This window comes from Amaranthus tricolor, chromosome 4 (assembly GCF_026212465.1).
Source record: "Amaranthus tricolor cultivar Red isolate AtriRed21 chromosome 4, ASM2621246v1, whole genome shotgun sequence".
Taxonomy (NCBI): Eukaryota; Viridiplantae; Streptophyta; class Magnoliopsida; order Caryophyllales; family Amaranthaceae; genus Amaranthus; species Amaranthus tricolor.
Genome location: NC_080050.1, coordinates 23532123 through 23604211, shown reverse-complemented (window position 1 = coordinate 23604211; position 72089 = coordinate 23532123). Strand labels below are relative to the sequence as shown.

At 34.0% G+C, this 72089-nt stretch overlaps 6 protein-coding genes across 35 annotated transcripts in view; 3 read left to right on the top strand and 3 right to left on the bottom strand.

Annotated features, from left to right (window-relative positions):
- LOC130811499 (uncharacterized) overlaps positions 1–2186 on the bottom strand; it is a 20123-nt gene extending 17937 nt beyond the window's left edge. For 8 of the 11 annotated variants that reach the window (XR_009041186.1, XR_009041183.1, XR_009041182.1 and 5 more), the window contains exons 1-2: positions 1875–2186; positions 1193–1235 (exon numbers count right to left, since the gene is read on the bottom strand). Coding sequence is in view for 1 of the 11 variants with exons in the window: in XM_057677819.1 (XP_057533802.1) it covers positions 1193–1235; positions 1875–1937 (106 nt within the window). In the remaining 10 variants the exon portion in view is untranslated. Of the gene's footprint in view, positions 1–1192; positions 1260–1874 lie in introns of all 11 variants that reach the window. The other 3 variants (XR_009041187.1, XR_009041181.1, XR_009041180.1) reach the window with 1 other exon arrangement.
- Positions 2187–16100: 13914 nt separating this feature from the next.
- On the bottom strand, positions 16101–65603 carry LOC130811564 (uncharacterized). 20 transcript variants are annotated; one of them, XM_057677900.1, is made up of 11 exons: positions 65470–65599; positions 64932–64982; positions 64784–64849; positions 49800–49965; positions 48400–48465; positions 47736–47775; positions 47489–47560; positions 46901–47113; positions 38355–38679; positions 19484–19549; positions 16101–18854 (listed from the first exon to the last, which is right to left on the bottom strand). In XM_057677900.1, exon 11 carries the CDS (start codon positions 17099–17101, stop codon positions 16106–16108), a length of 996 nt encoding a protein of 331 aa, XP_057533883.1. In that variant the 5' UTR covers positions 17102–18854; positions 19484–19549; positions 38355–38679; positions 46901–47113; positions 47489–47560; positions 47736–47775; positions 48400–48465; positions 49800–49965; positions 64784–64849; positions 64932–64982; positions 65470–65599; the 3' UTR covers positions 16101–16105. The 20 variants fall into 20 exon arrangements, 12 of the variants coding, with proteins under 12 accessions (XP_057533883.1, XP_057533881.1, XP_057533884.1 ...); XM_057677898.1 differs by adding an exon at positions 47866–47925 and having other exon boundaries at positions 38355–47113; positions 65470–65584; XM_057677901.1 differs by lacking the exon at positions 46901–47113 and having other exon boundaries at positions 47377–47560; positions 65470–65601.
- LOC130810864 (uncharacterized) lies at positions 17138–17629 on the bottom strand. Its single transcript, XM_057676988.1, has one exon. It carries the CDS (start codon positions 17627–17629, stop codon positions 17138–17140), a length of 492 nt encoding a protein of 163 aa, XP_057532971.1.
- Positions 21541–22035, top strand: LOC130810863 (glutathione S-transferase T3-like). Its single transcript, XM_057676987.1, has one exon. It carries the CDS (start codon positions 21541–21543, stop codon positions 22033–22035), a length of 495 nt encoding a protein of 164 aa, XP_057532970.1.
- LOC130810862 (uncharacterized) lies at positions 22668–24050 on the top strand. Its single transcript, XM_057676986.1, has 3 exons — positions 22668–23142; positions 23236–23551; positions 23633–24050. The coding sequence occupies exons 1-3, from the start codon at positions 22668–22670 to the stop codon at positions 24048–24050; spliced, it is 1209 nt and encodes a 402-aa protein (XP_057532969.1).
- On the top strand, positions 28682–49547 carry LOC130811566 (MADS-box transcription factor 23-like). Its single transcript, XM_057677907.1, has 7 exons — positions 28682–29156; positions 39767–39845; positions 48430–48491; positions 48802–48901; positions 48976–49017; positions 49110–49193; positions 49290–49547. Exons 1-7 carry the CDS (start codon positions 28975–28977, stop codon positions 49452–49454), a joined length of 714 nt encoding a protein of 237 aa, XP_057533890.1. The 5' UTR covers positions 28682–28974; the 3' UTR covers positions 49455–49547.
- Positions 65604–72089: the final 6486 nt, after the last annotated feature.

Here is a 72089-nt window from a genome sequence, read left to right as displayed (position 1 = left end):
TCTCCATCATGATAAACCTTCTTTGCCATTGTCAATTTTGCAACAAATCCAGTCTTATTCAAATTTGAACCTCTACTGTATGTAGAAGAATGAGAATTTATTTTTGCAAAAAAAAAGAAAAAAAACAAAATTAAAGGATGAAATAAATTTTCTCTCTCGTAAAGTTGGGGTTAAAATGGGGATATAGAGTAAGAAGGAAAAAGATGATGGCAACAATAAGAAGGAATAGAACAGGTTACAAACGGCTATATCACCTTCTATAGCCGGCAGTATTTTTGTTGGGGGTGCTGTGAGCAACATAGGTGAAATGTTCGGATTATTTATGAATAATGAAAAGTAGGGGTTATTCACAGCAAAACGTCAAGTTGGAATTATTCTCAATAATTTTTCCTATTTACAAACTAAAGAAAAAAGAAGAGACGAAAAAAGAGATGAAACCAAGAAAGCTAAAAAAATTCCATTTAAAAACAATTTCTTAGAGCAAAAAAAAAAATCATTTAATTTAATTTTGTTTTCAAATATATTTTGATACATAATGTATCTCGTATCCAATCGTTCTCGAGTCCATCTAGGTTGCGTTCCTTGTTCCCGTTACAGTTTTCCGTTCCAAACCAAATGTCTTTCCAGGTTACAATGGCTGTAACCTACACTCTTCACTCATCACTCCACTAACCTATACTACCTAACTCATAATCTGTAGGTCTAAGGTAGTGCACGTGTGTTGTAAGTCCATACACAAGACCAACTCATATACGAAAAGGTACACTAATTACTCTTAAAAAACAGCTTCTACATTGAAGAAACATACCTAAGATGGCACGCACAATTGCTTGAACTTCTTAACACGATAAAATGAAATTACCTATAATAACTCGCAATATTTCGGTTTTTCTCAACATAATGCTTATAGAACAATCAACTCTCCACCCCATAAAAATCAGGTAGTATATCAAGAAAAACATTCAAAACAAAATGAAAACAAAACAAAATGAAACGAATGTTTTTGAAAAAAAAAATAAGTATAATCTAGAAACAATCTAAGACTGCTTGAATTAGAAGCTTATTATAGAACAAAGCAAAAGTAGCACGTTGCATTTTTCAAAAGAAATTAGCCATCAAGTAGAAGCAAAACATACCCAACATTTGCTTACAAAATTTTAAATTGAAAACTACAAGTAAATGCAGCATTTACCTTGGAGGTCACTTGCAAGTTGCAAAAGCTGGAAGTTGACACCCTAAATAATCATCATACGAACTCACTGTATTAATTACATTATTTAAATTAAAAAATCAGATCAAGAAAATTACAATTGTTAAGTGCGTATTCGCAAACAAATTCATACTATGAAAAAATAAAGATCCTTGTATGTTTAACGCCGGGTTACTATGTCATTAAAAATTGCAATCAACATGAATTCGACCAAAATCCATATCAAATGTTAACCGAAACTGAAAAGATTTGGGCGACATGAAAGCCTACTTCAGAAATTTACAATAGATTTTATAATAAATGAAGTAAAATCTAAAATCTTATGGGTTGATACTTTGATGAATCATTTGGAAACATGAATATAATCAACTAAAACTACATGATCTCAAGAAGGTAAAACGGTTTGAAAAAACTTAAAACATAGTCTCAAGAAATAATAAAATTGCCGATGATTGGAAATTTTGATGTTAAGATCGAAATATCAGCAAAAGTGGAATTTCAAAGCCAAATAAAGCAAAAATCAGTGAATTAAACACTAAAAATGCCGTAATAAGGTGATTACATCGGAGAAAGCGAAAAAAGAACATTGCCGTAAGAAAATGATTATAGTTAGGTCAAAAAGGGAATATAAATCAAATGATACATTGCATGAACTGAAACTTACCACACAGTCTGATAGATGTAAATTACGAGGTTGCGTAACAGAAGTAAAGACGAAAGTCGTCATGACAAGAAAACGAAGGTAGAGAGAGAGAGAGAGAGAGAGAGAGAGAGAGAGAAAGGAGTAAAAGAATTGAGAAGGTCGAAGAAAGAGAAATGGCGGATCTGCTTCTTACGAGGAGACAAGTGAAAATTCAACATGCTACAACAACATGTAGGATGTGATCTGAGAGAATGAGAGCCGAAAAAATATCCAAGTGGGTCATACCGACAGAAGTTGTTTAGCTTGTGTTTTATCACGAATTTTGAGGTTTTTTTCAGCAGATAGAGGGTAGGACGGTTAAAATCAAGTGTTAGTGTTAGTATATTTGCTCGTCGAAATAAATTAGTCAATAAGTTGATTTTAAACAAATTACTTATAAAAGCAAATTTAAATTTAGTTGATCAAACTGTTACTCTAACGAGCTATTAATTATTTGTCAAAATTTTATGTGGTTTTACTTGTGGTTTTATTTTTTAGAGGTTTAACGCTAAGGTTAGACAAGAATTGGTCAAATTGAATATAAGTTGCTACTAGAGAAAATAAAAAAGGGTACAAGCTCAACAAAAATGATATTCTGGTTCATATTTTTTTTAACCTCATTGTAAATTTTTTTTCATCTCATTTATATATTTTTTACATTGATCTTTTGTTCTTATTGACCTTATATCAATCTTCAAGGAAATGAGAAATATTTTTTCTGTCCATTTGAGTTTCCACCATAATAATTAAGTATATGAGAGTTTTTTATGTCTTATTATACAAATTCAAAAGGACAAAGAGAGTAATAATGTTCAACTGCCATCTGCAATTACTGCCAACCAAATTGAACACCAAACTACCAAAACTTGGTTAACCAAGAGTTTAAGCCTAACCTTAAGAGGTGGGGGCGGTTTATACTGTCCAACACTTCCTCCGTAAATTTTAAAAGAAGCTCACTAGTTTGAACTCAAGCCAACACCTCAATTATGTGCGATGTTGTGTTGTTTATGGTTTGAGATGGATTTTGCTATTATTGTAGTGTCATTGGATAGAGGGCGAGAGTCGATTTCTAATGATAGTTTATGCTTGAAAATTAAATTATCTCCATGAGATTAGGTAGATGTTTTGATTGGAAATGATGAATGTGTGCTCCATGTTTGAAATAATGCTTAGCTCCATGAGAATAGGTAGTTGAGTATGTTTTAGGAAGCTTTTGTTGCTCGAGGGAGAACATTAGTATCCAAGATGCGTTCTTCCCTATAACTTATATCCATGACCTTAGGTTGAAGATTAGTAAACACTACTTTGGTAAGAAAGCCTAGCCGTTACCTCTTCATCATCATATTACCTTTTGATGTGTTTTTATTGCCTTTGATCTTATGTTCTTGGTTAATTAGCATCTTTACTTGTTTTATACTTTATTTTAGCTTTAGTCTTTATTTGCTTATTTTAGTTAATTACACCAACAAACATCTATATATACGTTGTTGAACCAACTAATTGATTGAGAATCCCTTGATACACACCCCACTCCCTATGGATTCGACTCGTACTTGCCGACGTACTGCGCTACGCCATGCACTTGTGGTATTACTATTGAAGGACGTAAAGTCCCGGTCAGGTATCAAAGTGATTTCCTAATTATTGAGCCTAGATTATGATTAGTTGGCGTGACTCAACTGGATTATGTCCGGTTGATTTAGTAGTCCCCTAGGTGTGATCCAACGGGATCACTGTAAGGGGTATGAGCATACTTTTTTCATTGGGCGTCAGTTGGCCGATATTGCCCCTTGATCGAGGTGTTACCATGCGGGCCTTGCAAACCCCAGTATGGTGGCCTCTTCACTGGATTGGTACCCTTGTGTGTTAGTTTTCCCGAGGTGTTTAGACTGACGTGTATGTGTTTGTTGTTGTTTGTTCATGACTTCCTATGATGTTCCTGCTATGACACATTTGACTATGGTCATTATGTTGAGCAGCATGAGGATCATAGCTTGGCATAACAGGTATAGGAACTTCTTTTGCTTGGCATTGGGGAAAGAGTGGAGTGCGATTATAGCAATTACTATACGATTAGCCTGACATTGTAGCTCTTATATTAATTGTTAAGTTTTGGGTTGTATAATCACTTTTTTTTTTGGAGCCATGTTATTCCTTGTAAAGTTATAGTCCGTTGCGTAGTTTCTGGATGTATGATCGTAAGAATAGTTCTTTTGTATCCGTTAAACCGATGCGTTAACACTGGAACCACGATCCGTGTTGGACTTAGTGAATTGATGAGCCGACGATGATTCATCCCGTCGTGACATTTTTTGGAGGGCTTTGATTCCTTCGATTAGTTTAGTTGTATTACTCCATTTATCAATCTACATTATATCCTCAATTTCAGTAGAGATGTTGCCGAAATTTCCACCTACTCACCTATTTAAAATTAATCTTTAACGTTTATTTAAAATTCTTTTTCTTTTCTTTTTATGTAACACCCGAATTCCCTCGCGTCTTTCACGATTTTGGTTTTGTTTAAGGGGTTGGAAATTCAGGAGTGTTACAAGTGGTTACCAGAGCCAGTGGTTTCTACTTTAACGCTTGTATTCTAAAGTCCTTAAGGAATTGTTTAAAGTTAACGTTACGCGTGAGAGCTTGGGTAGATTTGGGATAGATATACTACTTATGTTTTGCGTTGTGATTATCATTGTATGTGCATAAGTAGAATACAATTAGTAACTTGATATTAGACGCATAAGTGTAAGTTGTTCACACTTATGACTTTCTTACAAACATTAGCTTGCTTAATAGATGATAGTTACGATCATTTCATATCGAGCATTATATAGTGTTAGTGATTCTTTTGGTACAACCTACTAAATTTGTATAATAATACTTAAATGTGATGTCAATTTGAACCTTATTGGTATGAGAAGGTTAATGTGTTACGTGTTGGGTGCTCGAGAATCTATATATGACAACATTCATTTCCTATATGTGAATTATGTCTTTCAACTGTTCATTTATGAAATTATTTGAGCCAAACTTATATAGTTCGTGTTTGCAATTGAAAAAGAAGATAAAGCGTAGTATTGTATAAGTTAATTATCATGGGGGTAAGAATACACATGTAGTTAAGTTGAGATCGTGAGTTAAGATCTTTGACACCATACTTTCTTGTCATTTTGGCATAGATGGAGAAATAAACTTATATTCGTGTTGGGTATGATATTAATAGGAAATGCTTCCTCTATCTAGCAAGCGTTTGAGACAGCGCTCTTTTAACAAGGTACTACGTGAGCTGGTTATGGAACTGGTTGAGGAAAGGAGGTCAAAGTCCAAGCCTACCGCAGAGACAGCTTCTTCTATGAGCAAGAGAATCTCTCAGAACAAACCTCCTACGTATTCAGAGACTGGGGAACCTGCAGCTTTGGAAAGTTGGTTGCGAGAGTTTGACAAATTGTTCAATGTGGTGCAATTGCCCTGAGAACTTGAGGTTAGACCAAGCTGCATTCTACCTTCAAGAAGAGGCAGACTATTGGTGGTCAAACGCAAGGGATAGTGTGATGAGTGATCCCGATAACCCGCTGAGTTGGAAAGAATTCAAGACACTGATTCGAGAAAAGTTTTACCCACCATATATCAGGAACCAAAAGTCTAATGAATTTGCTAGGCTTGAGATGGGCGATATGTCCGTGGATGAATACTACAAGAAATTCATAGAATATGTCAAATACCGCCCTGATGACGTCCCACCAAAGAAAAGAAGATGCAAAGATTCGAGTTGGGATTGGTGAATGAGGTGCAAGTTCACATTGATAGTGACAGATACACCACTTTGGACGCTATGTACCAAAGAGCTGCACAAGTTGGGAGCTTGGTTAAGATGGACAAAGGAAAAAGGCTTGAGATGAGTAGTGTGGTAGCCACCAGTGTGGAAAAAAGAAAGGAGAGCTTTATCCAGCAAAACAGCTTCCATAACAACAAGAGACATTGAAGCTTCAATGACCAACACCTTGAAAATGGGAGAAATGGCAAGCCTCAGCTGGGAGGTGCCAATGATCGGAAGATGATCAAGGATAGTCATGGCAAGGAGAGGGTCTTCTTCTGCGCCAAGTGTCCCAACAATCACCCAGGGAAAGACTGCAATTGAAATCTGGTGGAATGCAAATACTGTGGCAAGTTGGGACACCGAGAGTATGAGTGCTTTGCGAAGCTTGGACATCCAGCTCAACAACATAGTGCCAACAAAGCTCCAGACCGGGAAATTTCGAAAATAAAAAGCACGGGAATGATCACAGTGGTAGGAATCAGAACCATAAGAGGAATTGGAATGGAAACCGCACTCCTCAAAGTAGCTTCAAGTCTAGAGGATTTAATGGGAACAGCACCGGGAATGGCAATAGAGGAGCCAGTACGACTGTAGCTCATCCGACTACTGGGAGGTTGACAGCTATCAATAGCAAGGAGGCAGAGTTGGCGAGGGATGTGGTGATAGGTACGTTCCATGTGAATTCTGTACCTGTTAAAGAATTTTTTGATACTAGAGCATCTGATTCTTTTCTATGCACAACAAAGATTGAGAAGTTGGGATTAAAGAGCCCTGAACCCACCTCTAATGTCATAGCAATTCTATCGGGGGAGTTGTTCCGGTGTACTAGGCTATATAGAGGAGTTCCTTTGACTACAGGGGATGTCGTTTTTCGTAGTAACTTCTATAAGCTTGATATGGATGACTTAGACATTATTCTGGGGATGGATTGGTTAGGTCATTTCAAGGCAGAGATTGAGTGCGACAAACAGGAAGTAAGGCTTGTGGGGCCTAAGGGAAAGAGGGTAAATTATAGCAAGGGCACTTCAGGGTTATAGACTAAAGTGATATCTTCCTTGAGGATGAGAAGATTGTTGAAACAGGGATTACCATGTTACTTATGTCATGTTCGAAGGATAGAGGAAAAGGTAGTGACCCCTGAGTCTATTCCTGTTGTAAACAAATTTATAAATGTCTTTCCAGATGAAATACCGAGAATGCCACCTACTCAAGACTTTGAATTTACCATAGACTTAGTGCCAAGGGCGGGACCCATATCCAGAACGCCTTATAGGATTGCACCAGCAAAGATGGAAGAATTGAGAAAGCAAGTAGAAGAGTTGTTAGAGAAAGGGTACATACGACCGAGTGCTTCGCCATGGAGGGCACCTGTGTTGTTTGTTCGCAAGAAGGATGGGAGTATGAGACTATGCATAGATTACCGTGAGTTGTACAAGGTCACTGTGAAGAACAAATACCCTCTACCGAGAATTGATGACCTATTTGACCAACTTAAGGGAGTTGGAATGTTTTCCAAGATTGACCTAAGGTCTAGCTATCATCAGTTGAGAAATCCGAAGAGAGATGTATTGAAGACGACCTTTAGGACTCGCTACAGGCATTTTAAGTGTACAGTGATGCTATTTGGGTTGACTAAGATTCGAAGTTTTCTGGGTTTGGTTGGTTATTATAGAAGATTTGTGAAAGATTTCTCGAAGAATTCCTCCTAAGAGAGATTGACTACTGCACCGGTTTTAACCCTTCCAGACAGCACGTCTGAATATCTTGTGTACAGTGACGCCTCAAAAAATGGATTAGGGTGTGTGTTGATGCAAGATCGAAAGGTTATTGCATACGCATCAAGGCAACTTAAACCACATGAAGTCAATTATCCGACTCATGACCTAGAATTAGCAGCCATTTTCTTTGCTCTGAAGATTTGGAGACATTACTTATATGGAGTGAAGTGCAAGATTTATACTGATCATCAAAGCTTGCGATACTTGTATACACAACAAAATTTGAACATGAGGCAACAAAGGTGGCTAGATTTGATTAATGACTATGACGTGGAGTTTAATTACCATGAGGGTAAGGCCAATGTGGTAGCCGATGCTTTGAGTAGGAAAACCAATCATTCTGTAGCTTCCTTGACTGTTCCTAGAGAGTTTCAGAGAGACATGGAAAGATTGAATCTCGAGATTGTATAGCATGGGGATAGAGCTGTTCATGGGCGGGCTTGGGCGGGTAGCGGACCGGGTATTTGCTATAAAATCTACCCGCGGGCACAAATATACAAAACCGCGCCCGCATTTGAGGGCATAATTTTTTGTCGCTACCTGCCCATTTTTAAAGCGGGCGGGACCCGCGGGTAGGCGGGTATTTATTACATAAATATCAAAAATATAATACAAAATATAAAGTTGGGTTTTGATAATAATTAAAATACAATACATTGTCCAAAATACTCCAAATACATAAAAAGTCTCAAAATACTCGAATTACATGTATATAAAAATACATAAAATGTTTCAAAAAACTTGATCAATGGTAACTTAATATAATTGATTATTAAAAATTTAATATATATTAAACTAAACGGGCGGCGGGTATACCCGCGGGTATTTTTTTAGTGTCGCTACCCGCCCATTTATCTTGGCGGTCGGGTACTACCCGTCCAAACTTAAATTTTTTTTAAAAACCGCTGTCCATGCCCGCCCGTTTTTTGAGCCGGGCGGACTGGGCCTGGCGGGTAGCCCGCCCATGAACAGCTCTACATGGGGAGCTAGAGTCTCGGTTAGCAGCCTTATCCATCTGACCTTCAATTTTTGAGGAAATTTTAACAAATCAAGTGAGTGACTCTTTATTGAAGAAAACGAGAGAGCAAGTCAAAGAAGGGAAAGCTGAAGGAATCATGATAGTCAAGGATGGTAGCATTCGATACAAGGGTCGATGGTGTGTACCTTCTACTAGCACAGAGCTTAAGGATAAGATCTTGACAGAGGCTCATAGTTCAAAGTACTTTGTTAATCCGAGAGAAGATAAAATGTATCAAGACTTGAAGCAGACGTTTTGGTGGTCTGGGATGAAAAGAGATATTGTTAAGTTTGTTTCCAAGTGTTTGGCCCGTCAGAAAGTAAAGAGCGAGCATAAGATGCCTGCAGGTTTACTCCAACCTTTGAATTTTCCTGTATGGAAATGGGATAACATATCCATGGACTTTGTTTTGGGTTTACCGATGACTAGGTCGGGAAATGATACGTTATGGGTGATCGTAGATAGACTCACCAAGAGTGCTAGTTTCATTCCGATGAATAATCAGTGGGATATGGATCAGTTGGCTCGAGCTTACCTTAAGAATATTGTGCGATATCATGGTATCCCCAGATCTATAGTATCTAATCGTGATACTAGATACGTGTCGAAAGTTTGGAAAGCATTTCAGAGAGCTTTGGGTACAAAACTTCTTAGGAGCACATCTTTTCACCCGGCTACTGATGGGCAAACTGAACTCACGAATAGGACACTTGAAGATATGTTGCGAGCTGTAGCTTTAGATAGGCAAGGATCTTGGGATGAGTTCCTAGACATGGTGGAATTCTCATACAATAATAGTTACCAAGCAAGCATTCAAATGGCACCTTTCCAGGCTTTGTATGGTTGTCGATGTCGTAGTCCGGTATGTTGGGATGATTTCAGCGAATCTGTCACTCTAGGTTTTGCTATGTTAGAAGAGATGACTGATCAAGTTAAAATGATTCGTGAAAAGCTTAAGGCGGCCCAGGATCGACAAAAGTCCTACGCAGATCTTAAGAGGAGACCTGATAAGTTCACTGTACGGGATTATGTGTTATTGAGAGTTTCACCGATGAAGGGAGTCATGAGGTTTGTTAAGAAGGAAAATTTGAGTCCAAAGTTGATAGGACCTTATGAGGTCACAGAGAAGGTAGGAAAGGTCGCTTACAGACTAGCATTACCTAATGACTTGGGTAAGGTCCATGATGTGTTTCATATTTTGCAGTTGAAGCGACATGTGCTAGATCCCGAGCCCTTAGACCTTGATGAGAATTTATCTTATGAAGAGAAGCCTATCGAGATTTTAGATTCTCAGGTGCGTACTACGAGGAGAAAATATGTAAAGATGGTGAAAGTTCTATACTCTAACCAACGCACACAAGAGGCAACATGGGAAACTAAGGATTCCATGCGTGAGAAATACCCACACCTTTTTCATGAGGTTAGTTATGGGGGATAGATATGGGGTCGTAACTAAGTCTTTAGGGGGGGTAGAAACGATAGAATTTCGCGCGTTTTCACGCATTTTCTCCTCTATGATATCAACCTATTACAAATTTACATGCTTTTGATTGATTGTGTTGAGTCAATTGTGTGACATTTACATGTTTCTGATTAGGTGTTGAGTTAATTTGGGTGATTATAAATACTCAAAATGAAAAATAAATGACTACTTTGATAGATTGAGTATCCTTTTATTAATAGGTTGATAAAGTCACAATCCTGTGTAACGGCCCGGTTTAAGTGACTCGGAAAATCATATGAAAACATGATCCCGGTTCACAAACGAACACAAATAAAATTATTTTATTTTACTCGGATCGTCAACGTTCCAATGGTAAAGGAATATGGTCAACGCAAGAAACAACGCAAAACAAAGAAAACAAGTCAGCGGAAGTCTTTACATACAACTCGAGAGCCTACCGGCCTCTAGACTAGCTAAAAAGTTGTACGAAATAAAAAGAAAAACGTCATAAACTTTCGTTACATAAACCGAGTTATTTCGACTCATAAACTTATTACAAAATATATCTTAGTCTTGATGGTTACGGGTTCTAAGCTGAGTCCTCACTCCAGCCCCCACCTGCAATCAACCTACTGCACGTCGTATGACAACACGTAGCAGGTTCCAAAGAACAACCAATACACGTCAGAGACTTCATACATATGTCAAACAGGTTGAATACAAGCATTGTGTTTTTCCTAGCATGCAAAGGCTCTAATATATATATATTCATTATTCAATATCTCCAATCTTGTAACGTTGCCCGTCCTGTTCGGGTCGTTCAAGTATAAACCATTTATTTCTTTAGATAATTCCAACTTGTAACGTTGCCCATCCTGTTCGGGTCGTTCAAGTATAAATTCAAATATTTTTGGTGGAATACACTTGGGAGAGCTAATCCCAAGGCAACCACCGACCTAAGACGTTGCCCGTCCTGTTCGGGTTGCCAAAGGCTAAAGTATGCATACCCCCATGGTGACCGTAATGATCCAAAACTGCCATGGGAACAATAATTTATAATATTCCAAACCATTTGTTAACCCTCTTTGGGTAACATAACCAAACGTCAATCCCTTTGGGTGACAAACACATAAATGCTCAATTTTCACTAAATTATTCCATATTATTTGAGGTGTCTAATCCTTATGTGATTTACAATGCCTCGATTAGAAATAAAACAACATTACTTGCACAACCATATAACAGTATGGTCTAAGCGTGTACCTTAAACGCTGCAAACACACGTTGCTCAAGCACAATAGGAATTTCGCCCTCTTATAAATCGAGGTTCTATATAACACACGCAAAACGATCACATATTAGATCGTGTTTACACATTTAATCTACTCCATATCACTAAGATATCACTAAGACTTGATAATTTTAAATGTTTTCATCCAATTTCCAATGATTCCAAAAATTAATTTCTGACCAGAAACTTTATTGGCCATTTCTGACAGTTTAGAAAATTCAAATGAAAAATCTGACTTCGCCGTTGCGTTCGGAACGCGTCAATTACCTTGGGTACCAAATTTCATAATTTCTAACATCCATTTACTATTTTTAATTATTTTAAGCGTTTAACGAGTTTTTAACGTAACGGTGCTTAAAACAACGGAAAACGACTAACGTTTCCGAGTCGGTACCTCTAACGAGGCGGAACAGCTGCTGCCGCCTACATTTATATATTATTATTATTATTTTTTTTATTCATTATTATTATTAGTTTATATATACATTATCAACCATTTTTAAATCTCATGACCAAAATAACTCTTGCAAGGTCACATTTACAAAATCCTTCAAGAGACTTGAAATTTCATAAATTATGATAACTAAATTAAATACTTAATTCTCTTAACAAATTAAATTTTGTAGAGAATTACAAAACTAAATCACCCTTTTAAATCAAGACACACATTTATATAAATATAACACAATCCTTCAAGTAAATCAAATTTTGCTAAAGGATTATTAAACCCTTAGATGACTACATAACTTAATCCATACCAACTTAATTTCTACTAACAAATTGAAATTTAGTTAGAGAAATTTAAACCATAAAAGAAATTTATTTGAATATCAACAAAACTCAATTCTTATAAAAAAAATTTAAACTTTGTTAAAGAATATAAATCAAGAACATAACTTAATCCTTTTAACAAAATTAAGGTTTATTAAAGGATTGTTAAAGAAAATTACATAAAAATATACTCAATCCTCCTCAAAGTCATAGGATATCATCATACATAAAATGTAATTCATCTTAGAAAACCTTGTATATAAAATCTATAACTAGCAATGCAATTAAACTTACCTCTTTGATCAAAAGATTGAATGGAAGAACAAGAGAACGATTTTTTTTTTTCTTGAAATGCTGAATCACAAGCCCAAAGGAGAGAATTTTTCTGATTTTTTTTTTGTTCAATTGGAAGCTTAGAAGGGTGAAGAACTCAAATGGTTTTCAAAAGGATTAATAGGCAATTAAGGGATGAGCTTAATGTGCCTTAATACACACTTATGAGAGGAGTTACAAGACTCCTCCCATTCCTTCACACAACCGGTCACCCTTCCCCTTCCCTAATTATTTATTTATTTTTTAATTAATTAATTAATTAATTATATAATTGTCTATTTTTTTTTGTTAAAAGCAGAAAAGAAATATTACGCAATAACAACGTATGCGATAAAACGCGTTACCGTTAAATAAACTTACTTCGTTTCTTATAATTAACCATGTAAAATAATATAATTCAATATTACTTATTTATTTTATTTTGTTATACTTTATTTTATTATATTTTATTTATTTTTAAACCCGATAATTTACGGGGTGTTACAGACTACCCCCCTTAAAAGAAGTTACGTCCTCGTAACTTGCATGGCAACGGAAAACGCTGAACACACATGTTATCATAACACAACACTTGCAAAAAGGCAAAACTACCAACCAAAAGATTTATCATTATTCGCGCGAAATTCCTATTGCCCTCTACCCCCCTTAAGAAGTTACGTCCCCGTAATGCTACTAACCTGAAAGAGGTGAGGGTACTTTTCTCGCATAGAGTCTTCCATTTCCCATGTAGCCGCTTTATGCTCGTGATTTGACCACAGGACCTTTACTATAGTTATATTCTTTCGTCGCGTACTACGGACCTTCGTGTCCAAGATTCTAACCGGTTTCTCAGAGTATGACAAGGATGTATCCAAATCTAAAGGTTCGGGATCTAAGACATGAGAGGCTGCGGCATGATATCGCTTAAGCTGCAACACATGGAATACGTCATGTACCTTTTTTCAAGGAGTTTGGAAGGGCTAACCGATAAGCCGCCTTACCCACACGTTCCAAAATTTAATATGGTCCTATGAATCGAGGGCTCAACTTTCCACGAATACCAAAACGTATTACTCCGCGCATGGGTGACACGCAAAGTAATACGCGTTCGCCCACGGTGAACTCTTCTGGTCGTCGCTTCAAATCAGCATAAGACTTTTGACGATCCTGTGCCGCTTTCAAACGATCCCTTATCAACTTCACTTTTGCAGTCATCTGAAATAACAACTCAGGTCCCAAGGTCACCGCTTCGGTGAAATCATCCCAATAAACCGGACTACGACAACGACGCCCATACAAAGCCTCAAATGGAGCCATCTGTATAGATGCCTGATAACTGTTGTTGCAAGAAAATTCGACCAGGTCCAAAAGTTCATCCCACGACCCTTGCCATTCCATGGCAATAGCGCGCAACATATCTTCTAGAATCTGATTTATCCGTTCCGTCTGCCCATCCTTTTGCGGGTGGGAAGACGTACTATAAAGTAACGTAGTGCCCATTGCCTGATGCAAGGTTTGCCAAAATTGTGACAAATACCGTGTATCTCTATCGGACACAATAGTACGGGGCACACCATGAAATCGCACGACATACTTAATGTAAGCTCGAGCTAACTGTTCCATCTCCCAACGACAACTGATAGGGATGAAACAGGCTTATGACCCATAATGCATCATTTCCCGCCTTCGTCCGGGGTAAACCCACAATAAAATCCATAGAGATATCATCCCACTTCCATACCGGTATCTCCAAAGGTTGTAGTAAACCTCCTGGTCTTTTATGCTCACTTTTAACCTTTTGACAAGTCAAACAGGGCGAGGCATAATCTGCAATATCCTTCTTCATCCCAGACCACCAAAACATTAGCTTAAGGTCTTGATACATTTTGTCACCGCCCAGATGGACTGAAAATTTTGTACAATGGGCCTCATCCAAGATACGTTTCTTCAAAGATTCTTCCCCTATCGGCAAACACCAGCGACCATTGAACCTCAAGCTCCCATCTTCATGAACAAAGAATCCCTCCACTTTTCCTTCCCGAGCTTGTTCCTTCAACTTCAATAGTTTCGGGTCTTTATCTTGGGAATTTAAAATTTCTTCAAAGAACGAAAGTCGAATAGACAAAGCATTCAGACATCCCTGTAATTCACCCTTACACACCACTTCCAAGTTCAACCTCGCAAAATCCCGATGCAACTCTTCAACTCCGTCCAAGGCAGACAACGAGTGATTGGACTTCCTACTCAACGCATCGGCTACTAAATTTGCTCGTCCCTCATGATATATGAACTCCAAATCATAATCTGTCATCAACTCTAGCCACCGACGTTGTCGAATGTTTAAATCGGGCTGAATGTAGAGATACTTCAGACTCTGATGATCAGTGTAGATCCTGCATTTGACGCCATACAAGTAATGCCGCCATATTTTGAGAGTAAACACTATAGCAGCTAACTCCAGATCATGGGTAGTATAATTAACTTCATGTACTTTCAATTGTCATGATGCGTAAGCAATCACCTTACGGTCCTGCATCAGTACACAACCCAATCCTTTCTTCGATGCGTCACTGTAAACAATATAATCCAACTTTGGGTCATGTAGAGTAAGAACAGGGGCCGTAGTTAACCTTTCCTTCAAAGTCACGAAGGCCTGTTCACACTCGTCAGTCCACTCGAACTTCTTCTCTTTCTTCATCAATGAAGTCATGGGCCGAGCAATACGCGAGTAATCCTTAACAAAACGACGGTAATACCCGGCCAAGCCTAAGAAACTTCGCACCTCGGTGACGTTCTTGGGTGACGAACAACTTCGAACTGCCTCCACCTTCACCGGATCCACCGAAATACCTTCCTTAGAAACAAAATGACCCAAAAATGATACCTTTTCCAACCAGAATTCACACTTTGACAATTTTGCGTACAACTTGTTTTCTCGCAGGGTTTGCAAATCATAGATGTTTCTGATGTTCATCTCGGTCCTTCGAATAGACCAATATGTCATCAATAAAGATAACGACGAATTTATCCAGGTACGCACTAAACACTTGGTTCATTAAGCACATGAATGCAGCTGGAGCATTTGTCAACCCAAACGGCATCACGGTGAACTCATAATATCCATAACGTGTTCTGAAAGCGGTTTTATGTATATCCCCTTCAGCTATTCTTAGCTGATGATAACCCGATCTTAAGTCAATTTTAGAAAAGATCCCGGCTCCTCTCAATTGATCAAATAAGTCATCTATCCGGGGTAACGGTTATTTATTCTTAACGGTTACCTTATTTAACTCTCTGTAGTCGATGCATAATCTCAAACTACCATCTTTCTTTCTCACAAACAAAACTGGAGCGCCCCAAGGTGAAACACTAGGTCGAACATAACCCTTATCCAACAATTCTTCAAGCTGAGACTTTAATTCCTCCATCTCCTTCGGAGCCATACGATAAGGGGCCTTAGAAATCGCCCCAGTCCCAGGTATCAAGTCTATCGTGAAGTCAATTTCCCGTTGAGGTGGCATACCGGGAATCTCGTCAGGAAAAACATCCAAAAATTCATTCACTACAGCAATATCCTTGGGGTCCTCCTCCTTCTTTCCCCCTTGGCTGATATGACGTAAGTACAAAGGGTGTCCCTGCCTCATGAGTCTTTGCAATTCTAAAGTCGATACCAAATTCGTTCGGGGTCCTTTTTGAAATTTCCGATATCTAACCTTTTCCCCTCTTGGTCCTTCTAGCGTCACTCTCTGCTCCCTACATTCTATAGTGGCTTTATATTTTCCTTACCAGTCCATCCCCAAAATTACCTCTAAGCCTTCCATATCTAACACATACAAGTCACTAGGAAAAATTACATTCCTTATTCTTAAGGGCACTTCCTTATACAATCTATCACAATTGTACAATCTTCCCGATGGAACAACCACTATATAAGAAACTTTTTCAAATGTTCCTAAATTCAACTCCTCTACTTTACTCTTTGCAAGAAATGAACATGTTGCACCCGAGTCAAAAAGTACATTAACAACTACAGAATGAATGGTGAACGTACTTGTAACTACATCCGTTGCTTGGTCAGCTTCCCTTGCACTGACCGCAGTTACCCGTCCACCAAACGGCTGTGCATTTATTCCTTCCACTTGATTACCCCTACGTTGCATACCTGACCCTTCGATTCGGTTTCCATCCACCCGGCCTTGTCCCCTACTAATAGGTCGCTGAAACCTCTGAGCAGTGTTTCCATGATTACCATTTTCGTACTGCAGGTTGACTTGCCTTTCGGAGTTATTCAAATTCTGCTGCCGGTGCTGCCCACCCGGCTGTTGACTCCCACTCCCTTTCTTGATGTAGCATTTATACTCCCTATGTCCCCTCTTGTGGCAAAAATTACATTCAACCAAATTCCCATTACAATTCTTTCCAGGATAGTTTCCCCTGCATCTTCTACAGAAATATTTCCTTTCATTGCCATCTCGGCCCAGTAATGGCTTAGGAGACTTCACGTCTCCCCTAAACCCAGAATTTGTACTAGATCTACTTCCCTGAAAATTTCCGAAAGTTCTAGCTTTCTTTTGATAAAAGTCCGACGAAATCCCTGATGTCTGGCCTGCAATCTCCTTCCTCTTCTCAGGGTCCTTACCCTTCTCTTTTTTGTTCTCCTTCCTCAGAATGTTCTTTATTTGAGACGCACGCTTGTACATCTGTTCCAGGGTGTTATAGCGGTCGCTCTCAATATGTTTTTGAATGTCATATGACAATCCCAGTTCAAATCGCTGCATCTTTTTCTCCTTAGTGGGAACATCGTCAGGACAATACTAAATATATTCCATAAACTTTCGGTAATATTCATCAACAGTCATGTCTCCCATCTCCAAACGAGCGAACTCGTTTGACTTATCTTTTCTCACGTGCAAAGGGTATAATTGCTCTCGCATAGCCCTTTTAAACAAATCCCAATTAAAGACTCCATTAGTTTGTTCTAATAACCCATATCTACTATTTGCCCACCAATGGTCGGCTTCACCAACCAAATAAAACGCAGCCTGGTTGACCTTCAGTTCCTCTGGGCATTCAACCACATCAAAAAGTTTGTCAAATTCCCTTAACCAGAGCTCGAGTTCCGATGGTTCCCCCTTACCATTGAAAGTCGAGGGTTTGCTCTGACTGATTCTCTTACTCATATCAGAGGCTAATTCCGACACAGATCTCTCTCGTGGAGTGCCCACATCCGTAAGAGCTCTTACTAAACTCCTTAGTGTACGATTGGCACTGTTTCTAGAAAGTCTCTTTCTTGACAAAGGAGGCATCTTATTTTAACGCCAAGCGTCCCAAGTGTCAGCACTCTCATCATAGCTTGCTAAGTCAAAGTCCTCATCATTTGCATCTTCCCCAGAATCAGAGCTAGAGTTCGAGTGCGCATCTTCTGATTCACTATCACTATTCCTAGGGTGGTCTATTGGTACTTCCTCTACGTCTTCTTCGGGATCCTCTTCATTTGAGCAACCCCTATCAAACCCAGTCCCATATCCATACAGATCATAGTGCGACCCCCAAATGCCACTCTCATCTTCGCTGGAAATCTCTACATAATTAGGTGGTTCTCGCTTAGGCTCCCACATTTCGACATCACTCTCCGATTGAACCTAGGTTTCCACTAGTGGAGGGTCGGGTAGGTTCCGCTCCATCAAGGGTTCCATGACCACATCAGCGTCGTCCGATATGTGGAGCTCGCCCTCCTCCTCGGGTTCTACATTTTTCCTAGATTCGGACAAACGACGTAACTCATTTAGGTCTAAATCTAAATCATAACATACCCTATCAGCCTTTGCCTTAACCATACGCATCCTCTCCCTATAATCTCGGATACTTTCACCATCCCTTATTTTCCAAATATCAGCATTGGAGACTTCCCTCCAGGCAGTCTCTAGGTCAAACATCGGTATCTTACTAGACTTCCCGGGGGTGAGTGAGTCCAAGGGTGTTTTTCCCTTATCCATAAATCCTGATTCTACACGGAAGTACAAACAAAACATTACTATCACAAACAACCTACAACGCAAACACATTCCAACAATTTTACGTCCCAACGAATACTTCCCAACTCTCTACTAAGGTTGTTAATTCATTTATCATATGAGGAACGTTGGCTCTGATACCAATTGTAACGGCCCGGTTTAAGTGACCCGAAAAATCATATGAAAACATGATCCCGGTTCACAAACGGACACAAATAAAATTATTTTTTTTTACTCGGATCGACAACGTTCCAACGGTAAAGGAATATGGTCAACGCAAGAAACAACGCCAAACAAAGAAAACAAGTCAGCGGAAGTCTTTACATACAACTCGAGAGCCTACCGGCCTCTAGACTAGCTAAAAAGTTGTACGAAATAAAAAGAAAAACGTCATAAACTTTCGTTACATAAACCGAGTTATTTCGACTCATAAACTTATTACAAAATATATCTTAGTCTTGATGGTTACGGGTTCTAAGCTGAGTCCTCACTCCAGCCCCCACCTGCAATCAACCTACTGCACGTCGTATGACAACACGTAGCAAGTTCCAAAGAACAACCAATACACGTCAGAGACTTCATACATATGTCAAACAGGTTGAATACAAGCATTGTGTTTTTCCTAGCATGCAAAGGCTCTAATATATATATTCATTATTCAATATCTCCAATCTTGTAACGTTGCCCGTCCTGTTCAGGTCGTTCAAGTATAAACCATTTATTTCTTTAGATAATTCCAACTTGTAACGTTGCCCATCCTGTTCGGGTCGTTCAAGTATAAATTCAAATATTTTTGGTGGAATACACTTGGGAGAGCTAATCCCAAGGCAACCACCGACCTAAGACGTTGCCCGTCCTGTTCGGGTTGCCAAAGGCTAAAGTATGCATACCCCCATGGTGACCGTAATGATCCAAAACTGCCATGGGAACAATAATTTATAATATTCCAAACCATTTGTTAACCCTCTTTGGGTAACATAACCAAACGTCAATCCCTTTGGGTGACAAACACATAAATGCTCAATTTTCACTAAATTATTCCATATTATTTGAGGTGTCTAATCCTTATGTGATTTACAATGCCTCGATTAGAAATAAAACAACATTACTTGCACAACCATATAACAGTATGGTCTAAGCGTGTACCTTAAACGCTGCAAACACACGTTGCTCAAGCACAATAGGAATTTCGCCCTCTTATAAATCGAGGTTCTATATAACACACACAAAACGATCACATATTAGATCGTGTTTACACATTTAATCTACTCCATATCACTAAGATATCACTAAGACTTGATAATTTTAAATGTTTTCATCCAATTTCCAATGATTCCAAAAATTAATTTCTGACCAGAAACTTTATTGGCCATTTCTGACAGTTTAGAAAATTCAAATGAAAAATCTGACTTCGCCGTTGCGTTCGGAACGCGTCAATTACCTTGGGTACCAAATTTCATAATTTCTAACATCCATTTACTATTTTTAATTATTTTAAGCGTTTAACGAGTTTTTAACGTAACGGTGCTTAAAACAACGGAAAACGACTAACGTTTCCGAGTCGGTACCTCTAACGAGGCGGAACAGCTGCTGCCGCCTACATTTATATATTATTATTATTATTTTTTTTATTCATTATTATTATTAGTTTATATATACATTATCAACCATTTTTAAATCTCATGACCAAAATAACTCTTGCAAGGTCACATTTACAAAATCCTTCAAGAGACTTGAAATTTCATAAATTATGATAACTAAATTAAATACTTAATTCTCTTAACAAATTAAATTTTGTAGAGAATTACAAAACTAAATCACCCTTTTAAATCAAGACACACATTTATATAAATATAACACAATCCTTCAAGTAAATCAAATTTTGCTAAAGGATTATTAAACCCTTAGATGACGTCATTATTTAATATATTTTTATAACTTTTGGTGATTTTATAATTATACTAAATTACTTTTGAATTAGTTTTAATAAATTTCTTCCATACACGAATTTAAATATTAACACAATTATATTAGAAAAAAATAAATATCGAATTGCGATTATTAAAATAAGAGGTTCGAATTATAATTATTATTTATTAAATTTGTGAGCACACAATGGTCCATCGTAAGAAGACGAATCTAGATAAATAAATAAATAAATGAATAAACAAAATAAAAAGAGGTGTTAGGGTGTTAAGTAGTAAGACCATGAACATCCAAGAGGATTCACCTTCCTCTTACTACTCTTTTTCCTCCTCTTAACTATCCTCTTGGATGTGTAGAGGAAACAACAATCCTCTTGGCCAAGAGGATTGGTCATGATGCTCTCCGTGAAGATGATGTAGATGGATGCAAGAGGATTTAATAGGACAAAAAAAATAAAGGCATTCCTACGTTGAGAGGGAGAAAAAAGAGGAAAAAAAAAAAGAAAAAAAAGTATTTGGGCCAAAAGGATTGGTACACTTGGCACAATTTGATTAGTTGAATTTAAGTTTGATTTTTTTACAACGGTATTATTTAAAACGGTCATAAAAAAATGGTAAAGCAAAATTTCAAAATAATTTGACCAACGGCTCTATTTTTTTTCTTTATAAAATGAACCTAAATTTGACTATATTTCACACACTTTAATTTTTCGGTCTTTTCTCTCTCTTCTATACTACCCATCTAAACTCATTTTCTTATTGATAATTTCATTCACATCATTATATCCTTAATTATGGATCCAAATAATCCAAATTATGGAAGAAATTTCAATTTTCAATACTACCCAAATTCTCAAAATAACTCAAATACACCCCCTTTTGATACAAATATCATCAATAATCCTCAATTTCAAGTTGCTTTACAATGGTTTGGTTCTTAACCTAGACCAATGAATCCAACTTTTCAACAATCTTTTGAAAATAATCCATTATTTCCTGTTTCCGAACATATTACTCAACAAATGGAGTATTCACCGGGTGGTGAAGGTTTGTTACAATGCTACTCCGACTTCGAAATTAAGGGCAACAAGACATCTTGATGATATAAAGGAGGTTGATGTTGAAGCGGTTCCACGAGAACTCTTTGTCGCAGCTAAAGAGAAAACTAGACAAAAGGTAGCTTACAGCGTTGCTGAGGATAATGCAATTGTTTCAGGCTACATTAATGCTGGAAAAGATGTAGTATGAAACACAAACACAAGAAAAGCCGGCTTATGGATGGAAATCTTTAAACATTATGAGATTGTGCGAGCTGAGAATCCTGGGGAAATTCGTGAACGGGCCTCAAAGTCCATGCAACAACGTTGGGATCATATCAACGGTAAAGTTTCAAAATGGGTGGAGGTTTACAGTTATAAATTACGCCACAAAAAAAGTGGAGAATCAGATGCAGATGTAGAGAAATGTGCCTTTGAAGTTTACCAAAATTCGAATAATGGTAAACCATTTCAATTGATGCATTGTTTCAATATTATGAGAAAATTTGATAAATGGAGCCCTGAAATAATGCAAGTACCTTCCGAAAGCGGAGGTAGCAATAAAAGATCAGGCCCAGATACACCAATTCAGAAAGCGGCTACTCCAACTAGACCTGACGGCATAAAGAAGACAAAGCACAAAGGAACGGAAGCGGCTACCTCTTCAATGTCATCAGTGAACCTCGGTTCTTTCAATTCATCATTTGAAGAACGTGCTTCCCAGAGAAATGAATAAGGGGAACGTATGCTAAACCTGATAAAGGAACGAGGTGAAGAAAGAAAAAGCAAAAGGAGGAGGCGACAAAGTTTAGGATATTAAGTATGTTGATGGCTAAAGTTGTCCTTGATGAAGTTGAAGCGGAAATATACCGGAAGCTCAAGGACGAATTCAATAATAAGTTTAATCTTTGATTAATGATTTGAATATTAATATGTATGTTGATGGCTAAACCCATCTTTCTAGTTGTTGTTTTTATTTATTTAAGAGTTGTTTTTCAGTTTTATTAACGTCATTGTAATTTGTCTATACTAAGAAAGTTATTTATATTTTCAGTAACATCTGCTTTTAATATTATTGTCCCTTTATTAAAGTATTTCACCCAAGACTTGTTATAACTATGAAAATATCAGTTCATGCATTGTAATATCACCTATAAATATGAAAATATTTCACCATGGACTTGTCATTCATATCAAGACTTATCACTTCATAACAGTTCATACATTGAAACATCTCCCATCAATATTGAAGTATTTTACCAAGGACTTGTCACTTCATATCAGTTTCATGCATTGAAACATCTCCTATAAATATGTATACTTCCATTCACATATCATCTTCATCACAATCTTACAAATCATCACAAAATGAATTTTGAGATGAACCTTGATTCTAGTTCTTCTAGTTCAAGTAAGGATGAAATCTATGACTATATGTTAATGGATTTTGTCGAAAAGAGTCATGAAATACAAGCGGTAGAAGATGCAGTAAGATACATTGTTAACTCCACCGTCGAAGGAGATGGAAATGAGGGTTCACGTCCAAGAAAGAAGATAACTTATATTTCTAGAGATCGAGAATCAGCAAACGACCGTTTGATAGCTGACTACTTCAGTAACCAATCACTATACGACGAATGTCAATTTCGTTGTAGGTTACGCATGCGAAAACATGTATTCATTATCATTGTGGATACCCTCAGTTTACATTATCGTTTTTTCCAACAAAATCCGGATGCATGTATGCGGCAAGGCGCTACTGCTCTTCAGAAATGCACTGCAGGCATAAGGATGTTAGCATATGGATGTGCAACTGATCAAATTGATGAGTATCTAAAACTTGGTGCTACAACGTCGAAGGAGTGTCTTACACACTTTATCGATGATATAATTGCGCAATTTTCGGTAGAATATTTTTGAAAGCCAAATACTGAAGATCTCCAAAGTCTTCTTAGAGAAGGGGAAGATAGAGGATTTCCAGGTATGATATGGAGCATCGATTGCATGCATTGGGAATGGAAAAATTGTCCCGCTGGATGGAAAGGGATGTATCAAGGAAGATCTAGAACAACAACTGTAATTTTAGAAGCCGTTGCTTCTAGAGATTTATGGATTTGGCATGCTTTTTTTGGAACACCAGGATCTTGCAACGACATAAATGTACTCCAACGTTTGCCGGTTTTTAACGACCTTCTCAACGGTCGAGCTCCACAAGTCCAGTTCGACGTGAATGGAAATACCTACAACAAAGGGTACTATCTCACAGATGGAATTTATCCAAAATGGGAAACCTTTATTGACGCCATAAGCGCTCCCCAAACCCATTAGCAAAGGTTGTTTATTCAACGTCAAGAAAGTGCACGAAATGATGTTGAGCATGCCTTTGGTGTACTACAAGCTCGATTTGCAATAATTCAAAAACCTGCTTTAGCATGGAGTGTTCCAATGCTATGGAAAATTATGATGACATGTATCATTATCTACAATATGATTGTGGAAGACGAGCGCGATACTTATGTTAATTATAAAGATCCACAAGAGTTCGTCCAAGAACAACCTGAAAATGTAGCAGGATCATCAAGCTTAAATAGTACAACATTTTCTGTCACACCCGGACGATATGATGATCGTAATTTTACGACACTCTTAGCTATAAGAGAAGAGATTCATGATAGACATATACATATGTCTTTGAAGAGTGATTTGGTAGAGCATATGTGGGAAAAGTTTGGAAGCTCCTATGCAAACTAATTTTCGAATAGAAAAACGTTGTAGTATTTTTTTTTAAATTCTATGTTTTTTTAGAACATTTAATTAATGTATGTACTTTGTTTCTTTAAGTTATAAAATATGAAATGATGAATATTTTTTTGTGGGTTGCAAGACTAATAATCCGCTAATTAATTAGTTATACAAAAATTGAGTAAATAATATTTATCATTCAATAATTACACAAATTTCAATTATTAAATTTGGATAGGAAAAAGAATGTGTGGTGGGGTATATGTGAGTAGGAGAGAGAAAGTGAAAAGAGAATGTAAATAGTGAAAAATGATGTGGAGAAAAGAGAAAATGATGTGTCAAATAGAGAAAAAAAGATACAATTGCGAAGAGGATATATTTGTCCTTTTCATTGTGCATGCTCTAACACTTATTACCTCACTAGCCGTCACTCCCTCTTCCCTCCTTTTCCTCCTTCTTTCTTTCCCCTTACCCTCACTGCTGAGTAGCCACAACCCCAGGGAGCAGCAGCCTATAGCCTCCCACAACCACCACAAGCAGCACCGGCCTTCCTCCTCACTCCCACGTGTAGCCCGCAGCAGCAAGCGGCTGCGGTTGCATATCACAGCAGCAGTAGGCTGCGGGTTTGCTTCCCCACCGGCTCCACGCAGCCCTCCTCCACCACTAACACCTTGGGTCACGCCACCACCACAAGAACCACCAACCTCTTGACCCATTTCCTAGTTTCACCCATTATAAGCCATCTATCACATTCCAAATTGATTAATTTATTGTTTCTAATTAGAATCTACCATGTTTATGAGTTGTGTTAATTGTGTATTAGTTTCATTGAATTTTAGTATGGGTAATAGTTAAAAGTATTATCTTTGAACATGAAATGATTAGGCTTTTATTTAGAGATGTTATTACTAGTAGTGTGTGTGTGTGTGTTTGTATGCTACTTTGGTGGTGTGGTAATTAATTCAATAATCTTATAAGTTATTTTAAGACTTGGTTGATTATTGTTGTGGTAATTATTAATGATTTTGATTATAGTTCACTATAGAAATGGTTTTGGTTGTTAATTGGGAGTAGTATGTAGTAACTAATTGTTAGTGATTTAATTGTTGAGAGTTACTAATACCTCGTTAGGTTGTTATTGAAGTCATAAATACATAATTTTAATAACTCATGAGCATAGTGTCTAACTTATTGTTGATAGTTGCTAAAGTTACTTGTTGTGATGTTTGATTGTAGTTTTTCTAGCTTCGGAGAATATAACAAATAATATCGCGATGTGGTAACTTTGAGATTTGTCATTGTCGTCATATTAGCACTATATTAACATCATAAGATTCAAGTGTGATTTGTTATTTTTTTTAAGATAATGTGAACCAATATAACTCAAATTGGTCGATATAAAGGAACGATTCACATAATCCTTTTATTCTTAAATTGATGGAAAAGACTTATGTTGTTGTTGAGTCAATGATTATGATTGGTGTGAATGAGATGAGTGTGTGTGCTAGAGCAATTGGAAACTTATCTCAAGCGGATGATAGTAGTTACTTTGGCATTTATTTGGTATGACAAAGTAGTTAAGGGAATGTATTAGTTCTAGTCCTAACTTGTATAGGTTCCCAGTTTATAAGAGGAAAGTAGACCCTTAGTTGGGTGACTTTTGTAACTTTTGGTCGTGCAGTGACGCTTACAGGTACGTACACGCAGTAATTAATTATCATATTCATCGTTTCAAGGTATTATCAATATTTCATGATTATATGCATCGTATTAGAATTATAGAGCGCCAGAAAGTAAACTCTGCTATTGAATAATCATAATAGCGGTTTAGGTAAGTAGAATGAAAGCATTAGAAGACTATGAGAACAAACTCCTAAATATTAGTAGAGAACGCACCATGGTTGTGTGTGGTATCGAAGTGATTTCCTAGTTATTAAGCCTTGATTATGATTAGTTGTTGTGACTCGACAGGCTTATTTGTGGTTGATTTAGTAGTCCTCTAGGTGAGATCCGATGGGATCACCGTAAGGGGGTATGAGCATACTTTTGTCATTGGGCGTCAGGTGGTCAATACCGCCCCTTGACCTATGTGTTACCATGTGGGCCTTGCAAACCCCAGTATGGTGGCCTCTTCACTGGATTGGTACCCCAGTGTGTTCGTTTTCCCGAAGGTAGGACCCAAGAGGGTCCGTTGGAGGGGGTATGAGCTCATACTTTTCCATGGGCGCCGGGTGGCCGATAACGCCCTTGGTTGTGTCATTATGCCATGAATAGAGAAAAGATCCTCTACCATTGAATATACTTCAAGGGATTAGTAGTTTGAAAGAGAAATCATGAGTAAATAGAGGTGTTTAGACAGATGAGTAGATTCGTTATTCTATGCTATATCGTTGTCTATTGTTTTGTTCAATGACTCTAATTGTTATAAGTCCATTGATTACTGACGTGTATGTGTTTGTTGTTGTTTGTTCATGACTTCCTATGATATTCCTGCTATGACACATTTCAGCAGAGGATCATAGCTTGGCATAACAGGTGTAGGAACTTCTTTTGCTTGGCATTGGGGAAAGAGTGGAGCGCAATTATAGCAATTACTATACGATTAGCCTGACGTTGTAGCTCTTATATTAATTGTTGAGTTTTGGGTTGTATAATCACTTTTTTTTTTGGAGCCATGTGATTTCTTGTAAAGTTATAGTCCGCTGCGTAGTTTCTAGATGTATGATTGTAAAAATAGTTCTTTTATATCCATTAAAATTATAGCAGGCGATTTGTGAAATGCGTGCTCATATTCCAAAGAAAGTTTTGTATATTTTTTTTTAAATGAATTAGTTTGGGCTTTGGGAGCCGTCTCTCAAAGAGACATTCTATCAAAAGACCCACTGATATGTTTATACCTAAAGCTGAAATTCATTTCTAATAGAGATTGGACCTTAAATATTAATATTATTTAAATAGTGTAGTATTAGAGTATAAGCAATTACTAATTTACCTTTGAGATGATCTCTTTAAAAGATCATTCATTAGAGTGTAAAATAAGTGTTTATGATATTTTCAGTAAGTACTTATGATATGTATATTAAGTGCTCATAATATATAGTAGATAATTAAGCTGTGTAGAGTAGGTGTTTGGTCTCATTATAACATAAAACTGCTAACTAAAGGGTTGTTTGGTATCTTTTTTCGTTTTTGGTTCTAAAATTTCTAATAAAAAAAATTATTTCTATTTTCAGTTCCTATTTTTATTATCTTTAAAATTAATTGTCATTTGACATGTCAGATAGGTCAAGCATATAGATTTTCAATTGAGTCATTTTCTTTCAGATTATTTTTGGGTCTAGTCAACTGTAGATTGAGCATTTTCTATTTGGGATATTTTGGATTTTGATCGATTTGGGATTTATTTGGCTTCAAACTATCTAGTCTAATCCAATCTAGTTTAGTCAAATCAAATCAGGTATAATCTATTCCATTAAGAATAAATAATAGGTTTAAATCAAGTCTCATATAATCATAAATTCAAAATCAAGTTTTTAGATTGGGTTCAAATTAGGTTTATAATACGACATAGACTCAAGGGTCATGGGTAATAATTAAGAATACACATAGGTTAGGATTCAACTCTATTAGCTAAGTCTAGGTACAAGCCGGTTTAAAATTGATCATGAATTGGTTCATGATTGGGTAATTAAGTCATTCGAGTTTATGAGTTTAATCTCAATTGAATAGGGTTCCAAGGGCGGGTTGATTTAGTCTTAATACATTAGACTTAAATCCAATAATTTTTTTATTAAATATAATAGACCATGATCCATCGAATCTAGATCCTTCGAGTCAGGTTGAGTCACAAGTATATATAAGGTTCATATCTAATTGTATATTTTATTGAATTAAGACTTAATCCTAACTCATTGGGAATCATAAAATAAGTTTTTTATATTAAAGTCAGATTGAAGGCCAATTTGATAGTAGATCAATTAGTGCATAACCAATCTTAGTTATCATGTGATTGAAGAAAAAAAATTTATAAGAAAAGATGTTATTGAAACTATTTACCAAACTAGTTTTAGTTTATTTTCTATTTTTCAAAAACGAAAAAAGATATCACACCACACACAAATTAGTGATTTTCTAGAGACACAATTCAAAAATTACACATTAGGACAAAAATAAAAGACGTAAGATAAAATAGTAGCCAACTTGAACAGTTAGGGAGTGCATAGAGATATTTAATAATTTAAAAAACTGACTTTAAATTCAAATTCGACATGACTCGACTTTAAAATGACTTTAAAATTAAGGAAAATCAAAACAAATAAAAAACCTAATCTTAAATCAACCTGAAATATTTAACTCAAAATCAGACTCGTGAATACATCAAATGCATAAAAACAAAAAAAATGTTAAAAGTGTACGTAAAACCCCTGAGAAATAGAACCAAAAAAAGAATAAAAAAAGTAAAAGACAGGCAAAGGGCAGTTGTACATCATTTGAATGAACACAAAAGAGTTGTAAAATTATTAGTGCAACTAAAAATAGCAACCTAGGAGACGCCACACGTCGATGATCTATTAGTGAGACCAACTTTTAAGTTAGAATAGCCAATCACATTATTTACAAATTGATTCTCATATGTGATTCCAAAATCAACCCTTCTTTTTTATTTCCATTTACGTATAAAGTCTAAACACTTTCCTTTTATAGTCATTCGCCACCATTTCAAATCAAAATCAACCTCAATTTCCAGATTGATATAATCCTAAACACTCTTATTTCCATTTATTGTCTCCCCTTTTTCTATTACAAGTAAGCACCACAACAACTTGATTTTTCTTATTTCTTTTTCATAAATTCCAATCATTTTTTTCTTTCCTTTTTCAGGTAAACATTTTTTAATTTTTAAGTTAGACTTGATTTGCAATTAGTCAACAAAATGGGAAGAGGAAAGATTGTGATTAGAAGGATTGATAATACAACAAGCAGACAAGTAACTTTCTCGAAACGAAGAAATGGACTTTTGAAGAAGGCAAAGGAATTGGCAATTCTTTGTGATGCTCAAGTTGGAGTTATAATCTTCTCCAGTACTGGGAAACTCTATGATTTTGCTAATAACAGGTTTGTGGTAGTTAAATACTCCCTATTTCAATTATTTTTTCTAATCTTATCTTATCTTATTGATTAGACTTAATTAATTAATTAAGGATATCGTTAATCAATCTTAAAAACAAATGTATCTTTAATTAGGATAATATATGTGTTGGTGTTTGATATTATATGAAATTGATTTAGCCATTGATGATGTTATAATTTGTACATGCAAGATCTTATTTATAAAACAAAGATTTATATAATTATTATTACTTGCTTCATTTTCTTACTTTCTTAGAAAAAAAATTAGATCTTGTTCTGTTCTTCTTACTTAATACTAATAATATCTAGTCATAAAAGTTTAAATAAAGTCACCACAACAAATTTTCAAATATTGACCAATTTGATTGGGAAACAAAGGAAGACTAATTTTGCATTTCAATCAAGACAGTAGACACTAATGTTTTCATTCCACACAAAAGTTGGCATATGTACTGTTGTTTGTCCTATTAAATTAATCTCAGATCTATTTTTAGTCATAATCTATATTTATTTAAAACTTTTATCTATCCCATTTACATATTTCTTATGCTTTCCATAAAATATTATATCACTTTTATCTATTTTTTTAAATTTCTCCATTAATTATCATAAGGACAAAATTAGTGAAACAGACGAGTTACGAGTACTATCAACTGACACCAGGCAGCAGACAGATTATGGTGGATATCAGAAGATAAGATGAAAATAGTACTATATATTATTTACTTAAAGAAAAAGAGATTAGTATTACCACAACTACGTTTAAGAGTTGCATAATCTTAAGTTAGTACGTACATTGTCACATGGTCACTCAATAAGGATAGCATAGGATATGGTGCTGTTCTAAAAAGGATGTTATTTGTGGCACTTTCTCAAATAACTTAAATTCCTTTCTTGAAAATTTGTGCAACTATTCCCATTGTCCTTCTAAAATTGACAAGAGAATCAACAATTCTAGCATATATGTTATATATATGCTCTATTAACAACATTAAAACTCATACATACTTTTCACTAATTTGGGTTTGAAAAGTGTACTACAAAAATGAGTAGGGGACAGCACACCCCCATATTCATGACATGAGAGTTCAATTTATGTTGGAAATTTTGACGATGTTTTTATAGTGAGTGTCACAAAGATCTCTCACCTATGTTTCTTTGTTGGCCTGGACCAACAATGGGGCGCTCACAACATTTTCACATATTGTCAAAATAATTACTAATATTAAGAGAATAAGACAAATAAATTGAAGAAAGGAATATGTGGAGGAAATAAAGAAGGAAAATGAGTTAGTAAATGCAATTAGGTTAGACTTTAGAGGACGTAGATTTATTGTCAAATTTAGTAGTGTAACAAAGTAAAAGGAATATCCCAAAATGATAAATATTGTAATTTTTATTAGAGTACCTAACATGTGTAAGATCTTCAATATCAGCTTAAAATTAGACATGATATTATAAGCTAACATAAAAAAAGGGTTATATATTTGAATCTCATCCATCACTTCTAATTCAAATGGCTCTTGTAAAGTTACGTAATAGAATATATAACATATCTTAGGGCTTCAACCATTAACTTATAGTTAAAGCTTCATGATATCTTAGGGCTTCAACCATCAACTTATAGTTAAACTTCATGATATCTTAGGGCTTCAACCATCAATCGCCTAGAAACACTGCACAATATAACCTGAATGTGGTTACGAGTTAAGTAAGTGATTCATACTTTTACTCATAGCCCCTAGTGAAGTGCTAAGTATGACATAGTAGCTAAAGCCCTAATTGAAAAAAGCACCATATCTCTGAAATATCAAATGAGCGAATATTATTAGGTTTCCTAAAACACGAGACTAAAATTAGATTTAAGCTTGGCATTAATGATCTCTCATATTGCTTGACCCTGGGGAAGGTAGTGTATTGAATAAGTAGATTCCACCTTTGCCTAGTGATCCCAAGTCCAAATTTATTTCCGAGCTTAAATATGAATAACAAGCCTGTTAGGGACTAAAGATTGAAACTTTATCCCTACACCAACCAAGAACAATGGTAGAAGTGTTCTAGATCGTGAAGCAACTTCTACTATGAACTAGAATGAAAATGCAATAAGAAATAAAACAATATACAAGACGCACAAAGTTTACAAGGTTCACTCAATGTAGGCTACATTCTCGGTGATGGTTAGCTTGATTATATTAGAGAAAAATCAATGGAGTTCTTCAAGAAGTCTTATAATTGAGGAATTACACTAGAGAAGTAGAGAAGAAAAGAGAGGTTGTGTGTTTGATCTTAATGGGTTAAAATCAACTTAAAAGTGAGTAAAAATAGCATTCTATTTATACTAGGGACAATGACCTAATGATTGAAGCAAAAAGGCCCACGACAAATAAGGAAGGGAACAACAACATCACGTAGCAGAATTAAAGGGTGACTCACTGACAGGTCGCTCGTACGAGCACTCTGGAAAGCTGATGTTTTGTGTGATTGTGTCTCATTCAAGGCATGGTGTAGTTCATGTGTGCCTTGTTTGAGCACATGTTGTAGCAGCAAGGACTTACCCTTCACATTGCATTGCATTACCTCGTCAGACACATCTCCAAAGGTACTATACACCATCAAGCATCATCATACACTCACCGTGGTTCACTCAAGTCATCAACAAACTCCATTAAAGCTGAGCTTTGATGATCTCTCATGTTACTTGACCTTGAGGTGAAAGTAGATTGAATAAGTAGGGTTCACCTTTGCCCAGATCCAAATTCATTTTCCGAGCTTAAATCTGAATATATCTTGGATCTGCGGGTCTTAAATTTAAGATTCAGGCCTATATTTACAGATCTCATGAATTTAGATATAAGTCAATTAATTAACCTAAGAGAAAAATACATATTAAAAAAAGTTCAATAAGGTAATTTGGTGTTTTGAGTACAATGTTTTTGCTAAAAGGATTCACTGGGAAGGTTTTTTTTTTTTTTTTTTTTTTTTTTTTTTTTTTTTTTTTTTTTTTTTTTTCTTGTAACTAGGATTTAGACTTGTGCTACTTTAGGTGTTGATTGCTAAAATTAATATTATTTTTTTAAAAATACTAGTCTTTGGGTTCGAGTTCTGATCTTAGCTTAAGATCTAAATCTAAAACTAATTTTTGCAAAAATTCTTTTCCACTCGTATCTATCTAGTCTAAAAATGTGATTCATACCCTATCATACAAATAATGATCCATGAATTTGGTTTTGGTTTAAGATTATTAGTAATCCCTATTTGACACTCATATATATCGTGGAGCACAACTCCATAAAAGAGTCTAAAATGTTTGAGCATCTCCTAAAATGATACAATTCAATATAAAAAAAACAAAATTTTAAAAGTCATAGATATTAGGCAGATGACCAGAAACATACAAGTTTAAAAAGGTGAAAACGTTCAAATGAACAGCTCACAAAAGTATAAAACTAAAACATTAACATTATGATTGGATGGAAGGAGTTGGAGGAAAAAGAAGGAGAATGATTTGGAGGGATAAGAAATTCCTTGTTTGGATAACAAAATGAGAGGAAAGGGATTTGAAGAGGAGGGATTTGGAGGATTAGATGGATGATTTTTGTCATGGTATCAATAATTCCAAAGTTCGAAAAATTTAAAGGGAAAACTCTCATTTTCTTTCCTTTTCCTTCCCTTTCCCTCCTAAACAAACAAGAATTACTTTCCTTCAATATCTCTTTCTTTCCTTTCCCCCTCCCTTTTCCTTCATTTCCTTTCTCTCTCTAAAATTATTATCCAAATATAGTGTAAGAAAATTTCTTGGAAAGGAAATAGGCTAGCAAAAAATCGACCTACATGACTAGTGATAATGACATGAAGAACTAAAAAATGCTTGACCATATGACAATAAATAGAAATGATCAAAAGGAGTGCATAATATAGAGGATCATCAAAATTGATTTTTTGAGTTGTATGTTAGTAATATATATAATCAAATATAATATAATCCAATGTTCGTCTTTAGTTTCAAAAGATCGTGTACTTAAGTATAACAAGTAGTTTCACATTGTTCATCCTAATGGAATCATTTGCATTTTGAAAAGTATTTGTTGCTTACATACCCTCATTTTGGACAACAATTATGGTTGATTTTGTTTTACCAATGCAAATTATTATTTGTTAAACATTCCTTAATTTAAAATACACGCAACTCACAGATGAAAAGGAGGGAGTAACATAATCCATGAGTTAATTCACTTTCTAAATGTGTGATTTGCTCAAAATTGCTCAAAAATAGCCCAAAATTGACTATGATTTATTTTTCATTGGTAATTCATGATAAGATTAGTGAATCATGTATTATAATCTCTTGATGATCTATCTTGCTACTTGGTTCTTGTAGAAACCTCGAATTTTGGGATTAATGCATGATACTGATGATCTTTCATGCAACTCCAACACTTGTAAACTCTCTGAAAAAAATCTTGCATTATAAAACCTCCCACATAGAAGACGACTTTGCAAGTATCACCATGAGATTAATTCCAAAATTGTTTGATTCCAAAAGATTGAGGTTGACTATATGAACCACTAAATCATTTTCAACAGTAATCTACATGGATTTTTTTTCCCATTCCTTTCACCTTTCTGTCTTCGTTACTAGTTCGCTAATATTTTGTCTTTGCAAATGCTTGAACCATGTTGAACATTTTTTCATTTGTTCCTCAATATTTGTGACTCGAAAACCTTTTCTTATATCTTCGCCTGAATCCTATCTCTTAAGGCATCCCCACTCATCTATTGATGCATTCATACTTTCACTACTCTCATCTTCTTACAATGATCCTTTCCAAAAGACAAACATTCCAATTTATATAGTAGCATTGGTTTAATGGTTGTTCGATAAAAATGTCCTTTAGTTTTAAGGACCCAAAGTACTTAAAAAATTTATTTGGAACTTTTTTTTTTCTCTTTTAATTTTATAATGTCTCTACTTATTTCATTTGTGGTAAATTAACATCTCATGTACTCCGTCTTACTTCGCCTTTATATAAACCTTTGTGACTCAAACACTTGTCTCCATCGTTCTAAATTAGTATTTATCTCCTAAGCAGTCTCGTCTACCAAAATAATGTCATCGGCAAACAACATGCACCAAGACACGTCTCCTTGAGACGGTCGAAACATCTCATCTAAAAGTGCTGCATTAAGAAAAGGCTTATTGTCGAACCTTGGTTTGGCCAATTGTGATTGGAAAATCATGTTTTGCAACGCATGTCTTAACATGTGTCTTCACTTCTCAGTACATGCCTTGCACTATATTAATATATTTTCTGAGAATACCCTTCTATTTCACTGCCCTCCAAAATGAATATCTTGATATTTTGTAGTATGCCTTTTTCAAATCAATGAATACCATATACAAGTCTTTTTTCTAACTTTTTAACACGCCATCATTTGTCTCATAATATGAATTGTTACCATTGTGGATTTTTCTGGCAATAGGTTCTCTGATATATCAGTACATCTCCTTATACTTTATTCTATCATGCTTTTCCATAATTTTATAGTATTAGTCATAAGTTTTATTCCTCGATAGCTAGAACCATCTTGGACATCTCCTTTGTTCATAAAATGGTTACAAAGCTTCTGATATGTAAAACTATCACGCTTTCTCATAACTTTATAGTATGATTCATGAGTTCTATTCCTCGATGGTTGAAACAATATTGGATATCTTATTTATTCTTGTTAATGAGTACTAGAGTTCGTCTTATTTATTACTTGGACATCTTTCTCCCAAACCTTGTTAAATAGATAATAAATCAGTTAGCCAAGTAACTCCAATCAACTCTTAGCATCTCTATACCACAATATATACCATTTGGCCTCATTGTTTTCTTTAGCTTTATTTTCTTTAAAACCCCCTCAACCTCTTATAGTCTGATTTTTTTATTCTTAGCATGAATTTCCTTGTTTCTTCCTCCGGGGTGATGGTTACATCTCTAACAAGATTTCCTTGTTCTTCATTACTCTCTTCATCAATTCTTGATGTCTGATCCTTTATTAATTTATTATCCTTGTCCTTTATACATTTTACTATAATGATGCCTTTTGTCTTTGCTTGATTTTAGGATCTATAGATATAGATGTCTTTTTTTCCTTCTTCATAATCGAATTTGTCAAATAGAAGTGCTTAATTTTGTCTCGTGAACCTTTGCCTTGGTTATAACTTCCTTTTGTTTAGCTAATTTTTCATTAATCTTGCATTTTCCTAATGCACGATAGCATTTTTTTTCCATTACTTATTTCTTGAACTCCAGATTCGACCACGTTGTGCCCCTCTTTACGACGATATTGCCCCTAGATTCCTCCGAAATCTCCTTATCTATTTAGATAATATACAGCCCGTCTTGTATGAGACCGTCTCACGGTGAGAGGGCCTTAAAAAAAGTAGCTCATAAGCTAAAAGTTTCTATCATTGGGTTATTTAACCCAAGTATGAGACATGTCTCACAGTGAGACCATCTCATACAAGAATTTGTGAATAATATAATTTTCCATTTTTGTCCAGCTCCGCATCCAAAGTCATCTCCTATTCAGCTTCTTTAACAACTTTCTCGACAAAAACTTTTAACAATATGCTCTTTAGTCTCTACCATCTAATCTTTTGTTCCTTTTTAGTTTTCTTTCCTTTTCCCTTTCCTGTAAGCGAAGTCAAAACAACCCAGCAGGAATAATCTTAGAATTTAAGAAACTACACTTTACATGCTCTACTTGTCAAAAAATATTCAACTTGGGTAGTGAACATGTCAACAGAAATTTTCTAAACGAAACTCAAATCCAAAAACCACACAATTATCAACCAAACTCCAAATGTGATACTACACCACCTGATGAGCTTGGTAATGTTAAAAGGTGTAGTTTTTAGCTTAGTAGCATTGCACTATGCCATTCCTCTAATGAAAATATTGGGTTTGCATCATCTTTATCTCCGCCAAATATTTCACAAAAATCAATACCACATACATGCTTCAGAAATAGCCACAAACAAAATCTGACTCTATCGATTTACCGATGGTGCAACAACAATAGACCATTGAGATCATCAACACCTTTAGATTCCACCCTTTTGGCACTGATGTAACTAGTTTAACATAGCTTCGAAGTATATCAATCATCATTCCATAGTCTCGTCTCCTACAATCATGAATAATTTTGACAATCAAACACATTTGCAACCTCTTACGGTTCATCAACTAGTTTAACAAGCAACATAAACCAGGATTTTTTCTCCAGGAATTGATCACTTAATTCTAGCTAGTTATATGCACATGCAAGCTCAGCTCATCTTCTTCACGGCATTTGAAACTTCTTCCGTCCAAGTGATATTTGCCCTTCGTGAATCCTCACCATCATAACCCACCTTACTTATCAATGAATATTATGGTCAATGTCGCACATGCTCAAGCCAAAATAATTAGCTTATCTCTGTTTACCTATCCTTAATTCCTGTAACTCAAACCTTCACATCTTCATTTCTAATTTATGAGGTATTCTCGTACCCATCTTAACTTTACATTATTATGTGACCCTTTGTGACTCCAACACTAATGAATCCATAAAATTGGTCAAACAGTTGCTTTTTTGATTCATCTTTTCAGGTAAGTTACAACTACTCCTAGTTGCTTCATTCAGTCCAAACTGAAGTCTACGAACTACATCCTCTGAGTAGTACTTAAAACACTTATTAAGAGGATCATCTAATGTCTCTATGCCCTTATCTAACTATATTTCCATAGTAAATCAACAGTCAAGTACACTTATCTTTTGGAATTCCTTGGTAGAAGCCTAGATTTATATACATCCACTCTAAAAATATATTCTTAAAAGTCACTAAGTAACCAAGGTTCAGTAGTTGTCTTAGAGGCTGGAACCTAATGTTCTAATCACTAACAAGTTTTCTTAAATGTGGTCAAATCATTCTCCTCTTGGCTCAATCTGTAGTGAGAATTAGTCTGTGAAGCAATAAATCAGATTCTTGTAAATGTGTTCTTTATAAATATAACTCTGTTCTTCCATATCAAAAAGACAGCTCTTCAAAATGTGTTCATTGTAAATGTAAGACTCACTTAAAAATAACCCAAGAAAATTCCTTTGAAGCTAAAATCTTTATCCATTCCATGCACCAATGAACAAACATATTGTGCCATTGTTAATGCAACTATGTTACCAACTAGTATCATACAAGGTAACGGTGAGACATCAATGTGCTACATCGATTTTTCATGATGCTCGAGCCTCGCCAAGCCCGTCCTTTGTATGCATAAGTTCAGCTATCCTATATATAAGATTTTTCTTTACACTTGGCATGCATGTATCTAACATCGCAGAGTTTCAGTGATCTCAGATCTATCACTTAAAGGTTACGAAACCCTCAAATATGTTTTTCTAAGGGGTCATTTAGATTGAGAGTACACATTTTAGGGGATAAAAAGAGTCAAGCTAATGTAACAAGGTAATTAGAAATGCAAATGAAGTTATCAAAATAATTGAGATAGAGGTGGAATGAGAGTAAATTAAAAAGATGAATGAAAAAAGAGGTTGATTTCCCTCATTTGGAGGTAAAGAATTCCTCCACCCTCCCCTAGGGTAAATTTGTACCGCAAAATAAGGAAACTAATTTCTATAATCTCCATTTTTTCATTACCTACTAATTGATTTTTCCATCTCTCTAACAATCAAATTTCTTAATCATCTAACTAACCTTGTTTTCCTAGTTTGGCTTTTATTCGCCCCTTTTAAATATTTGCTCTCAGTCCAAGCGACCCCTAAGGATCACTGATATAGTCAACATATACCTCATTAAACAAATCCTCCAGTTGATTTCACCCGCAAATTTACCTCGATGAAAATATTCACGGACATTCAGTTGAGCCCTTAGACTTTTTGCTTTTGACTCTCTAGCTTCCAATACTATAAGTTGAACCCTAAATGAAGCTCTAGGTCTTGATTCCATGACTCCGAATATTTCAACTCTCACACAATATCAGGTCTCCTATTTCCTTTGAAGTAGAATATAGATGGCACAAAAAAAAAAATTAAAGCTCTAAATTCATCTTCAAACAGGAGTCAATTGGCTAATTTATTTTAAAATGGCAATGAGAAGCACTGAAATCTAAATTATTATAAAGAAACCGTACATACCTTATTCATTGTCTCTTTAAAGATGTAATATGGCATCACTTGAACCCATTGATACAATCAAATCCTTGACATTAAGCTTCAAGAATAGCAGTCAATCGAACCCTTCTTGCTTTAGGTCAGAATTTTAATTTCTAGCTACCAAGCAGTTAATATGGATTCTTCAGCTTCAAGATATAATATACGATTTGACTTTCCCAAATCCGTAGACATTAAAAAAAAAGTATTATTAAACAGTATTTCATTCCCTATTGCCATTCATTGAAAAATTTAGCCAATAATATGCATAGCATAGGTATCAAATGTCTCATTTGAACAGCTCCTAACCCTGCAAGCAACAAAATGCAAGAAATGAATAATCAAAAAGATAGTAAATCAGTGTGAGATGACATAAATTTTAACATGGAAATGCAAACATGGAGAGAAAATTGACAATATGCGCTAGGGATATTTTGCAAGATATTTGATGCTCAACTGAAGTTTTACTTTCCTACTCTTTCAAAACAAAATAAAAACACTAATCAATGATACATACCATCAAAAGTCTAACACTTTAAGAAACAATGAAACTCAACCAAGTTGTCGCATTGTATAAAATATAACCATCCAAATCGACACCTCAATAGTACCTTGTTATGAAATTAGTTTTCCTTTGGCATTATTGTGCCATAAAGCCTCCTGGTACATCCTTACACTCGTCAACATCTCTATCCCAAGAGCACTAACCAATTTGTTTTACAAGACTACAATGTTGATCTATAGTCAATTACTTACAGATTACAGATTTCATCTAGATTTGATTGTGACATTGTCGTAGTCCTTCAATAGAATCTACTATGAGTGAACTGAAACAGCTTTTACAATCATCACCTTCTTTTCATCTTTCCTTAGAAACAACACATCATTTCCTAATCACAAGTGGGAATAAACACCTCTAAATCTAGGTACTCCACCCGAAAACATGAGATTTATAAAAATTGACTATAACAACAATAGTCACAAGAGGTTTACTCTAGTAAAAAAAAGCTATGCATAACGGACATTTGTACCTTATTATAGAGATTACACTTATAAGGAGATTAAAGATAGGATGTTCCAACACCTGATGGATATGTATAGTTTGGTTTAGCAGTAAGTTGCAACTTAATATATGTGATCAGCAATCTGGTTCAAAGGTGTTTCTGCTTACTCAAGATGTGACTTTGATGCTTGAGATTATAATTACAAACTTATTGATTTCAAGCACCACACAACACTATTATCATAGTGATTAGATAACTTTTAAATTGTAGATAACAAGGTGAAAGTCCAAAAAGAGCTCAACAAATAAAATTTATGCAATGTGCAACTGACTTTCGTAGTGCTAAATATTAAAACTAGAAAATTCTGACCACACTTTGTATTCTTTTTGCCAGCATGACGTCCGTAATTGACCGCTATAATAAGGCCAAAGCGGAAGAGAATCAAATGGTGAATCCAAGATGTGAAATAAAGGTATGTGTAATACAAATAGGGGTAGACTTGCTCACTAGCATGAGCATAAACTAAGCTTTATGAACTAATAAAATCTCTTTCAACCAAGAATCATACATTAATTGCTCGTCGTGAGAAAGCCAAAGCTTTATCCCGACATATAGGGTCGACTATATGAACCAAAAATAACATGACAGACCATCGGTGACAAACAATGTATTTTATTCGGACCTATCTTATATTGATCTACAACTAAGAAAACCAATTCCAATTATCATCAGCGTTGTAGGAAAAATATGTAAGTATTATTCCCATCCCTCTGATTCTTACAATTACACTCCCCAAAGATATGAGAGGTCAATAATCACTATAATCTGTAAAAGTTAGCAGAACTGGTAAAATCTTCTAACAATATCATAAGCGTGAAAGTAATAAAGACAAGTTTCCACATGATCAGAAAAATGCATAATAACATTAAAGTCTTGTTTGAAAAGCATGTAAGTTGTATTCCTTTGGTAACATATATCAATTTATTTTAAAAGTGTCATGTTCAGGTATCAACTTTCAAAGATAAACAAATACTTAAAAAGTTTCATGGTTCTTTAAACAATGTGAAGTTTTAGATACTTCTTAAAATTCCAAAAACAATTAGTTGTAAATCTAATTGATTATGGATTAGCAGACAATTTATAAAATATCCAAGGCAAAATATAAGTCCTGAAATCTATGGAGAGAAATATATGACAACTGAAAGTTGAAATTTTGGAGACAATAAAAGCAATTATAAGAAAAAGTTTACAATCAACAGACACAACATATCAAAAAGGTCAGGATTAAAGATGTAAGTAATAATATATGCAAAAAATATATTTGGATGAAGAGAAAGAAGGGAACAAGGAAAGAAAAATGTAAGGTAACAAAAGGAAACTAGGGATTGTACAAATGAAGAATAAAGGACTCCTTTAGAGTCATTATTCGATTCCTGCCTCCATAGCCATTCAAACTCTCAATATCACCATCCTCAAGTGCTCAACAACCTTTTGGACCACTTTCATCTAAGATAGACAATGTAACATCTCTCCTTTAATTCCATTGTCCTTCAACTCGTAAGTTTGGTTCCTTACTTTTCTTTCTCCTCTTGTAAAGCTTGTTTGCTATAGTGTATGATAAGGATAGGAAGCTTGCTTTCAGGCAAGTTTAGAGGACATGGTGGGACTTAGGAGGTTCCATTTTGAGTAAACAAGAGGAAAGAATTGATGACGGGATTGGCATGAGCTGAATAGTGATTGTGGGCAGTAGACTATTGGTTCATGATGGACATGGGGCAAAATAATTTTTGCTTTTAGTGTACATATTATTACATAAAGAGGCGATTTAAGAAAAAGCCCTTTAATCTGGTTGAGCATGGGGTTAGTTAGGGTAGTGGTTCAACCCTTCAAAAATGAGTTTACTGTGGGGTGATGATGGTGGTGGATGGCAATGATTAATTGTCAATAGTTGGTGATTGTTTATACCGAGGAGTCTCAATTTAGGAGAAAGGAATGTAGAGGGATTCAGAAGCACTCCAGAAGCAAAAGATGGAAGCGAAATTTAATAATGCACATCAAATTAGCAGTAATGTAATCAAGGTTATAAATGCCCTTTCCTATTCCTGAAACCCTTCACCAAATAGTCCTTAATCAAAGAAGGTTGTCCACAAATAAGTAAAAAAAAGTAAAAGTGCAAGTACCACACAGAGCAGTGATAACAACGACAAACAAAGATTTAAAAAAACAATGTCATCCTAGCTAAGATGTAAACACAAAAAAAGTTAAATATAAATAGAAACTGATATAGTCTTACAGGAAATCACTGCATGTAACTTTGTCCTTTCTAATTTCTATAGGGTAAAATTTTTCACATCTACATTTCTGCTAATATCAAAAAAGTTATTTGAACTCTAACATGCTCATCTATGTCTTTCATGTTATTAGCAATTGGATATCAATAATTCCTAACAAACAATATTATACAATCTCAAGGTTCAAAGTGACCAAATTCCATCAGCAGATGCGCTACTAGCTTCACAAGAACACGATAGGAGACAAGAATTGAAATAGCCAACCCTAACATTCATTAGCTAAACATGTCAAATATGCTATTCCTCTCAGTACCAGTGACTGCACTAGACCTTCACCAAAAAGGAATTTTAATCTCCAAAAGCAATTTGATAGAATAAAAGGGGAAAATGCGTTAGTGGATTGGTCAACTAATAGTACAAGATAAAGTAGAAAGTTATCAGAGTGAGTTGTATATCTAAACACTGGTTCCATGTCCACCAATAAAATCAAAGTCAACTCCCACATTATCTAATCATGGGCAAACCCTTGTAAATATCACAATTTTTTATAAAAAAAAGGCATAGCTTTTCTACCTTTACATTAAACCAGACAAGAAATAGGAGAGGAGGGAAGTTAACATATGGAGAGAAAAATACTCAATGAGAGAGAAAAAGAAGAGGCTCCAAAAATAAAAAGAGAGAGAGATGAAAAAGAAAGGATTTGATTGGGAACAAGATTGAGTACGCATTGCAAAAGATGGCCAAACAAACATTCATGCTTGGGAATTAAGCCTACTAAGTCGTTTTCCAAACAAGCTGGAGGAAAGTTCAAACATTTTGATTAATATGTTAGTCAATTCAAATTGCAATTTTTGATATAGGGCTAGTCACAAATGTTTCAGTCCATCTACACGCAACTGCAATCATATTAAACACGTAATTCACAACTGCTCAGATTGTTGTATTGTGACTTGCGTCGACAAGGATACAAAGGGTCAATAAAGTAAAGCTTCACAAAAAGAGAGAAAGATCAAATATGAAGCTTCAATGAACTGTAATACACAACACTTTTGCTTTTTAGGATCTATTCCATTTCAACATCAACCATATTTGCTCTTAATAAAGTGAAGCCAAAAAGACTTATTTTGGAAAGGAAATCGCCACAACGTTCAAACTTGCAAAATCATCACTCTTAAATTTTTGATTACATTTGCAATTTCTAAATCTGAAGAGGCACTTGGTTGCAACTGAAATTAAACTCCCACAGGAATTTGTAACTCATAGACAAGATGTTACTTCCCTTGCTAATTTCATAGGTATTAAACAATATTTAACTAACAAGGAAACTTGTAATTTACCAAGAGGCCATGGTTATTAAATTCCTACACTTAATAGTAAATATCTTATGCCCTTCAAAGAAAATCATTTTGGAGTAATTCTTACAAAATTATTATAAGAAAGACGAATCCTCAAGCTCATCTTATTACTAGTTAAATTTATGTACCAAACTCAGCATGAATTTATCAAGGTACCCAAGAAGATCAACATAGCATCATCTAACTATCAAAAAAACGAGAAAACTTAAAACTTTATTCCAAAAAGAAGTAGCTAAAGGGTGACCAAAGTGTTGCATTAAGATTAAAGAGAAATTCAATCGACATCTATTGAATAAGCACTAATCTATGGGTAAGGTATTGGGATTTCTAAAAAAAGTCATTGTTGGAAGATGAAGGTTGCTCATAGCTGAGATACGTGTATTATAGGATTGACAAGTAGGAACACACTTAAGAAAACATAAGATAGGGTCTCGGAGTCATAGACATGTAAGCAAAACGGAAAAAGATCATTTTAGTAGTCAATTAGAAAACTATGAGGTTGGAAAAGAAAGATATAGGTTGAACATTACTAATATGATAGGAGCGAAGAGCGAAATGAAGAAGAATTGGATTTTAGATGAGCATATGACTATATATATGAATGAATGCCAAAGGAGAATATATATATAGATCAGTAAATGATAATTATAATCAACTTTCTTGAATGTACATTTGTATGAGGTTGTGCCAAATAAAAAAATCTTTGTTAACGAGAATTTACCACGTTGAGTTGTTTTGGTTCACGTAATACACCCCATATCGTTTTCATTAAGGCTTTGGCATTATTTTTGATTCCAAAGAAAATAGCTTTTTGGAATATAGAAAGCAAAAAAATTATCTTGTCTTTCAAAAAAAATGAATAAAGTTATCTAAAACCTCTCCAAAGACCATATTAAAAAAAACTAAATAAAGAAAAGGGCCAAAGTGAAGTCAGATTTTAAGAGTAAAATGGGTCAACAAGAGTATGTAAAAAATAAAGACAAAAGAGTAAATTGATGGCCTCAAGGCAACTCAATAGTGATAGTTCATGGTTAGTATTGTCTAACAACCACTGACCATTAATTTTGGTTGGTCAAGATTAAACTTCAGCTGACAATTTCCCACATTGATATGTTTTGCAAAATGTGCCAACACCTTAGTACTATGAATAAAATTTGAGAGTTATATGATAATTAACACAAGCAAACACCATTATATCCTTGTGCCCTTCTTTGTTTCCAAGAAAGAGCAATATTATGAGACATCACAACATTATTGCAATAATAATAGTTGCGCCTTAACCCAAAAAGATTGGGGTCAACTACATGAATCAATATATAAGTTCCAATGGTTGTCCACATGGATTCTTCTTCTCCATTCATTTCAATTTTTTACCATCTCAATTTGTAAGTTTAAATCCTTCATATCTCTTTCTCTCTTGCCCTCGATGCCATCTTCGGTCTTCCACACCATCTCTTTAAGTCCTTTGAGTTCCAAATTTCTATCATCGTTATCGACTCGCTAATACCCCGTCTTTGCACATGCCTAAATCATCTTAAATGACTCTTTTTCATTTTTTTCCTAAATATTTACAAATCCTAAACTCTTTATGATATTTTTGTTTCGCGGTATATCCATAAAGGTATGCCTTCTCATTTATTGAAGCATGCACATTTCTAGTACTTCTATCTTCCTACAATGATCCTTTTTAAAAGCCCAACATTCTGATCCATGTAGTAGCGTTGGACTAATGGTCATTTGGCAAAATTATCCCTCTAGCTTTAATGTCTCCGCTACTCTTAAATATGGAGTCAAGGTATTCTTAGGATCCGCTTAAGAGTGATTCTTTCTCTTCTAGCTTTGTAATACCTTGTTATGATTCTACCCCTGCTCCCAGTACCAATTGAGGTGCTTCTACCTCTGCCGGTCAGTTCTTGAATGTATTTCTGCTGTTGATACGATTTTGCCCCTGTTTCCGGTACTAATTGAGGCGTTACTGCCTTTGATGTTCAGTTCTTGAATAATTCTACCTCCCTTCGTTCATTAGCTGGGAATTAGACAAATTACTCAAGAAAGACACAAGAGAGTAATCTTTTCTCTCCATTATTTGACACACTAGCCCTATATATAGGCTTCTAACTACCTAACCACTTTCCCTAAAAAAATAGCTATACCAAAAACAAAATTTAAACTACTAATTACAAGATGGACTATTATTTACTAAGTATGCCTACATTACCCCTATTAAGCCATTCATGACATACCTATTATTATCTTATTTGTGCTAAAGTTACACATCATGTACTTTGTCTTACTCCAACTTGATTTAAACCTTCATGACTCCAACTCTTGTCTCCATTGTTTTAGCTTAGCCTTTACCCTCACCTCAGTCCCATCTACCTAAACAATTTCGCCTACAAACAACATGCATCAAGCACGTCTCTTTATATCATCCAATTATCTCATTTAGGGTCATTGCAAAAAGAAAGGGACTTATGACCAATCCTTGATGGAAGGCTTAATTGTGTTTGAAAAAACCTTTGTTGACCCTCCACATGTTCTTACATTTGTCTCCATTTTGATATATATCTTGCTTTACATTAATATATTTCTTGGCAATACCCTTTTTTGTCATTACCCACCAAAGCAATCCTCTTTGTACCTTGTATGTTTTTCCAAGTCAATAATATTCATGTTCAATTATCTTCTTCCTACCCTATAGTTATTCATCGATTGTCTCATATGATGAATTGCTTCCATAGTAGATCTCTCAGACATAAATCCAAATTGGTTCTCTATATGCTGGTATATCTCCTCATATGTGTTTCTATCACTCTATGGCTCATGAGTTTTATGTCTCGGTAGTTGGAGCAGTCTTGGACATCTCCCTTATTCTTGTAAATGGGTACTAGAGTACTTCTTCTCCATTCAATGGGAATCTTGTTTGTCCTTCCAAAATTGACATATAGATCAGTTAGTCAAGTTACTCCAATCATCTACAAACATCTCCATACCTCAACACGTATACCATTTGACCTAACCACTTTCTTTAGCTTGACTTTCTTTAAATCCCCCTCCACCTTTGTTTTTTGTATTCTTCGCATAAATTCTCTATTTTCTTCCAAGGGAGTGATTGATGTATCTCGTACAACATTTTCTTGTTCACCAATAAATAGCTCGTACTACATCTATATATATACAGATCCTTGATGCTCTCTTTTTGAAGTAGAATCTTCTTATCCTTATCTTAATACACTTTACTACAATTATGTCATTAGTTTTTGCTTGCCTACCTTTTGCCATTCGATAAATAACCTTTTTCCTTCTTTGGAATCTTGTTTCTCAAACACTTCTTTAAAGCCCGTTAATTTCTCCTTGTGAACTATTTCTTTTGTCTTGGTTTCAATTTCCTTATACTTGGCTAAGTTTTCCCTATCCCTTATTCTACCATGTTGTATCCTTAGCTATTCAAGTGATACAATTTTTCACCTTTTTCTTGGTATCCTCCGTATCCAAGGTTAATCAGCTACTTTTACAACTTTTTCGGCAAAAACTTCAGCATTATCCTCTTTCAATCTTTCCCATCTGATCCTACGTTCCTCTTTGGCTTTCTTTACAATTAGTCTCGCTTCCAAGCGATCCAGAATAAGGAGTTTGCGTTGGGTGACTACACACTCTCCTGAAATAACCAACTATAAGTTTATTCTTAGAGAGTGAAGCCTCCCCAATGCAAACTCCTTATCCTAGATGATGGCCTGCAAGCGAAACCAATGATAAAGAAAGCAAAAGAGAAACTTAGGCCTCACAACATTTGATCATTTGAATTCATCAAATATAAACAAATGCCATGAGATTATTAAATATAAAATATGATACAAAGAATGTAGATTCCAGGTTCTTACCACCTTCAAATTGATATCAACTTTGAAAACAACTTTATGTTATCCATGATAACATTTGAACAGACCTGAAAATCCTCAAAACGAGTATTGCAAATTGAGAAAACAGTTCATACCACCATCGAACTCGCTCTAGCTTCACCTTGAAGAAGGAAGAATTACAAGACCATGTCAAAACAAGAAACACAACATCATTGAACTCAGCTTGTGTCCTGTCTGCATTTACAGAGATATACTTGCTATTACAGACTGCTTCAACGAGAGCAGCAAATCACACTTCACAACTAACTTGAATCACACATATTTACTACTCCCTCCTATTCTAATTGAACGTCCCATTTGGTTTGGCACTAAGAAAAAAATGGGAAGGATCACATGGGAGGAGTGAGTGAGGAAAAAGTAAGGGACAAAGTGATAATTTAATGACGAATGAATAAATAGTTGGATCTGATGAGGCATAAAAAAGAAAAAAAGGTTACCACATAAGGAAATTGGACATTTGATGTGAAAATTCCAAAAGAGGACATGGGACCTTGGATTAGAATAGGAGGGAGTATGCCTTTCCACCAAAATTTGCATTTAGGGACATACATATTGATCGAAGACTACACAGCTCTGGAAAATCTTCACATCTGATCCATTCCTCAAAAAGCACCTGTAAATCTGATGTGAACCAAAAAAATGCCTTTCGGTTAGATACTTCAAAAGTACAAAAATATAAAATCAATGATAATTCAGTAAGCAAGTTGTAACATTTATAGGAAGAAAAGACACAGATATGTTTACTCCTGTTATATTACTTATTTTTCTGCAGTTTAGATATCTTTCAGGAATATACCTCAGTGTTGAGTGTTGACAGTTGACAGATTTAAGAGAAGCTGAAATTTTAAAAACAAGGGACCCATCAACATCATTCACTTAGAATTAGGAGTACAAATTTACAGTCAACCATATTATTATCAACTTACTGTCTCCAAGAGGCTTTCATCTATGGTGAAGATACTCAATCTAATTAAACTGGTAATCACCTATAAACCTCCATTAAAATGTCATAGAGAAAAAAGCTACTAAACAGCAATATTAGTTTATACTTTATATGTACAGATTACATTATGAGCAGTGATGGAGAGCATTTTGTTGATCAATTATAATCTAAAGCCTAAAATTAACTGTAACAACACTTACATCTCTGCTATAAAGGGTGTAATAAAAAATAAATTTCCCAATATAAAGGGCTGGCCATTCTCAACGGGGTACAATTTGTTGTTACTTGGTTTTGGATTATAATAGATTATAGTAAAATGTTCATTAAATTACGTGTACTTATTTATGTGAAGTTGTAGATGATGCTTGCTATCAAGGGTCAATTAGAACCAACATCTTTGTTATCACAAAAGTAAGGTTGGATACATCCAACACCCTTAAACCACACCTAGGTGGGAGTCAATCAGAAGCATTGGGTAATGGAATGTAGTATCTTATTAGACATGGACTACTCTTACCAATATCTGATACATAGCTGTATTTGGTAGTTCTGGCAAAAGGAGGTGGAAATGTTAAGGCAGCAACTGCAGATCTTGCAAGAAAGCCATCGGTAAGAGATTTCCAATCGACATGATTAAAAACTAATCTTGTATATCAATGCCAAAAGCAGAGAAACACAGTGATTCAAGAAATGCGATGCAAATAAATATATGTTTATTTAAAACTGTAACATTAAAGAATTGCTACATTGACATAAATATTCTGAATAATGCTTCCAGCCTTGCACACTTGCGTTCAGAGAATTTCTTTGGCAAGGTCAACCATGCTATGCGTTGATCTTCATGCCCTTCTAATGTAAAGAAACTAGTTACAGCAGAAAGAAAAAAAAACGCATGACTCGTTCCCATTTGTTACTGCAGGCAAATCATGGGGGAAGAGCTCTCTGGTCTGACAGTCAAAGATCTGCAGAATCTAGAGAGTCAACTCGAAATGAGTTTACGAGGAGTCCGCAACAAAAAGGTATTAGAAGGTGAATCGTTTTTAATTGTTATGCAATATAAAGAGGGAGGTAAATTATAAATCTTTTTTCGCAGGATCAACTCTTAACTAATGAAATACAAGAACTAAATCAAAAGGTCAGCCTCTTTACAAATGCTGCGCAATTTCTAGTTTTTGTTATGATGAATGCACAAAAGAATCTAAAACAACTAATGCTTATTCGATACAGAGGGAGCTCATTCACCAAGAAAATACAGACCTGTACAAGAAGGTAAATCTTATCCGTCAAGAAAACAAAGAACTATACAAAAAGGTAGTTGTAGGCTCAGCAATACGCGGAAGGTTTTTATATTTTTTATGATAAATCTTGTCAACGGATGAAATTTGATGCCATGAGTTTCACTTTAAGGTATATGAAAATGGGGATACAAGTGGTGCTAGTGGTGCCATGTTCATTGATGGTGAAGAAATGAATGAGGACTCAACCGGACCTGTGCAACTACAGCTTAGTCAACCACAACAGAAAAACCATGAATCGGCAGGAGTTGTCAAATTAGGGTATATAACCTACTAGAAAGCATATTTGAATCTACCCCATGATTCTTAATCCTCTCACAGAAAAATAATCCAAAACTTTTTCATTATTTTGATGCAGCAGACTACAATTGTACTAGACAAGATGACTCATTCCAGGGAAAAATTCTAAGGTTGCTATTGTTCTGCTCCTACTATAAAAATTGTGGCATAGATCCTCAAACAATGTTTAATACAATTGCTTTGTCTTGAAGAAAGAGAAGTTTGCATGTGTTATATCAAGCTAAGACAAGACAAAAGTAACAAAGATATGTAGAACTGAATCATGTAATAAAAAGAAACAAAGAAGATAATGTTGTTCCATGTTTGAAGTACTTAATACCACCTCCTGATCTCTTCATGCACGAAACTTGCCACAACAAAAATCCTCTTGTGTAAAACCTTCATTTAGCATTCTGAATACAGGTACTCTCAAAACACAAGCTTCGTTGTCTCAGCATCAAGAATGTAGTTGCACACAAACACGGAGCAGCACAGAGACATAACCAACTCTGAAAAGAATTAAGGATAAAAGTTATATTCCCTGTCATGGAAATTTCGAAAATCATAATACAGATACAAGCACAAATGAGTGCCGGTGTACATACACGCCTATAGGACACGGCATAGATGACCACACAATTAGTAAAAATAGGGTAAGAAAAGGAACAGGAAACACAAAAAGCATATGCAGGAAAAAAAATTAAGCTTATGCATCAAGATAAGTCCAAGTTGGATCTCAATTTTTATAGTCTAAGGTGAATCAATAATTCAGGCAGTTCAACAGGAATACAAGATTTAAATGTTAATTGCTGCATACACTAAATTCCATGGACTATGTTTCACCAGGAGCCAAAGGAATATTGACGACAACCCATTGAGCTATACACTTGAATGGTAAAAAATACATTTACCATGAAGAACTAAATTTTCCACATAGCATGCTCTTAAATAAGTCACAAATTCACAGCATCTAGGTAGTAATATGTCATTAACTTTGGTTGCAGGATCTTTATTTGTATAGCATTGGTATAAACATTTTATAATTCGAATATCCAACACTAATATCAGCTTGGATTTCAGGTATATGGTCCACACTTGACGAATCTGCACACCTGCGAGTAATGAGGACTGAGATGATTTGATTCTGAAGTAAATAAAGATAAATAGGAACAAAGCCGCTCTTAGCATAACAGGTAAGATTGTGGCTATATTACGCTTTGTATCTAGAATATTGACAAAGAGAACAACGATTTAGAATAGTCTACATTTTGAAGACTGTTGAAGTAAAGTAATGTATGTACAACTTTCCATTAAGTTGAACCAAGCAGGATAGACGCACTTACTTTTACACAGTTCCACTTTCACCCTTTATTTTCTTTTCTAATTTTTTCTATTTTGCTTTCATACTTTTCAGTTGATTTCAAAGCCTCTGATTATGCACACTAAATTGATCTCAGCAGATGTGTCAAAATATTGAATAATCAAAGTATAAAGTGGCAAGTAGTACAATTGGTTCCTAAATCCATAAAAAGCGGAAACACATTTTCAGTATTTAGAATAACTCTTAGATCTTCTTGGCCACTGTAGTAATTAAGCAGACTAGCTTAATGCACCCGTCTGCTTAGGCTAATCCATAATTTGTAAGGAAAATTCCGAATTAATCAAAAACAAACAGTAAATATGTGAATTTGTAAATTTGCGTCAATACCAAGATAACAAAAGCTCCTAAGCTCCTCTAGTTTGTTTACACCTACTTAATTGGTTAGCTTAGATCATTACAACTACCCTTCTCTCAAAAGATCGAATGAGCTAGGAATCTTTCATCCTTTCATCAGGTTATGAAAAAAAAAAAAAAAGAATTTTTCTCAATTTTTAGGGTATGTATTTGCTTCTCACAAAACCCATGAATTTACTAATGCCATGTTTGGGAACGATGATTTCATTTGAAAATTTGGAATTGGCTCAAATTTTTTGTTTGGCAAATCAAAAAATTTCAATTTTGGATTTGGATCAAATTCCACCATTGATTTTAAAGTAGTTAAAGTTGAGAATTAAAGAATGACTACCCAAACCTTGTCATTCTCAAATTCTTCATTTATGATTTCATGATTGAAATCCATATTTTGAAATGAAATACTTATTCCCGAACACTGCATAACAACTTTCGTCAATTGTAATTTCTAGAGTTACATTGATTCTATCTATGTTATCCAACTCATGCAGTACAGGAATCATGTAGAAAGGCTACGTCCACATACATTGAAATGTAATTCTAGAATAACTCAAACTACTTGCTCCAATCAAGCTCTTAACTCTAAAAATTATTAGAATTCAAAAACAACACTAGTAATTGGTAGCTAAAACTAACACAAAGGAAATAAAAATCACAAAGGAAAAGCTCTCATTGCTAATTTGCTACACTACGAGTCGTAGAGATATCTTCAAATTCTTGTTGGAAATATTTCACATGTGAGACAAGATCCCACATCGATAAAATAGTGGGTAGTTGACTTGCATATATATTGGACGAGCTAATTCTCCTATTACCATATGATTTTGGGAATCAATAAACCTCATCTAGTGTATGAGCAAGTCAATGCTCTTGACCCGTGGGTTTGTGGGCCTGAGCCCATAGGTGTCCCGTGACCACACGAATGGGCCATGGTGAGACTATGTGACGAATAATCACGCTCTAATAATTCTTACTTGAAAAATCCCTAACAGTGTTGTCGCTCTTTTTCTCACTCTACTTATTGTTGCAGCTACTCATCTGCGTCGAGTCGTCAATTCTTTAGCATCATGTTAATGTTGACTTCTGTTAAAAATTCGCTGAAGCCATAAGTTCTTTAATGTTGTCTTGTCGTGTTCTTTAGCTCCTTGAGGCTTCACCCTCTTACGATCTTACCCTCCATCTAAACTATTCCTATAATCCATAACCAACATGGCCATCATTTACCGTGCATACTCTTCATGTGCTTGATTCATAAATCATAAGGAAAATGGATCTTCATCTTTTCTATGAACTCATTGAGCAAGAATACTTTAATTCCTTGGATATAATAACACTCCTTGCTCTTCTTAACCATTAGAGGCCCCAAAACGACTTTTTATCCATCCTTATCAAGAATGCATCTTCTAATATCACTAACAAATTCACCTAATGATATCAAGCTCTTCTTCGTATCCGGAACATGATGAACATTTGATAGAGTAAACCATGTCATCAAACATCTTGATCTTAACCAAGCCATTTCTCACGACGTTGCAAGTTGCATAGTAATCAGTTACCCAATAACTCAACCTTGAACACAATCACAAACAGAAAATTGGTTCCTATTAGGTGAGATTTTAAGAGCAACCTGAATTAAGAATCCATTATTCATCGGAACTTTCACTTGACTCGACCTCAGGGAAAATTGGATAAGTCATTATCACTATCGTTATGAGAAAACGTCGTAGAATCTCCATAATAAGTGTTAGCAATCTCCTTACCCTTGTATTGCCTCTTATCAGGCAAAACTTCCTAATGTAACCTTGCTTTTGGAACGATGATAAACAATGTTTCTATTCCTAATAATGAACCTAGGTTTGGAATTCCCATCTTTGACTCCACTAAAGCTAACCTTCTTAGGCCTACCCCTTGCTACAAGACCCTTACCAACTTGTGAGCTATCGTCACTTCTAGTCAATTAATTATCAATCAACTCCCTTTGTAACAAGGCCCCCTTGACTTCCTCAAGAGTTATCTCATCCTTATCATACAAGACCGTCTCTCTAAAATGCTTCAAAAGGCAAAGAACACAACAATTTAATGGCTAAATCCTTATTATCAAGAGGAACATAAATATTATCCAAGTTTATAACAATGAAATAAACTCTTCAAGATGGATTTATTTTCCTCAAGTTTGAGGTCATGAAGATTTCTCTTCTACAACAATCGATTGTTGATTGATTTTGTCATGTAGTGCAATTTCAACTTCAACCATAGCCCTTATCTCCTTCTTTACAACTTCCCTCAATACCACATCTAAAACACTTAATTGTAGTAAAGTGAGTGTTGTCATGTCTATCTCATTGAATTCCTTATTTGGTCTCCAGAGCTTTCCAAAAGCATGGCTTTCTCCAAGCCATTTTGGACTAGAATAGCCTTCATCTTCAATTTCCAAACCAAAATTTGACATTTCTATCAAACTTCTCAATATCAAACTTTGATATAAAAATGACCAAAGAATTTCATCCAATTTCATAAATTTCAAGAAACTTCAATAAACCCAATAAAACCCTAGATTTTCAATAAACCACAAATACAAGCTGTGAACCCACATGATAATATTAATCCCACTCTAATACAAGTCTGTTAAGGTTAAGAAGCTAATTCATTTGCAGTTAGTTTCCCACAAGCAAAAGTTTGTAATTTCATTGACCAAGAGTGTCTCTATTCCTTTCTTAGTTGACCAAGAGTGTCTTTGTTCCTTTCTTATTTGTATTGAAATGATGTGGTATTTATATCCCAACATATTTTCAAAACTTGTAATTTCAGTCTCGCGCAACCGTGCTATTTCTCGTTCGAGCAGAATAGATCGCTCATTTGAGCAAATAACCTCGAGGCAAGGCTGGAGCAAAATGCTCATTTGAGCACTCTCCAACTCGTTTGAGCACACAAGAAACAATATCATTCACATGATACACAACTTTCCTTGCTTCCTCACATCCTCCTACATTACTCCATGCCCAAAACCAAGGTTCCTTGCTCAACACCACACACTAGCACCACCATTTAAACACCTTATGAGTTGATTATCGAGTAACACTCAACACATGCAAAGGAAGATATACTCATAATTTGCGTATGTATATATATATATATATATATATATATATATATATATATATACATATATATATATATATACATATATATATATATATATACATATATATATATATATATACATATATATATATATACATATATATATATATATATATATATATATATATATATATATATATATATATATATATATATATATATTAAGAGGGATTAAAAAGCGCGAGGCGCACAAGGTCCTAGATTCTAGGCACAAAGCGTAAGGTGAAGGCGCGAGTTTTTTTAAGCGAGGCACATTTTTGCTTAAAAGGTTAAAATTCAATTGTGAAACATAGATAATAAGTAAAACAACATGACATTTATGTATTACTATCAAAATGCTTGAACAAATTCATTATCGTAATGGTAAACACCAATTTAGAACATAACTATTATAATGAAGATATGAAAATCTCAAGTTATTTACTTCGTATTAACCTGCTACATTTTTGTTTTTCTAAAAAGAAGCAACGGTTTTCTTGAACTTCACATTCAAGTAAATTTGGTTTTCGAGTTTATTTCTTTTTCAAACAAACAAGCATAAGTTAATTATCTAGCCCAACAAGAAGGCACACCGGGCGCATGAGGCGTGAAGTGCATCAAGGCATCCCAAGGTGCACGCCTCTTGTACTAGGTTTTGCATCACCTAGCCAAGGCACGTTTTAAAACTAAAATCATGATCAGTCACATGTCACATGATTCACAAATCACATTGATTCGTTGTATGGATTCGAGTTCGCAATTTGTTAGGTGACGAATTAGTTCATTTGATTGGGATTTGTTAGGTGACGAATTAGTTCATTTGATTAGGTTGCTTGATTCGATTTTTAGGTTCATGATTTCCTTTTATGGTTCTTTAGAGATTTTTTTTTATTTATTTTTTGTAATAAGAATCAGATTTATAATTATGAAATAAATCCATAAGTATAGTTCATAAAATATAAAGAAAATACTAATAACAAAGAATATGATACAATATTTTGAATGCATAGAACCATCAGTATAACTCATTGGCCATTAAGTCCATTTAACAAGGCCTACTTCAATGACCCATATCTTTTAAATCCCCTTAAACAAATAATAAAGTTAAACTGCCCACTCCCATTTTGAAAGCATAGAACCATCACATAGAATTGCACGTTTAGAAGCCAGAACGACTCTTCCAGTCTTCTTCTTCTTTCATCTCTATCTTCTCTTCTTTTCTTTTTTAAATTTTAATGCGGCACTTACAATGGTGAGTTTCTATTTCTTCTTATTTTTTGTTTCTCTTCTCTTCTCTCTAATTTATTATTTTGTCTTCAACATTTTGGCTGGTTGAATCACTGGTTTGAGTAGTGATTTATGGTAATTGACGATCTTATCCAATTGGATGAGATGGGCGAATCATGTGACACTGATTATGATTGCATTTACAAAATAGTGTTCACACTTTGGGAGCTTTGAGCCACTCTACTTTCATCTTCATTCTTTAATACAAATCGCTCATCAATGCAATATCTAAACCGAAAACCCTCTCCCAACATATACAAACAAAGAAACAATCTCTTAACATAGAAACACGAATGGGAACGTACACACAATAGTTACATTGACGCATTACGTGAGTCAATTTCAACTCAATTTTAGTTGGTCAATCAGTTCTTTGAAAAGAAATGAAAGGAAGCGACACAAAAGTTTTAGGAAACCCAAGCACAAATGTAAGTTGGAAAAAAGAAAATATGTGAAAATCAAACTAAATTTAAGAAGAAAATTTTCATCTATACTACACCTACGTTCGCAATCAAGTTAGTAGCATTTTCTACTCGAGGAGATTGAAGTTATTGAAAAATGTCAAGGGCCTGGTAGAGTGCGGGACGTCTACAGAAACTAGCCCTAATCTATCATTTAGCTAAGCCAACAAACCGGCATACACCAAAAACCCACAACCCAAATTAAGCTAACACCCATGCTACTCCAACAACCTTGCACAACTCAACGATCTAAAGCCTAGAAAATCCAAACATTCAATCCATACAAATCCTAAACTCCCCACCTTTACCATTATTTTTCACAACCAATTTGTCCACTGCATCCCCCCAACCTTGTTTTACAAGATACCAACCTCCAAACCATTCGAACCCCACCCTAACACCATATCCAAAAAACCCAGAACACACATTCTAATACCATACGGCCCAATTGTCTCACCTAACTAGATGTCTCAAATACTCACCCCAAAACCCTACGAGTTCACTTAGACTTGTCGACACTATTGGTTGTCTAAAGACAACATAAGGTCCAAACTCCTAAAAAGGACATCATAAAAACTAAAACTAAAAATTAAAAAAGAGGAACCAAACTCTTCCAATAAAAAAACGTAGATGATGGTAAAGGAAATTGTATTAGGGCTGTTCAAAAAAAACCCGACCCGCTTGACCAGACCCGTTGACCCGCCGACCCACATCATAAATGGCGGGTCAATTTTTTCAAAAAAATTCTAAATTACGAATCGAGTCATGGGCCGAAAATAAATCTTAGCGGGTACCCGATAACCAGCTTTTCAAAAGACCAATTTTGTTTTTAGGGTACTAAACTCATGTATATGCTCATCATTATTGGCAATCAAATTGAGTCATAATTAATTTTCATAATCAAACTCTCCTGTGTCCAAATTTTGTTTAATAAACCAATCTGATCATCAATACACACCAGATTTTTGTATTCCACTATTTTATCACTTGTTTAATTAGAAAATCCCATATAAACCTACAGCTTGGTATGAACTATGAATTATCTTTCTTGGCAAAGTCAGAACATTGACTATGAGCTGGAAGCCATTCAAAGCGGATAAATGCAGAGAAATAACTACATCACAAATAAAATCGGGTACCTGGTGTCCCGACCCGACTTATCCAAGTACCCGAAATCCAGGTACCCGGATAAATTGGGCACGGACACGGGCCGTTTAAAAAGGTCCTGACTAACCGGGTACCCGGCTTTCCAGGTACCAAAAATGCCGGATACCTGCTAATGAACACCCCTATATTGTATTGCTAAGTAAGATAAGCGAGCTCTTTGTGTGACTTAAAATTTTGAAGTATGTGAACACCATTTTTTGAAAACAAACATGATGCTCTGTTCCTTCCTTCCCCTTCATTATCTATAAAGAAATTAAAGAGAATATCTTCGTCATCATCATCATCAACACCATACCCAGTGTATCTCGCTCATAGAAACTATAAATGGGAAAGGATACAAGACAACAAACCATACCCATAAAAGATTATGCAGCTGAGGAGTCCCTCGGCTCGAAAAAGACATGCAAAGGATAGCAAAGGAAGACAAGGCAAGATAAAATAAATAAATAAATAAATAAATACAAGGAATGCAAGATATAAAAAAGGCTAATGACATGAGCGAGTTGAACCTCTCTAAGGACTTGACGAGGAATAAAATTAATAAGAGACATCGTATTTGTGTTCTAAACCTTAAATAGTCACCTACGCCTTCACCTATGTCACCTATGCCTACACAATAAGAATATCTTTCTCTGCAAGAAATAACAAACTCTTCCCATAACAAACTAACCACTCACTACAACAAACTTGTAATTAATTAACAAAATAACATTCTTTCTAGAGAATTCTTGGTTAACGTTATTTCCATCTTCTCCTTCTTGAGTTATTTATCAATTTATAAAATATCATCAATCATAAGGACAAATATATCTCTACTACACTTCGAACACAAAATAGTTAAAAAAAAACGTATAGAATTTTGAAATTAGTTATTTCAAAGAATGTGTGAAATAGAAATGTTTAGAAGAAACAAATTCAAAAGTTATCTTAAATCATAGTTACTCTAACACTATACTCACCCCCACAACATGAAACATGAGGCGAACACATTAAAAAGCCCACAAAATTGGTTGTTATACCCAACATCTTAGTAAATGTAGCCCCTAGAATCCCTCTTCCCAACTCCGTACACAAAATTACACATTTCAACTTTACTCATATTTGTATATTTACCAAAGGCTTGCCCCATTTTCAACCACATTCAACAAAGTTCCTAGAAATAATTGTACATTCCCTATTATACTTCAACAACTACCCATTTTTAAGAAACAATTATGACTAGTGGAAATTAAAGCATTATCTAGGCAAACGCATAGTTCCCATTTCCTAACCACATAAAGCACCTAAGTTTTCAAATGAACCATAACGTAGAACTATTATACATGGAGTGGGATTGAAGTATCAATTACGAAGAAAATTTGAATGTCCACAATCCGATTCAGAAATTTTAAAAATAATCCCATTATGTTGATCCAAAGTGAAGTGTCAACACCCACAAACAAATTTTGAACATCAGATACATGTGCTCAAAGAGAAAATGAAAACTTGGGGTAATATCGGCATATGGATACAAGAGAAAATGTTACCAATGAAAACCCTTAGATACTTTTCATTTCAAAGAAATAAAAGCAATTTCTAACATCCCATCACAAGACGACAAGCACAAATAACAATTCAAAGTCACCAAGTTTAGCCAATAGCGTACTGTAAACCAATTCCAATAATGTTTGAAAAATATTGTTTTGGTGCTTAGCTTTGGATATTTATAAGAAAATTGCACTCAGTGAATCAGTTGCAATAGACTTATGCCATACATGTATAAAAAAAACTACACTCACAAAAATTAATAGAGACAAGTAAAAGGTGTCATTTAAAAAAATGTTTTCTAATTCATCATCAATAAAGGGAAAAACATGTATTTTGGACCCTTAGCTAGAAACAAACAGTATGTTATCAAGAATAGCATTCTTAAGCTTAAAAGGTAAAAAGGAAATAAACAAAAGAGGAACAGTAAAGTTAACATTTAGCGGGAAACGGGACTAAAAAGAGGTTATTCAACTTTCAACAATAACTCCGCCAGTGATTATTTTGGAATTCACTGCCGGTCCCAAGCCCGGATAAAGGAGGAGGGTGGCGGTCGCTAAGTAACAAGCAACATAAAACTTTGTCATATTGTTGATCCTTTCCTAATTAGTTTTATTTTGAAAGACATTACAAGTGAGTAGGCCAGTCAAACAAATCAAGTTGGGTCGGGTTCGAGTTTGGGTCATTGATAAGCAAGTCAGAAACCTCTTGACCCATACCTAACCTATTTAGTTAATTGGGTCGAAAATCACAACCCTAACCGCATATCCCAACCCATTTAACCCATTTAAAGTTATTTTGTTTTCATTTTAGGAATTTTAATATTGATTACATCTTATTTTTTAGGCCTTAGTTATAACCTTTTCGTTTATGAGTTGTTTATTTTGCATTTACTTTGAAAAATAGGAACATATTAAATGAATCTATTTAGGTTATACTATTTGATTTAATTCAAATTGACTTGTTTATCCAGGTTTTAAAATTTTAATGTGAACCAAACCCATTTAATAAACAGATAAGGTCAAGTCGACCCATTTTATTACTTGGGTCAAAAATCTCAACCCACACTCACTTATATTGGGTTGGATTTAGTTCAGGTTAGTATGTCGGGTTAGCTTTTCTCAGGCCTACAAGCGAGGTTAGTGACACCAACATGAGTTTCATCACTTCTTTGAGCATGAGCCATTTAATGGTTCATTTTGCCAAACTCATCATTATATGAAGGATGATTGAATTTATAAAACAATAATTTTGAGAAAGGCTAAAATTGGGACGAAAACTACAAGCTAAGTGAGAAAGACAAAAGATGACCAATAATCCATAAAAAGACTAAAATAACTTAATATACAAATGAAATAATGTGTTTAATGGAGAGCAGATGTTGAAAAGAACCTTTACAAAAGAACAAAATATAAAGATGTTCCAAAATGAGAAAAATTAAAGGAAAAAGTATTAAGGGTAAGAGGAAATTCGACTTTCTACCATTTAAGTATAATAAGTATCCGTAAAGATGGAATTTTATTTAAAGACTTGCAATTATAAAGCATCAGATACTATACACAAGTGATAGAGGAAAGACGTGGAAAGAATAAAGGTATTCTATACCCCAAGGATTACATAACTTGGCAAATCTGTAGTTCAAATACGTAATTCGAGATTGAATAGTTGTAAGTTTCTTCTTTACACAATAATGCACTTCGAACTCTTATAGGGAAATGAATATGAGTATGATACTATGGTAGGCAATTTTTGTAAACTTGCTCACGTTATTCCATGTTTTTCTCATCTAGACAATCGCCACTTTCTATTCAATTTACATGCCACATTTAAATCCATGTATTTATCTCTCCTATTATTAAAACATTTTATTTAATTTGATGTTTTCCTTAATTACTCCTAAATGATAATAGAAAAAAGCTAAATACATATTTTCATTTAAAACTGTCATTCACCACAAGCCTTTTGTTCATTAACTATCATCAATCGCATCATTGCTCTTAACTTGATTCTAATTTTTTTATTTAGATGATAATCATGTACCCCTTTTTCCTTTTTGAATCAATAAAACATATCTCCTTAGACCCTAAATGCCTCAAATTCTCCACCCGATGGAATATAAAATGGTACCAATGTGAAAGTTTATTTCAAGATTAAGCCAAATATTAATTTCATTGTTGTTATAAAAGAAATACCAACAAATATCTCTACTATGGGATCAGTCATGCATATAACTTAGTATTGTAATGAAATAAATAGGAACATTAAACCTCTTCAAGATTTTAAAATTTTAGGAAAGTATCAATATTGTTGAGATAAATCTAAAGCATTATTATGCATCATAACCCATTCAAAAGAAAGGCCTCCACTTTTTCAAACAAACAATTCAAAGACCTAATGATTGAAGTTAATTCCAACTAATGAACAATTTAAAGAAGTGATAAGTGTGTTAAAGTATTGTGAATTCCCCACCTCAATGTACGATATGATTCAAAAAAGGAGCATGCAACGCTGCTTAACTATGGAACAATTTGGCATGAATTTTATGTGTAGAAAATGAATTACAATCTTTCATTAATTTAGATTAACGTCTTAGATCAACACACTATGTAAAGAAACCCCTTTACCTTCATTCGCCCAAACAAACTCATCCTAATGACACGACCTTATCATTGGCTTACGTTTTTGGAGAAACCATGGTGAAGAAGCCCTAGTGACATAGGTTTATTTTTTCGCCATGATAAGGTAAGGGAGACAGTCGTTTGGTTTATCTCTGAAAAACTTGCCAAGAAAAGAGCTCTAGGGTTCATTTATATTTTTTATTTTGATAAATAAAAAAGTTGAAATTTTTAGCTAAAAATAAAATGAGACAATTGGACTACAATGAGAAAATAAAACTTTAACAGGATTTTCGGAGCAGATAAGGAAAATGAGATATGTGGGTGACACATTTTAATTACAAAGTAACAATTTCTGAATTAATAATATAAATTCTAAAATGATCTCCAAATTATACTTTTGGCATCAATACTTAGATTCCTTCATTTCGATGTTACCCTTAAATCTTTAAATGAATTTTAATACATACTTCACCATTAAAAGTTATTTGTTCTCCTAATTGTTTGCCCAAGACACTAAGGAAAAATAATCTACTCGTCACAATCAACTACTCAAATGTAATAATTTATGATGTCTGACTATGAAATTGTCCTCCCTCCATCCCATTAAGTTGGCAAGTTTACTTTTCTAGTCATCACAATTTAATTGACTTGTACTTATTTTTAAATTTTTAACCTATTATAATAAATAAAATGACATGACCCAACTTCAATAGCAACCAATTTATTTATGACACTACTCCAATTCGTTTCAGCTACTCAACAATAAATATCACACTCCTAAATAATCTAATATCAAATACTAGTTCTCTTCAAAAATAAAAATAATACCCCAATAATGTAATTGTGCAACAAACCTTTGTGCCCTAAAATTCTTCACAACCCTAGAATCTAAAAAAATAAACTCAAAACCAAATGTATCATCTAAAATAGGCAATTTTGTAGGTTAATAGATTAACTTCGTTTCTCATTAAATTGTGCAAAACATTATTTTCTATAAAATATCATGATCTTAACAACACAATAACATGTCACATTTTGACCATTGTCACACCTTGGCCCAGCACCTTAAGCCTTAGCTCCACAAACCCATCAAATTATACTCGTTAAAACACAAATCATTGGAAAGAAAACAAATTAGCATAAAGCATTTATTTAGGGGATCCACATATTAGGGATAATGAATATTTTTTTTAGATGTTTTGATTGTTATGCTAAGTCGGTGTATTATGAGAGATCCTTAAAGGTTGTCCTTCCAAGTTTAGCCTATATGAGTGAACACAATATTGCAATCTTACTTCCAATGCACATATCCCCATGAAAAACCGACCTCAAAAAGATACCAATGCATTCGCCACATGCCTCCCAAACCCTTTAAGGTCTCTAGATATTAAATTCATAATCATAATAATGGTTGTGGAACAAGTTTTTCAATTACTGAGGTATGTCATTGTTGTGGCCTGGTATCATAATCATGGTAGAAAAAATCCTTTAATAATGAGAAAAATATTATATAACAACAATCCCAAAGCCTCAATCCCAAAATATTGTGTTAACATGAATCAATAAATCAGTTTCAGTTGATAGTCCACGTGAGTTTTCTTTCACAAGACATAGTATATGCATTCCACATTTGACATATTTAACACATTTGTAAATGATCGAGAAAGTCGACCAAACATTTATCCCAAATCCATAAAGCGGGATATTTTCTTAGCACTATTTTATGTTGATTATATTATTACTCCCCTCTTTTCCACAATATTAAAGTTGCTCATTATGTTTAGTCTAAGCACTTAAAAATTTCATATATGCACTGTATTGACGGACGCAACCCAATGAACTTTTGCAATGTCAATTTCATAATAATGCTTGTCTTACCAACTCCAATTCACATACCATGATGAGCTACTCTTATTTCATCAAGTGATTTCTTGTTGGATTTTATTAAGCATATTTCAAAAACAAAAAAGTCTCATTTTATAAAGGGGAGGTATTTATTGTACCATAATGTACCTTTTTTCTATGCCTTCGGCATCTTATAATTCTTAATTTTCCCCGAAAAAATTTGAAAAAATAAATTACGTTTGAGCCAATAAGAAAATTGAGGTTAAAATAGAAGTGAAGCAATTCTTGGTACAAGTACAAATTTAAAGAAAACTTCAAAGCAAGACAATATCACCAACTATTATTGCTTAACATTTGACATTTATTTGTCATTACAAACTATGTGTGCCTATGATACCTAATGTACTTCAATAAATAGATCACAGTAACAATAGAATCTTATATAGATTACTCCATCCTCTCTTGGTCTTATTCATTGACAAAAGAACATATACTATTAACATCTCTGAGGGACCAATATACTATCGCTAGATTTTGTATATACTACAAAGGATAACAACAAGCACCCAGGATGGTCACCTTCGAACATCCTATCTTGTAATGATTTAGTATGACACTAAAACATAGAGAGCAGCACTATTATGGACACCTTCCCTTTCCTTAGTCTAATAGACACATTGCTCTAACAACCCATGAAAAGCTCTTATATCGAAGTGTCTTTAGCCACAATAGCCCACGTCTTACACTAGCTAACAAAGACGGGATAGGATGTATGTAACTATCCCACACGCAAAATAACCTATCTCATCATTAAGCCCTTCTTTCCTTCCACAAAGTAGCAATCACTCACAAATCAATCGAAAAAGACTAACTCTAGCTCAGAGTCAAGCAACTCCAAACAAAATTAACAAAAACAAATTTTAATAGGTATAAAAGTAAAACCTACAATAGCATCAATGTTGACCACAAGGATGAATCTATTGAGCATTTTCACAACTCTAAAAATATATAGAACAGGACAATAAGGAAGCAAAAAATATAACTTAAAAGGGATTGGTAAGCATTCAAATAAGACCACGAAATAGTAAATCAAGAGAGAAAAACTTGCATCAATCATTGACATAGGCTCAAGATTAAGCTTAATATATCAATATTTTATGCAATTATCACTAAATCCTAACAAGCATATCACCATACAAGTGCAATCCAATACTGTCAACAATCACATTTTTTTTTCTCAAACCTTTCCTATAGTGCAATGAGAAGTTCAATGAATGATTCAATTTAAGAAGCCCTTTTTTTTGTTTAGGACTTAGCATCATGAACTCTTTTAACAATGAAATCAGAAACTGTAGTTGCTTAAAAAATAATAGTATCAACAACAATCTCATTATTATTCACATAGTACATGGAAAACCTTTAAAGATATTTCATAGTTTAATATTCCAAAACAAATTTATTAGTACGATAAAGCAATGTAAAGGTTAAATTTCACTAATCTATATTCTATACGGAACAAAAAGTGAAGAACAGACTAAATAGTAAAGCATAGAAAAGATTATGAAGTACTTACTTGTAAATATCAAATAAAGAGCCATTTATGATAAAAGTTGCTTTCCTCAAAACTATTCTCATATACCTTCATCACAATGAACAAAGAGGGTCAACAGTGTCAAAAGAAGCAGATATTTACAAACAAAATCTTTAGAACGCTGCATTACCAATATTGAAGGTCTGAATATTCAATTGATAGAATTCCTCAACAAAATTTCCTGTTTTCACCATAACACATCAAAATCTCATTAATTTCCAACATTCAAGAATCAACACCAAAAGCTAGTAGCACAATTCAAAACAATTATTATATGCAAAAAATAAGAAAATTTGAAGTTAATCAACAAAACCGATTGAACAATCTTAAATTCTATGAAAATTTGGATCACGATATTCATATGAACAACATCGTTTTCTTAGATAATCGATTCACGTTTTGAAAAACAAAATTGAAATCAAATCACAATTAAAATTCAAAAAATAAAAACTAAATTTAGGGGAATTCTAAGTATATGATAATGAAATCAAAACACAATATAATTTTCTAAACAATCAAAATTTATAGGGAATTCAAAGTCTATGATTATTGAAATGCAAAGGAGAGTTAAAGAACGAAATGTTATCATCGAAAATCATGATTTAAATGAGACGAGAGATAAAGAGATTAATGTCACCATGAGTGAGGCACAGAGTGAGAAACATTACCACGGGGTTTGGCAAGCGGAAGAAGAAGAGCGAGAAAAATATCTACATACTGAATGCCTCTTTATAGGAGTAGACACGGGGACCCGTTTTGAATTGTTTACGTAGCGTAGTAACTGATGAATTGACTGTTATTATCACAAAATATATATACACATCTGAATATATATGTACGGAAATATTCATGTTAGAAATAGAGTACTCTTATATTCTTATTCCTTGTGGTGGAAGTGTTTATTTAGATTATTGAATTAATTAAAAATTAGATGTTTTGGGTTGGTTTAAAATTGGATTTTTTAATTTATATTTTTTTTTATATTTTTTTAAATTCATTTTGAAGTCAAGTCAAGTCGGGTTCAATTTCAATATCAAGTAAATATCGAATCATCAGTTATATCTTGACATCTCTACTTTTGTGGTCACACTTTTTCACTTGTAGTAATTTTTTATTGATATGGTTGTATAGTGAAATCTCTTATTAATGAGATATCCACTAAATAAAAAATAATTAAATAAAAAATAACTGTTATAATTCTTAAAACTAAGGATATTATTTTGTAAATTATAATGTCTATTAAAGTATAACTTAATTACTTAATTTTTTTTGTTGACTTACTTAATTACTAATGAAACATGGTTATATGCAAGTATTAAGGTGATTTTAAGAAATAAAAGTAATGCAATTATTAACACCTTGATTTAATGTGGTTCACCATTAATGAGGATATATTCACCATCCTAAGCTAGTGTATTATTATGTGTTTAAAGGATATAAAAGCTTGAAAGCTTAATACAATATTGAAGGAATTAAGTTTGTGAGCTATACATGAGTAAAGAATTAGATGAGTGCAGTAAGAATAAAATGGGAGGCTCAAGCTTATAACTTGGCTCTACACACTACAACATACAGCAATACACATATATAGGCAAAGGAGACTTTAAGGTAGTATTGGACGAAACAGGAAAGCAAGGTAGTAGTATTTGTGTGCTGGCTCGACATCCGCTCAAGCGAGCGGCTCGGTTGAACAGTCTACCACGAGTCCTCTTGGTGCCCTATGGTCCCTTCATTGTACCCAAAGCATCTACAATTGTTGTAGTGTTCTAATGCCTTAATGATCAAGGGTAAAACCCCACTTGCAAGCATTCCACTACTTCTTATACGCACACAATGTGTGTACTATTTCAAGTACATGAATGTGCTTTTTTACCATTCATCAAAATACATGATCAAGGTCTAGTAATTAAATTGTTACTTTTAATCTTTGATGTCAAAACTCTTTCTACACTTCGATAGATCATGTAACATATGAATTAAGAGTTACAAGACTAAAGTCATACTCTTTCCGATTTGAATAATTATGTGCAGATCAAAAAAAATAAACGATGTTAAAAATTTAGATAAAAAAATAATAATTAATATTCTGCATATTTTGAACTAAAGTTTTGGTAAAAAAATCTTCTAACTAAAGTGTCTTCTAAAGTTGAACCAAAGTTGAAAAAAAAAGTTGAACCAAAGTTTATACTTTTTAACTTAAAATAAAGTAATTCCTAGAAGAAAATTGTCTTCTTAAAATAATTTTATTTGTACCAAATTAATAAACAAAACAATCAAAATATTTGAATTCAGCAAGTCTTATATAAGACCGTCTCACTTTGAGATGGGTCCATACAAACACCCATTAGTAAAAAAACACAAAAAAAGTAATAAATTGAATTTCAACTTGTACATAAAATAGTTATTTATTTTCAAATAGTTTGAGCTTATCCAATTAAAGCCGTCTTACGGTGAGACGGCCTCAATCAAGAATTGATGCTATTTTTATAAAAGATAAAATGTCAAATTGATAATATTTTTTCATTCTTCTACAATTAAAGCTGTGCATAAGGCTATTTATAAACAAAAAAATGTGAATTGGTAATATTTTTTCATTCTTCTACAATTAAAGTTGTGCATAAGGCTAATTATAAACAATAAAATGTCAAATGATAATAGGTTTGAACTTTAATTTTGTAATATAGTGAATCAATTCAAACTTTTGATGAAATGATGGAAGCATTTCTAGGTAAGGATTTTGAAATTTAAAACCGAGTCTTCTTTATAGTCAATTTAACATACTACAATGACAGGAATCAAGACTATGAAAGCAATTCCGATGGAAAACGAGAATGAGATGAAGAGGAGCCATTGATGAAGGCTTAGAAGAAGACGAGCCATTGATGGATGGGAAAAATTATCATGAATAATATTACATATAGCCAATTTACTGTGAATAATTTCTATTTTTGATTATTTCCAAGTAATTCAACCTTTATAGAAGTATATTTTTCTGCCGACAATATCTTTAACCGGCTACTGTAGACACCTACCACCAAAGAGAAAAATGAATAGACCAACAAAAAAGTATAAGGAGGAAGAAAAAGCAAGTGCATTGGCTAGTACATATAAGTACCTATATTAGCCTGTAAAAACATGACACGAGATGTTGTCAACAAAAAATATACAATAATTAGATTATTTAAAAATAGTCAACAATAAAAATTATTCATAGCAAATAGACCATAAATTGAATTATTATGACAAAGTTTTTCTTGATGAATGCTCCATGAAATGAAAGATAAAGGGAACGGAATTTAGGGGTAAAATTAACATTTTCATTTATTTGTTTGCGTACTTAATAAAGAAATGCTAGTTTTTTTTTTGGAAAAATCTACGTTGTGAGTCGGGTACAAAACACATGTTCATTGTTCATATAGTGTAATCATTTTCTAGTAAGTGATTATTGAGATTAATTGTACTTATTTCTCCAATTTAAGTTTTTTTTAATATAGTTGAGAGAAATTTAAATTTGATTTCTGAAGTATATATTGAAGACAAAATATATTTATATGTGATCTTGTTAGATTTGTCTTGATGCAAAAAATTTTAATATATAATTTTTACAATTTTTTATAATGCGTATTAAGAGACATCGAGACTTAAAATTAGCTTTGAAATACGCGCAAAAAGTAAAGTGGACAAACAAAAAAACAAAGGTATCTTTTTACGAATTTTCCATATCAGACTCAAGTACCTTTATAACGAAAATATCACAAGAAAAGTTAACATATCATCTCAACCTAGTCAAGTTTCGAAGTGAAGTGTGACAATTAAATCTTCACTGTATTCTAAAATTGGTGTTTATCCAAAACGTAAGAAGTCCTTTATTGCAGTACACAAAGAAGTCTTCACTATAACATAGTGTAATTTGATGTGTTTTTGCTACAAAAAAATTTAATCATAGGCATATAATATTGTTGTTAAATTTAGATTTTTATTTTCAGCTGCATATTAGAAATTTGGTGTCATCATGACATTATATTGGTAAAACAAATTGTGATAAGCATTCTTAAAAAAAATAATGGGAGAATAAACAAGAGGTATGTTATTACCTTTTTTATTGCGTGTCATTCATTTTTATTTTATTGTTCCTTAGTGATACTCTTTTTAATTTCTCTTTAAACTAAATTCTCAACTCAATCTCAATATCAATACAATATAAAAGGTAAATTCAACCGCGAAAAACTTAGGATAACTTAATATTTCTGTAAATTTCTTAATTTTTTTATCATTTATTAAAAAAGAATCAAATTGTACAAAGTGTGCATCTAGACCTAGGCCGAGTCGCACATTTTGCGTAACTTAGTCCTTTTTAAAATATTACTTTTTAAAATTATATATAGAGGGTATCTTGAAGGAATTTAGTGTTGACAATGCAGATTATATTTCGCGTTTATTACAAATAGACACTTCGACTTGGTCTTAAATGACACCGCCTACAAGTTCTTAATAGTTTACTGTTTGATGAGAGATGAAGATGCAGTCTCTTACATTTAGGTTTTGGAGTGGTACAAATTTGTGTGGGGATTGTTAAACTCTTAATGTAATTGTGACTGATCGTGATGAGAGATTATCCTTTGCTATTCACGATATTTTTCGGATGTTTGTCAATATATTAAACTAATGTTTGTATTCTATCAACACAATTACTAGACATTTGCTATGTAAGACATAATAAATAATGTGGAAAACATGGCAATATATTGTGCAATGGTAAACAAAACCAACAAAGAGTGATTTTTAGTCGGACACAGTGGAATCCTTTCGTTAGCTCCACGATTGCTGATTATTAACATCATTGGAGAATAATACATGTTGTCTGGTCTAGGAGAAATAGAAAGGTCATTTAACATATAATGATAGCCTCGATTAAGCATAAGAAGAAATTTGTGCATATATGGACTACTGATTTTGCTCATATGGGTAATTAAACTATAGGTACATTCCATAGCAACATTTATATTTCAAATACTACTTCGTTATATGCGACTTGACTTAAGTCAAATTATATATTTTGTGCGACTTGATCGATTTTAATTTTTGTAAAATGAATTTAATTAAAAAGTTGTCGAAAAACAATTTAGATTTGTGTCTTAAATACTTGATGGAAATTCATGTGTAGAAATAGAGAATTGGCAGCCCATAGTAAAATCGAAGTCGGCAACAAACCTAATAGGCCAAAAGTGATTTTAGATTTAATGAATTTCTTAATTAGTCAATCATAGGTTTTCCAACTCTTAATTCAACACCTTTTCATGATTATGATAAGGAGTCACCAAAAGAAGCATCTACTCTTCGCTTGCCTTTTTTCAGGGGGAAGTATTTGGAATTTAGAAATCAATAGTAAACCAAAATATCTTGCGCATGAATGCTAAATATCTACCGTAAAGTTTAATAATAATAATAATAATAATAATAATAATAAGTAGTTTGTTAGATGATGGTTGACCATTGATTGTTATTTTTTTAGTTGGCTTATATAATTAGTTGTAATTAGTTAGAGTGTTGATGGTTTTAACTCTTATTATGTTAGGAAGATATCGTTCAATCGCGTACTTTTATAATATTAAATTTTTATATTTTTTGATGTGTATAGTTCAATATTTAAATAATCGAAATAACACATTAAATTGCATAAAAAAATCAAATATAACAAGTATAACGGAAGAGAGTAAATATTTAGTAAAATTAGGGCCCCTTTGACAAAAAAGTACATAATTATACTTTAATATCAATGGAATCGAGAATGATTAGTTTAATGAGATGGCCGTACTCAAATTATTATACACAAATACATGTGCCCACTTTGACGTCGGCATCCATCTAGCAACTCTGCAAGTTTTGCTACTAGTACTATTCGGACATTGCTTCATTCTTTTTCAGATTTTTAAGGATGTATGTAGTGATGGATTATATGTGATCTTTTTTCTCTTATATGTAAAAAAATTGATTACGAAAAAGAAATATATTAAATTTATTAATAAAATAAATATACTTATTTTATAAATAAGGTGAAAAATAAAAATTTTGTACATGTCCGTCTATGTGACTTTTCTTTTTCACCAGCTAAGTACTCATAGTTAATCGATAGATTTTAATAGAGTGAAATTAAACATAACAATAAAAAGGAATTATATCTATGTATCTATTAATAACAAAAAATTATCCACCATGCCAACAAAATTTTTTCTCTACTATATTCTTTAGCCCTTGTTGCATTACTAAAGGTTTTGCTCATTAAATTTTTTGTACTATTTTTTATTTATAGGTGAGATCCAATAAGAATAATGTTTAAAATAAGAAAATAAAATATATTATATATCCTTAATTTTAATAAGATTGAAAAAATTAAGTTTAATACTGATCAAGAAAAATCTTAAAATTTTAGGGTCTCTACGTTATTAAAAAAAAGTATTTTTGAGAAATGTTCTTATTTTATAACATACAAAGAGTTATCTTTTTATACATTGTGACCATAATTAATCCTTTTAATAGCCATCTTATTTGATCATATTACACCTTTTGCTTATTATATACTTCATTTATTCCACAAAATTTAGGTCGCTTCTTTTAAATCCATCTCATTATATTAGTATATTTTTTGTTTTTAAGTCATCAACAACACTTTTTTTTAACTCTCATTTAAATATTCAACTTACATTTTTATCTTATCCGCTGTACAAAATACTTTTGAGTAGTGTACTGGTCAATTGTTAGTATGTCAACATTGGTGACTGACATAGAGACTTTTATTTAAATTAAAGCGTAGAGTATTCATAATTTTTTTAGGTACTAAACATAGGGATGTCAAGCTAGTTACGTGTTCATTTCTCGTTCTCACTCCTTATTATTCTTAATTAGAGTAACAATATAGAAGTAATATACTTGTATGATTATAATAATGTTATGTTATTATTAAGCATTTAAAACTGGTACTAATTCATTTGATGTCTCGAGAATGTGGTAGCCTCAACTCAAGTCTACATTAAGTTTTTGGAGTAGTTGCCAACTTGCCATTTACTTTATTTATACTACCACTAGCATGCTTGTAAGTTGTTAAACAATGTGCATGGATCCCATATTTATTAGGAAAATTTACTTAGAATAATCCAATCTATTTACGATTTTTCTACAATAATCCCAACTATCGATTAACCATGAATAATCCGAACTTAGGAGGGTCTTTGCCTTGAATACACCCGGGTGACCTGCTACCTATTGTAGCAAGTCATTTTGAATATAAAAA

What these genes read in the sequence shown, in the direction of transcription:
- LOC130811564 (XM_057677906.1), bottom strand. Translation starts at nt 17,101, where the DNA reads ATGCAGCGATTTGAACTGGGATTGTCATATGACATTCAAAAACATATT.
- LOC130810864 (XM_057676988.1), bottom strand. Translation starts at nt 17,629, where the DNA reads ATGCCTCCTTTGTCAAGAAAGAGACTTTCTAGAAACAGTGCCAATCGT.
- LOC130810863 (XM_057676987.1), top strand. Translation starts at nt 21,541, where the DNA reads ATGGAAATCTTTAAACATTATGAGATTGTGCGAGCTGAGAATCCTGGG.
- LOC130810862 (XM_057676986.1), top strand. Translation starts at nt 22,668, where the DNA reads ATGAATTTTGAGATGAACCTTGATTCTAGTTCTTCTAGTTCAAGTAAG. An exon ending in TGATGAGTATCTAAAACTTG is followed by an intron (nt 23,143 to 23,235) that starts GTGCTACAACGT and finishes CAAATACTGAAG; the next exon opens with ATCTCCAAAGTCTTCTTAGA. An exon ending in GGAAATACCTACAACAAAGG is followed by an intron (nt 23,552 to 23,632) that starts GTACTATCTCAC and finishes CCATTAGCAAAG; the next exon opens with GTTGTTTATTCAACGTCAAG.
- LOC130811566 (XM_057677907.1), top strand. Translation starts at nt 28,975, where the DNA reads ATGGGAAGAGGAAAGATTGTGATTAGAAGGATTGATAATACAACAAGC. An exon ending in TATGATTTTGCTAATAACAG is followed by an intron (nt 29,157 to 39,766) that starts GTTTGTGGTAGT and finishes TCTTTTTGCCAG; the next exon opens with CATGACGTCCGTAATTGACC. An exon ending in ACAAAGAACTATACAAAAAG is followed by an intron (nt 49,194 to 49,289) that starts GTAGTTGTAGGC and finishes TTTCACTTTAAG; the next exon opens with GTATATGAAAATGGGGATAC.